Source organism: Ranitomeya variabilis, chromosome 7, assembly GCF_051348905.1.
Source record: "Ranitomeya variabilis isolate aRanVar5 chromosome 7, aRanVar5.hap1, whole genome shotgun sequence".
In the NCBI taxonomy this organism is placed as follows: domain Eukaryota; kingdom Metazoa; phylum Chordata; class Amphibia; order Anura; family Dendrobatidae; genus Ranitomeya; species Ranitomeya variabilis.
The window spans coordinates 243,123,617-243,194,664 of record NC_135238.1 but is presented as its reverse complement, the minus strand read 5'-3'; the positions used below and the strand labels follow the sequence as shown (position 1 = coordinate 243,194,664).

Genomic DNA, 71,048 nt, shown 5'->3' with positions numbered 1-71,048 from the left:
TCCACATGACCCAAAGAAAAGCGAGGATGGAAACCAGAGTTGCAGAAAAAAGGCGAAACCAAGGTGGCGGAACTAGCCCGATTATTAAGGGCAAACTCAGCCAACGGCAAGAATGTCACCCAATCGTCCTGATCAGCAGAGACAAAACACCTCAAATAAGCCTCCAAAGTCTGATTGGTTCGCTCCGTCTGTCCATTAGTCTGAGGATGGAAAGCAGACGAAAACGACAAATCAATGCCCATCCTACTACAAAAGGATCGCCAGAACCTGGAAACGAACTGGGATCCTCTGTCTGACACAATATTCTCAGGGATGCCGTGCAAACGAACCACGTTCTGGAAAAACACAGGAACCAGATCGGAAGAGGAAGGCAGCTTAGGCAAAGGAACCAAATGGACCATCTTGGAGAAGCGATCACATATCACCCAGATAACGGACATGCCCTGAGATAGCGGAAGATCAGAAATGAAATCCATGGAGATATGTGTCCAAGGTCTCTTCGGGACAGGCAAGGGCAAGAGCAAACCGCTGGCACGAGAACAGCAAGGCTTAGCTCGAGCACAAGTCCCACAGGACTGCACAAATGACCGCACATCTCTTGACAAGGAAGGCCACCAAAAGGACCTGGCCACCAGATCTCTGGTGCCAAAAATTCCCGGGTGACCTGCCAACACCGAGGAATGAACCTCGGAAATGACTCTGCTGGTCCACTTATCCGGGACAAACAGTCTGTCAGGTGGACAAGACTCAGGCCTATCAGCCTGAAATCTCTGCAACACACGTCGCAGATCCGGAGAAATAGCTGACAAGATAACTCCATCTTTAAGAATACCAACAGGATCAGCGACTCCAGGAGCATCAGGCACAAAGCTCCTAGAAAGAGCATCGGCCTTCACATTCTTTGAACCTGGTAAATACGAGACAACAAAATCAAAGCGGGAGAAAAACAATGACCAGCGGGCCTGTCTCGGATTAAGGCGTTTAGCAGACTCGAGATACATCAGATTTTTGTGATCAGTCAAGACCACCACACGATGCTTAGCACCCTCGAGCCAATGACGCCACTCCTCAAATGCCCATTTCATGGCCAACAACTCCCGATTGCCCACATCATAATTTCGCTCGGCAGGCGAAAACTTCCTAGAGAAAAAGGCACAAGGTTTCATAACAGAGCAACCAGGGCCTCTCTGCGACAAAACGGCCCCTGCCCCAATCTCCGAAGCATCCACCTCAACCTGAAAGGGAAGTGAGACGTCAGGCTGGCACAAAACAGGCGCCGAAGTAAACCGGCGTTTCAACTCCTGGAAAGCCTCCACGGCAGCAGGAGCCCAGTTAGCTACATCGGAGCCCTTCTTGGTCATATCCGTCAAAGGTTTCACAATGCTAGAAAAATTAGCAATAAAACGACGGTAGAAGTTAGCGAAGCCCAAGAACTTCTGAAGACTCTTAACTGACGAGGGCTGAGTCCAATCAAGAATAGCTCGGACCTTGACTGGGTCCATCTCCACAGCAGAAGGAGAAAAAATGAACCCCAAAAAGGGAACCTTCTGTACACCAAAGAGACACTTTGAGCCCTTGACAAACAAAGAATTTTCACGCAAAATTTTAAAGACCAACCTGACCTGCTCCACATGCGAATCCCAATTATCAGAAAAAACCAAAATATCATCCAGATAAACAATCAAAAATTTATCCAGATACTTCCGGAAAATGTCATGCATAAAGGACTGAAAAACTGAAGGCGCATTGGAGAGCCCAAAAGGCATCACCAAGTACTCAAAATGACCTTCGGGCGTATTGAATGCGGTTTTCCATTCATCACCTTGCTTAATGCGCACAAGGTTGTACGCACCACGAAGGTCTATCTTGGTGAACCACTTGGCACCCTTAATCCGGGCAAACAAGTCAGACAACAGCGGTAAAGGATACTGAAATTTGACAGTGATCTTATTTAAAAGCCGATAATCAATACAAGGTCTCAAAGATCCGTCCTTTTTTGCCACAAAAAAGAATCCCGCACCAAGAGGGGAAGAAGACGGACGAATATGTCCTTTCTCCAGAGACTCCTTGATATATGAACGCATAGCGGTATGTTCAGGTACCGACAGATTAAACAGTCTTCCCTTAGGAAACTTACTGCCTGGGATCAAATCTATAGCACAGTCACAGTCCCTATGAGGAGGCAGTGCACTGGACTCAGACTCACTGAAGACATCCTGATAATCAGACAAATACTCCGGAACTTCCGAAGGCGTAGAAGAAGCAATAGACACAGGCAGGGAATCCCCATGAATACCACGACAGCCCCAACTTGAGACTGACATAGCCTTCCAGTCCAGGACTGGATTATGGGTCTGTAACCATGGCAGCCCTAAAACAACCAAATCATGCATTTTATGTAAAACCAGGAAACGTATCACCTCGCGGTGTTCAGGAGTCATGCACATGGTAACCTGTGTCCAATACTGCGGTTTATTTGCTGCCAATGGTGTAGCATCAATACCCCTAAGAGGAATAGGATTTTCTAATGGTTCAAGAGTAAAACCACAGCGCTTAGCAAATGAGAGATCCATGAGACTCAGGGCAGCACCTGAATCTACAAACGCCATGACAGGATAAGATGACAGTGAGCAAATCAAAGTTACAGACAGAATAAATTTAGGTTGCAAATTACCAACGGTGACAGGACTAACAACCTTAGCTATACGTTTAGAGCATGCTGAGATAACATGTGTAGAATCACCACAGTAGTAGCACAAGCCATTCCGGCGTCTATGAATTTTCCGCTCATTTCTAGTCAGGATTCTATCACATTGCATTAAATCAGGTGTCTGTTCAGACAACACCATGAGGGAATTTGCGGTTTTGCGCTCCCGCAACCGCCGGTCAATTTGAATAGCCAGTGCCATAGTATCATTCAGACCTGTGGGAATGGGAAAACCCACCATAACATTCTTAATGGCTTCAGAAAGGCCATTTCTAAAATTAGCGGCCAGTGCACACTCGTTCCAATGTGTCAGCACGGACCATTTCCGAAATTTTTGGCAATACACTTCAGCCTCGTCCTGCCCCTGAGACATAGCCAGCAAGGCCTTTTCTGCCTGAATCTCAAGATTGGGTTCCTCATAAAGTAAACCGAGCGCCAGAAAAAACGCATCAAGATCAGCCACTGCCGGATCTCCTGGCGCCAGCGAAAAAGCCCAATCCTGAGGGTCGCCCCGTAAGAACGAAATAACAATTTTTACTTGCTGAGCAGAATCTCCAGATGAACAGGGTCTCAGGGACAAAAACAATTTACAATTATTCACGAAATTCCTAAACTTAAACCTGTCTCCGGAAAATAGTTCAGGAATCGGTATTTTAGGTTCTGACCTAGGATTTCTGATAACATAGTCTTGTATGCCCTGCACACGAGTAGCCAGCTGGTCCACACTTGTAATCAAGGTCTGGACATTCATGTCTGCAGCAAGCATAGCCACTCTGAGGTAAAGGGGAAGAAGAAAAAAAAAAAAAACAACTCAGAATCTTCTTTCTTATAATCCCTCTTCTGCAATGCATTAAACATTTAATACTGGCCTGGCAAACTGTTATGACCCCAATGGCGAGGGTCTCAGAGGAACGTGGAAGTCTGCAGAATACAAAAATCCAGCTCATAGGGCAGTGGTAACTGGGTTGACCATATATCTACTCCTAACGCCAACACTAGAAGTAGCCGGGGATCATTCCTACGTTGATTCTAGATGACACGCGCCAGCCGGAGAATCTAGCTACCCCTAGTAGAGGAAAACAAAGACCTTTCTTGCCTCCAGAGAAGGGGACCCCAAAGCTGGATAGAAGCCCCCCACAAATAATGACGGTGAGGTAAGAGGAAATGACAAACACAGAAATGAATCAGGTTTAGCACAGAGAGGCCCGCTTACTGATAGCAGAATAAAGAAAGGTAACTTATATGGTCAACAAAAACCCTATCAAAATCCACACTGGAAATTCAAGAACCCCCGAACCGTCTAACGGTCCGGGGGGAGAACACCAGCTCCCTAGAGCTTCCAGCAAAGGTCAGGATATAGATTAGGAACAAGCTGGACAAAAATACAAAACCAAAACAAATAGCAAAAAGCAAAAGGCAGACTTAGCTGATATAACTGGAACCAGGATCAGTAGACAAGAGCACAGCAGACTAGCTCTGATAACTACGTTGCCAGGCATTGAACTGAAGGTCCAGGGAGCTTATATAGCAACACCCCTAACTAACGACCCAGGTGCGGATAAAAGGAATGACAGAAAAACCAGAGTCAAAAAACTAGTAACCACTAGAGGGAGCAAAAAGCAAATTCACAACAGTACCCCCCCCTTAGTGAGGGGTCACCGAACCCTCACCACGACCACCAGGGCGATCAGGATGAGCGGCATGAAAGGCACGAACTAAATCGGCCGCATGAACATCAGAGGCGACCACCCAGGAATTATCCTCCTGACCATAGCCCTTCCACTTGACCAGGTACTGAAGCCTCCGCCTGGAGAGGCGAGAATCCAAGATCTTCTCCACCACGTACTCCAACTCGCCCTCAACCAACACCGGAGCAGGAGGCTCAGCAGAAGGAACTACAGGCACAATGTACCGCCGCAACAAGGACCTATGAAATACATTGTGAATAGCAAACGACGCAGGAAGATCCAGACGAAAAGATACAGGATTAAGGATTTCCAATATCTTGTAAGGCCCAATAAAACGAGGTTTAAATTTGGGAGAGGAGACCTTCATAGGAACAAAGCGGGAAGAAAGCCATACCAAATCCCCAACGCGTAGTCGGGGACCCACACCGCGGCGGCGGTTGGCAAAGCGCTGAGCCTTCTCCTGTGACAACTTCAAGTTGTCCACCACATGATTCCAGATCTTCTGCAACCTATCCACCACAGAATCCACCCCAGGACAGTCAGAAGGCTCCACATGACCCAAAGAAAAGCGAGGATGGAAACCAGAGTTGCAGAAAAAAGGCGAAACCAAGGTGGCGGAACTAGCCCGATTATTAAGGGCAAACTCAGCCAACGGCAAGAATGTCACCCAATCGTCCTGATCAGCAGAGACAAAACACCTCAAATAAGCCTCCAAAGTCTGATTGGTTCGCTCCGTCTGTCCATTAGTCTGAGGATGGAAAGCAGACGAAAACGACAAATCAATGCCCATCCTACTACAAAAGGATCGCCAGAACCTGGAAACGAACTGGGATCCTCTGTCTGACACAATATTCTCAGGGATGCCGTGCAAACGAACCACGTTCTGGAAAAACACAGGAACCAGATCGGAAGAGGAAGGCAGCTTAGGCAAAGGAACCAAATGGACCATCTTGGAGAAGCGATCACATATCACCCAGATAACGGACATGCCCTGAGATAGCGGAAGATCAGAAATGAAATCCATGGAGATATGTGTCCAAGGTCTCTTCGGGACAGGCAAGGGCAAGAGCAAACCGCTGGCACGAGAACAGCAAGGCTTAGCTCGAGCACAAGTCCCACAGGACTGCACAAATGACCGCACATCTCTTGACAAGGAAGGCCACCAAAAGGACCTGGCCACCAGATCTCTGGTGCCAAAAATTCCCGGGTGACCTGCCAACACCGAGGAATGAACCTCGGAAATGACTCTGCTGGTCCACTTATCCGGGACAAATAGTCTGTCAGGTGGACAAGACTCAGGCCTATCAGCCTGAAATCTCTGCAACACACGTCGCAGATCCGGAGAAATAGCTGACAAGATAACTCCATCTTTAAGAATACCAACAGGATCAGCGACTCCAGGAGCATCAGGCACAAAGCTCCTAGAAAGAGCATCGGCCTTCACATTCTTTGAACCTGGTAAATACGAGACAACAAAATCAAAGCGGGAGAAAAACAATGACCAGCGGGCCTGTCTCGGATTAAGGCGTTTAGCAGACTCGAGATACATCAGATTTTTGTGATCAGTCAAGACCACCACACGATGCTTAGCACCCTCGAGCCAATGACGCCACTCCTCAAATGCCCATTTCATGGCCAACAACTCCCGATTGCCCAAATCATAATTTCGCTCGGCAGGCGAAAACTTCCTAGAGAAAAAGGCACAAGGTTTCATAACAGAGCAACCAGGGCCTCTCTGCGACAAAACGGCCCCTGCCCCAATCTCCGAAGCATCCACCTCAACCTGAAAGGGAAGTGAGACGTCAGGCTGGCACAAAACAGGCGCCGAAGTAAACCGGCGTTTCAACTCCTGGAAAGCCTCCACGGCAGCAGGAGCCCAGTTAGCTACATCGGAGCCCTTCTTGGTCATATCCGTCAAAGGTTTCACAATGCTAGAAAAATTAGCAATAAAACGACGGTAGAAGTTAGCGAAGCCCAAGAACTTCTGAAGACTCTTAACTGACGAGGGCTGAGTCCAATCAAGAATAGCTCGGACCTTGACTGGGTCCATCTCCACAGCAGAAGGAGAAAAAATGAACCCCAAAAAGGGAACCTTCTGTACACCAAAGAGACACTTTGAGCCCTTGACAAACAAAGAATTTTCACGCAAAATTTTAAAGACCAACCTGACCTGCTCCACATGCGAATCCCAATTATCAGAAAAAACCAAAATATCATCCAGATAAACAATCAAAAATTTATCCAGATACTTCCGGAAAATGTCATGCATAAAGGACTGAAAAACTGAAGGCGCATTGGAGAGCCCAAAAGGCATCACCAAGTACTCAAAATGACCTTCGGGCGTATTGAATGCGGTTTTCCATTCATCACCTTGCTTAATGCGCACAAGGTTGTACGCACCACGAAGGTCTATCTTGGTGAACCACTTGGCACCCTTAATCCGGGCAAACAAGTCAGACAACAGCGGTAAAGGATACTGAAATTTGACAGTGATCTTATTTAAAAGCCGATAATCAATACAAGGTCTCAAAGATCCGTCCTTTTTTGCCACAAAAAAGAATCCCGCACCAAGAGGGGAAGAAGACGGACGAATATGTCCTTTCTCCAGAGACTCCTTGATATATGAACGCATAGCGGTATGTTCAGGTACCGACAGATTAAACAGTCTTCCCTTAGGAAACTTACTGCCTGGGATCAAATCTATAGCACAGTCACAGTCCCTATGAGGAGGCAGTGCACTGGACTCAGACTCACTGAAGACATCCTGATAATCAGACAAATACTCCGGAACTTCCGAAGGCGTAGAAGAAGCAATAGACACAGGCAGGGAATCCCCATGAATACCACGACAGCCCCAACTTGAGACTGACATAGCCTTCCAGTCCAGGACTGGATTATGGGTCTGTAACCATGGCAGCCCTAAAACAACCAAATCATGCATTTTATGTAAAACCAGGAAACGTATCACCTCGCGGTGTTCAGGAGTCATGCACATGGTAACCTGTGTCCAATACTGCGGTTTATTTGCTGCCAATGGTGTAGCATCAATACCCCTAAGAGGAATAGGATTTTCTAATGGTTCAAGAGTAAAACCACAGCGCTTAGCAAATGAGAGATCCATGAGACTCAGGGCAGCACCTGAATCTACAAACGCCATGACAGGATGACAGTGAGCAAATCAAAGTTACAGACAGAATAAATTTAGGTTGCAAATTACCAACGGTGACAGGACTAACAACCTTAGCTATACGTTTAGAGCATGCTGAGATAACATGTGTAGAATCACCACAGTAGTAGCACAAGCCATTCCGGCGTCTATGAATTTTCCGCTCATTTCTAGTCAGGATTCTATCACATTGCATTAAATCAGGTGTCTGTTCAGACAACACCATGAGGGAATTTGCGGTTTTGCGCTCCCGCAACCGCCGGTCAATTTGAATAGCCAGTGCCATAGTATCATTCAGACCTGTGGGAATGGGAAAACCCACCATAACATTCTTAATGGCTTCAGAAAGGCCATTTCTAAAATTAGCGGCCAGTGCACACTCGTTCCAATGTGTCAGCACGGACCATTTCCGAAATTTTTGGCAATACACTTCAGCCTCGTCCTGCCCCTGAGACATAGCCAGCAAGGCCTTTTCTGCCTGAATCTCAAGATTGGGTTCCTCATAAAGTAAACCGAGCGCCAGAAAAAACGCATCAAGATCAGCCACTGCCGGATCTCCTGGCGCCAGCGAAAAAGCCCAATCCTGAGGGTCGCCCCGTAAGAACGAAATAACAATTTTTACTTGCTGAGCAGAATCTCCAGATGAACAGGGTCTCAGGGACAAAAACAATTTACAATTATTCACGAAATTCCTAAACTTAAACCTGTCTCCGGAAAACAGTTCAGGAATCGGTATTTTAGGTTCTGACCTAGGATTTCTGATAACATAGTCTTGTATGCCCTGCACACGAGTAGCCAGCTGGTCCACACTTGTAATCAAGGTCTGGACATTCATGTCTGCAGCAAGCATAGCCACTCTGAGGTAAAGGGGAAGAAGAAAAAAAAAACTCAGAATCTTCTTTCTTATAATCCCTCTTCTGCAATGCATTAAACATTTAATACTGGCCTGGCAAACTGTTATGACCCCAATGGCGAGGGTCTCAGAGGAACGTGGAAGTCTGCAGAATACAAAAAATCCAGCTCATAGGGCAGTGGTAACTGGGTTGACCATATATCTACTCCTAACGCCAACACTAGAAGTAGCCGGGGATCATTCCTACGTTGATTCTAGATGACACGCGCCAGCCGGAGAATCTAGCTACCCCTAGTAGAGGAAAACAAAGACCTTTCTTGCCTCCAGAGAAGGGGACCCCAAAGCTGGATAGAAGCCCCCCACAAATAATGACGGTGAGGTAAGAGGAAATGACAAACACAGAAATGAACCAGGTTTAGCACAGAGAGGCCCGCTTACTGATAGCAGAATAAAGAAAGGTAACTTATATGGTCAACAAAAACCCTATCAAAATCCACACTGGAAATTCAAGAACCCCCGAACCGTCTAACGGTCCGGGGGGAGAACACCAGCTCCCTAGAGCTTCCAGCAAAGGTCAGGATATAGATTAGGAACAAGCTGGACAAAAATACAAAACCAAAACAAATAGCAAAAAGCAAAAGGCAGACTTAGCTGATATAACTGGAACCAGGATCAGTAGACAAGAGCACAGCAGACTAGCTCTGATAACTACGTTGCCAGGCATTGAACTGAAGGTCCAGGGAGCTTATATAGCAACACCCCTAACTAACGACCCAGGTGCGGATAAAAGGAATGACAGAAAAACCAGAGTCAAAAAACTAGTAACCACTAGAGGGAGCAAAAAGCAAATTCACAACACCCGTCCTCCCCCCGTCAGTCTCCCGTCCTCCCCCGTCCTCTCCCGTCCTCCCCCCGTCCTCACCCCCGTCCTCTCCCGTCCTCCCCCCGTCAGTCTCCCGTCCTCCTCCCGTCCTCTCCCCGTCAGTCTCCCGTCCTCCCCCCGTCAGTCTCCCGTCCTCCTCCCGTCCTCTACCCGTCAGTCTCCCGTCCTCTCCCCGTCAGTCTCCCGTCCTTTCCCCGTCAGTCTCCCGTCCTCTCCCCGTCAGTCTCCCGTCCTCTCCCCGTCAGTCTCCCGTCCTCTCCCCGTCAGTCTCCCGTCCTCTCCCGTCCTCTCCCAGTCAGTCTCCCGTCCTCCCCCCATCAGTCTCCCGTCCTCCTCCCGTCCTCTCCCCGTCAGTCTCCCGTCCTCTCCCGTCCTCTCCCCGTCAGTCTCCCGTCCTCCCCCCGTCAGTCTCCCGTCCTCCTCCCATCCTCCTCCCGTCAGTCTCCGGTCCTCCCCCGTCAGTCTCCGGTCCTCCCCCGTCAGTCTCCCGTCCTCCCCCGTCAGTCTCCCGTCCTCCCCACGTCAGTCTCCCGTCCTCCCCACGTCAGTCTCCCGTCCTCTCCCCGTCAGTCTCCCGTCCTCTCCCGTCCTCCCCCCGTCAGTCTCCCGTCCTCCCCCCGTCAGTCTCCCGTCCTCCTCCCGTCCTCTCCCCGTCAGTCTCCCGTCCTCCCCCCGTCAGTCTCCCGTCCTCCCCCCGTCAGTCTCCCGTCCTCCCCACGTCAGTCTCCCGTCCTCCCCCGTCCTCTCCCCGTCAGTCTCCCGTCCTCTCCCCGTCAGTCTCCCGTCCTCTCCCCGTCAGTCTCCCGTCCTCTCCTCGTCAGTCTCCCGTCCTCCCCACGTCAGTCTCCCGTCCTCCCCCCGTCAGTCTCCCGTCCTCCTCCCGTCCTCTCCCCGTCAGTCTCCCGTCCTCCCCCCGTCAGTCTCCCGTCCTCCTCCCATCCTCCCCCCGTCAGTCTCCCGTCCTCCCCCCGTCAGTCTCCCGTCCTCCTCCCATCCTCCCCCCGTCAGTCTCCCGTCCTCCCCCCGTCAGTCTCCCGTCCTCTCCCGTCCTCCCCCGTCAGTCTCCCGTCCTCCCCCCGTCAGTCTCCCGTCCTCTCCCGTCCTCTCCCCGTCAGTCTCCCGTCCTCTCCCCGTCAGTCTCCCGTCCTCTCCCCGTCAGTCTCCCGTCCTCTCCCCGTCAGTCTCCCGTCCTCTCCCCGTCAGTCTCCCGTCCTCTCCCCGTCAGTCTCCCGTCCTCTCCCCGTCATTCTCCCGTCCTCTCCCAGTCAGTCTCCCATCCTCCCCCCGTCAGTCTCCCATCCTCCTCCCATCCTCTCCCCGTCAGTCTCCCGTCCTCTCCCCGTCAGTCTCCCATCCTCTCCCGTCCTCTCCCCGTCAGTCTCCCGTCCTCCCCCCGTCAGTCTCCCGTCCTCCTCCCATCCTCCCCCCGTCAGTCTCCCGTCCTCCCCCGTCAGTCTCCCGTCCTCCCCCGTCAGTCTCCCGTCCTCCCCCGTCAGTCTCCCGTCCTCCCCACGTCAGTCTCCCGTCCTCTCCCCGTCAGTCTCCCGTCCTCTCCCGTCCTCCCCCCGTCAGTCTCCCGTCCTCCCCCCGTCAGTCTCCCGTCCTCTCCCCGTCAGTCTCCCGTCCTCTCCCGTCCTCCCCCCGTCAGTCTCCCGTCCTCCCCACGTCAGTCTCCCGTCCTCTCCCCGTCAGTCTCCCGTCCTCTCCCGTCCTCCCCCCGTCAGTCTCCCGTCCTCCCCCGTCAGTCTCCCGTCCTCCTCCCGTCCTCTCCCCGTCAGTCTCCCGTCCTCCCCCCGTCAGTCTCCCGTCCTCCCCCGTCAGTCTCCCGTCCTCCCCACGTCAGTCTCCCGTCCTCTCCCCGTCAGTCTCCCGTCCTCTCCCGTCCTCCCCCCGTCAGTCTCCCGTCCTCCCCCCGTCAGTCTCCCGTCCTCCCCCCGTCAGTCTCTCGTCCTCCCCACGTCAGTCTCCCGTCCTCCCCCGTCCTCACCCCGTCAGTCTCCCGTCCTCCCCACGTCAGTCTCCCGTCCTCCTCCCGTCCTCTCCCCGTCAGTCTCCCGTCCTCTCCCCGTCAGTCTCCCGTCCTCTCCCCGTCAGTCTCCCGTCCTCTCCCCGTCAGTCTCCCGTCCTCCCCCCGTCAGTCTCCCATCCTCCCCACGTCAGTCTCCCGTCCTCCCCCGTCCTCTCCCAGTCAGTCTCCCGTCCTCCCCCCGTCAGTCTCCCGTCCTCCTCCCGTCCTCTCCCCGTCAGTCTCCCGTCCTCTCCCCGTCAGTCTCCCGTCCTCTCCCGTCCTCTCCCCGTCAGTCTCCCGTCCTCCCCCCTTCAGTCTCCCGTCCTCCTCCCATCCTCCCCCCGTCAGTCTCCCGTCCTCTCCCCGTCAGTCTCCCGTCCTCTCCCGTCCTCCTCCCGTCAGTCTCCCGTCCTCCCCCCTTCAGTCTCCCGTCCTCCTCCCATCCTCTCCCCGTCAGTCTCCCGTCCTCCCCCCGTCAGTCTCCCGTCCTCCCCCGTCAGTCTCCCGTCCTCTCCCCGTCCTCCCCCCGTCCTCTCCCGTCCTCCTCCCGTCAGTCTCCCTTCCTCCCCCCGTCAGTCTCCCGTCCTCTCCCCGTCAGTCTCCCGTCCTCCTCCCGTCAGTCTCCCTTCCTCCCCCCGTCAGTCTCCCGTCCTCCCCCCGTCAGTCTCCCGTCCTCTCCCCGTCAGTCTCCCGTCAGTCTCCCGTCCTCCCCCCGTCAGTCTCCCGTCCTCCCCCCGTCAGTCTCCCGTCCTCCCCCCGTCAGTCTCCCGTCCTCCCCCCGTCAGTCTCCCGTCCTCCCCCCGTCAGTCTCCCGTCCTCACCCCCGTCCTCTCCCCGTCAGTCTCCCGTCCTCCTCCCATCCTCCCCCCGTCAGTCTCCCGTCCTCCCCACGTCAGTCTCCCGTCCTCACCCCCGTCCTCTCCCCGTCAGTCTCCCGTCCTCTCCCGTCCTCCTCCCGTCAGTCTCCCTTCCTCCCCCCGTCAGTCTCCCGTCCTCTCCCCGTCAGTCTCCCGTCCTCCTCCCGTCAGTCTCCCTTCCTCCCCCCGTCAGTCTCCCGTCCTCCCCCCGTCAGTCTCCCGTCCTCTCCCCGTCAGTCTCCCGTCAGTCTCCCGTCCTCCCCCCGTCAGTCTCCCGTCCTCCCCCCGTCAGTCTCCCGTCCTCCCCCCGTCAGTCTCCCGTCCTCTCCCCGTCAGTCTCCCGTCAGTCTCCCGTCCTCTCCCCGTCAGTCTCCCGTCCTCCCCCCGTCAGTCTCCCGTCCTCCCCCCGTCAGTCTCCCGTCCTCCCCCCGTCAGTCTCCCGTCCTCCCCCCGTCAGTCTCCCGTCCTCCCCCCGTCAGTCTCCCGTCCTCCCCCCGTCAGTCTCCCGTCCTCACCCCCGTCCTCTCCCGTCCTCTCCCCGTCAGTCTCCCGTCCTCTCCCCGTCAGTCTCCCGTCAGTCTCCCGTCCTCCCCCTGTCAGTCTCCCGTCCTCCCCCCGTCAGTCTCCCGTCCTCACCCCCGTCCTCTCCCGTCCTCTCCCCGTCAGTCTCCCGTCCTCTCCCGTCCTCCCCCCGTCAGTCTCCCGTCCTCCCCCCGTCAGTCTCCCGTCCTCCCCACGTCAGTCTCCCGTCCTCACCCCCGTCCTCTCCCCGTCAGTCTCCCGTCCTCACCCCCGTCCTCTCCCCGTCAGTCTCCCGTCCTCACCCCCGTCCTCTCCCCGTCAGTCTCCCGTCCTCACCCCCGTCCTCTCCCCGTCAGTCTCCCGTCCTCCCCCCGTCCTCTCCCGTCCTCCTCCCGTCAGTCTCCCGTCCTCCCCCGTCCTCCCCACGTCAGTCTCCCGTCCTCCCCCGTCCTCTCCCGTCCTCCCCACGTCAGTCTCCCGTCCTCCCCCGTCCTCTCCCGTCCTCCCCACGTCAGTCTCCCGTCCTCCTCCCGTCAGTCTCCCGTCCTCCCCCGTCCTCCCCCGTCCTCCCCACGTCAGTCTCCCGTCCTCCCCCGTCCTCTCCCGTCAGTCTCCCGTCCTCTCCTTCGGCAGACCCCAACTGCAGTCACACATCTGAATTGATTTCATGGGATGAAATTTGTCAGCCTGATAAAAGTTGTCAGCAGGTGGACAGTTGTCAGCGCCGGTTGCAGTATTGTCAGAGGGGGCGTGTCTCTGTCGGGGCGGGCTCTCCGTGTGTAGGGGAGGGGTCTCCGTGTGTCGGGGCGGGGGTCATCGTGTGTAGGGGCGGGGTTTTCGTCTGTAGGGGCGGGGTCTCCGTGTGTCGGGGCGGGGTCATCGTGTGTCGGGGCGGGGTCTCTGTGTGTCGGGGCGGGGTCTCTGTGTGTCGGGGCGGGGGTCATCGTGTGTAGGGGCGGGGTTTTCGTGTGTAGGGGCGGGGTCTCCGTGTGTCGGGGCGGGGTCTCTGTGTGTCGGGGCGGGCTCTCCGTGTGTCGGGGCGGGGTTCCCGTGTGTCGGGGCGGTGTCCCAGGTGTGTCGGGGCGTGGTCTCCGTGTGTCGGGGCGGGGCCGGCTACCTGTGTCCCCTGGCTCCGCGCTCCTGCCGTCAGTCAGTGCCGGGTTCTCTGTAATGCAGGTGCAGGAGGATCTGCTCCGGGCGCCGCTCCGCTCGTTGTTCCGGGCTTTGCTGCTTCTCCTGCCGGTGTACGGGTGCGGCCGCGCCGGCTTCGGGATTTCTTGGGTTTTTTTCGGACTTTTCGTCTGGATTTTCTGGAACAGAAACAAAAGATGGAAACTGGCGCGGATGCGGGCGGCCTGGGACCTGCTGGAGAACGAGACCCTGGAGGTGACCCGCGGGCTGAACACCCACCAGCTGCCGGCCTGGGTGAGAGTGTGGGAGAGGCTGACAACCTGCCCACCCCTGGGGCCGCCAACCTGCCCACCCCTGGGGCCGCCAACCTGCCCACCCCTGGGGCCGCCAACCTGCCCACCCCTGGGGCCGCCAACCTGGCTGCCAACCTGCCCACCCCTGGGGCCGCCAACCTGCCCACCCCTGGGGCCGCCAACCTGGCTGCCAACCTGCCCACCCCTGGGGCCGCCAACCTGCCCACCCCTGGGGCCGCCAACCTGGCTGCCAACCTGCCCACCCCTGGGGCCGCCAACCTGCCCACCCCTGGGGCCGCCAACCTGGCTGCCAACCTGCCCACCCCTGGGGCCGCCAACCTGCCCACCCCTGGGGCCGCCAACCTGGCTGCCAACCTGCCCACCCCTGGGGCTGCCAACCTGCCCACCCCTGGGGCCGCCAACCTGGCTGCCAACCTGCCCACCCCTGGGGCTGCCAACCTGCCCACCCCTGGGGCCGCCAACCTGGCTGCCAACCTGCCCACCCCTGGGGCCGCCAACCTGCCCACCCCTGGGGCCGCCAACCTGGCTGCCAACCTGCCCACCCCTGGGGCTGCCAACCTGCCCACCCCTGGGGCCGCCAACCTGGCTGCCAACCTGCCCACCCCTGGGGCCGCCAACCTGCCCACCCCTGGGGCCGCCAACCTGCCCATCCCTGGGGCCAACAACCTGGCCGCCAACCTGCACACCACCTGACGGCATGGTCTGTATATGGAGGTAGTATGGTCTGTATATGGAGGTAGTATGGTCTGTATATGGAGGTAGTATGGTCTGTATATGGAGGTAGTATGGTCTGTATATGGAGGTAGTATGGTCTGTATATGGAGGTAGTATGGTCTGTTTATGGAGGTAGTTTGGTTTGTATATTGGGTAGTATGGTCTCTATATGGAGGTAGTATAGTCTCTATGGGGGTTGAGTTAGCTGTATATGGAGGTAAAATAGTCTGTATGTGGGTGGGGTGCGGTCTATATATGGGGGTGGTGCTGTCTGTATATTGGGTGCGGTCTGTATTTGAAGGTAGTATGGTCTGGTACCTTCTGAAAAAATCCCTCAGACCATGGTATTCTTACATTATCGTGACACCTCCCCCTTTTGGATGGCGCTACGGAGGCAGAACCTCTCGGTACTCCTCCATGTGCACCGCGTCAGGTTCTTCCCGACGAGACAACCCATTTGCATTGCCATGCTCCCTGCCCGTTTTGTGTTGGACTGTAAAGTCGTACTGCTGAAGGTCAAGGCTCCAGCGTAGCAATCTTCCGTTGGTTCCACACATGGCTTGTAGCCAGTGCAGAGGGTTGTGGTTAGTCACCACCATGAAGGTGCGACCGTACAGGTAGGGCTGCAAACGTTGCAGGGCCCAGACCTTGGCCAGGCACAACTTCTCGATGGTGGAGTAGGCCATTCCTCGGCAGAAGCTCCCGACTCAGGTACAACACGGGGTGTTCTTGGTTCCTCAAGTCGACCTGGCTGAGCACAGCACCGAAGCCAAACTCGCTGGCGTCGGTCTGCACCAGGAACGGTCAACTGCTGTCGACTGCTTTTAACACGGGAGCGTTGCACAGGGCTGTTTTCAAAGCCTGGAAGGCCCCCTCACAGCCGTCTGTCTAGTCGACTATTTGATGTAGCTTCTTCCTGGTTAGGTCCATCAAGGGTTTTGCCAGGCTACTATAGTACCCTGCAGTGCCCAGGAAGGACATCACCTGCTTCTTGGTCCTAGGGGTGGGCCAGGACACGATTGCGTCCACTTTCCCAGGCTCTGGCTTTATGGACTTCCCATCTATCCGGTGCCCCAGGTAGTGGACCTATCTCATGCCCAACTGGCACTTTCCCGGCTTGATGGTCAGACCGGCTTGGTGAATTTGCCTGAGCACCTCCTGCAGATGCTGCAGGTGTTCGTCCCAGGAGGAACTGACGATGGCAATGTCATCCAGGTATGCCACCGCGTACTTCTCCAGTCCCTGAAGCAGGTGGTTGACCATCCACTAGAAAGTGGCAGCTTCAAGCTGAAGGTCATAACCGTGGACTCGTACAGTCCGAAGGGGGTGATAAAGGTGGACTTCTCCTGCGCCTCGGGACTCAGGGGAATCTGCCGGTATCCCCAACTCTGATCCATTATGGACAGATATTTTGCACCAGCTAACCGCTTATGCAGATCCTCGATGCGCGGCATTGGGTGCTCATCAGAGGCTGTGATGGCATTGAGCCCCCTGTAGTCCATGCAGAACCCGGTGGTCTGATCTTTCTTTGGCACGAGAACAAGTGAGGCCCACGCAATCTTTGATCGTTGAATCACCCCCCCAGCTGTAACATCTCATCGATCTCCTGGCCCATAACCTGCTGCACCTTGTCGGAGATCCTATAGGGTGTTCGCCGTAGTGGGGCATGATTCCCGGTGTCCACTTCGTGGACCGCTAACATCGTCCTTCCTGGTCGGTTGGAGAACACGGCCTGGAAGGGTCCAGCATGGTCCGCAACTGCAAGCGCTGGGGTTCTGTTAACAAGGCGCTTACCTCCACGTCCTCGATGGACCCACTGGCCTTGGTTTTATGTCAGCATGTCCAGGAGGGGTCTTCCTCCCCGTCTTCGGGCACGCTGCAGACCGGTAGGATGCAGGCTTCACGTTCATGATGAGCCTTCATCACATTGACGTGAAAGGCCTTTCGCCTACCCCCAGCGTCAAGCGTGACCACGTAGGTGACTGGGTTGAGGTGTTGGTGGACGATGTACGGGCCTTCCCAGGCTGCCTGAAGCTTATCCTTTGGTACGGGGACCAGCACCCACACCTTTTGGCCCACGTGGTAGGTCTGCTCCCCAGCGTTCTGGTCGCACCAGTGCTTATCAGCCTGAGCATGTCATGTCATGCACCAACTGCGTCAAGGTCTGCATTTTGTCAAGGAAGCGCATTACATACTCCACTATGGACACTTCAGAAGGTTTCAGCTCTTCTTCCCAAGATTCCCTCACCAACCCTAGGGGTCCCAGGACTCACCTGCCGTACAGGAGCTCGAAGGGGGAGAACCCCGTCAAGTCCTGCGGAACCTCTCGGTAAGAAAATAGCAGGTGTGAGAGGTACCGCTCCCAGTCGCATCCTTGGGTCTCAACCAGCATGTGTAGCATCTGTTTGAGGGTACCGTTAAAGCGCTCACAGAAGCTATTGGTCTATGGGTGATACGCACTCGATACTAGACGCTTCACCTGCATTCTCTTACAGAGAGCCTCCATTAGGCGAGACTTGAATTGGGTCCCTTGATCGGTCAGCATCTCCCTGGGAAATCCTAGCCGTGAAAAGATGGCCAACAGTGCATCCGCCACCTTATCTGCCCTGGTTGAGGACAGAGCCACTTCCTCTGGGTACCGGGTAGCGTAGTCTACCACAGTGAGGATGTATTGCTTTCCAGAGCTGCTGGGGATGGCCAGCGGGCCCACAATGTCCACCGCGATCCTCTGGAAAGGCTCCTCTATCACTGGCAAAGGGATCAGGGGAGCCTTAAGAGCAGGCCCCGCCTTCCCTACTCTGACAGGTGATACAGGAGCGGCAGTAGTTTGACACATCTGTCCCCATCTTGGGCCAATAGAAGTGTTGAGACAGCCGGACCTTAGTTTTGTTGATCCCCCAAGTGTCCAGCGAGCGGGATCTCATGGGCAATCCGCAACAACTCACCCCTGAATTGGTACGGACGACCAGCTGTCTTTCCTTCAACCACTCCTTTCGGGATTTTCTGGGTACTGTCTCCCGATACAACCTCCCTCGTTCCCAGAACACCCTCTCCTTATCAGTCACGGAGGTGGGCGTCTCGGCAAGTTGTCTCAAATTCTCCAGGCTCGCATCCGAGTGCAGAGCGGCCTGGAACTCCTGGCTAGGGGAAGCCAGAAGCAACATCAGGGTCCCTCCCCCACGGGAACCCTCTGGGTCCATCTCTGGTTCAGTCACACCTGTGACTGAGGAGGGACCAGAAGGCAGAACGTTATCTGCATTCCGGGCACTCTGACTGCGGGTGACAGCAGCTACGTAGGCTGTCTCCCTGGGGATTTCCACAGACCCATCAGCCGGTGCTGCTATGGGTACTATCTCCCCATCCACCCCCATTACATCAGGAGCGGTGCTACTTATGGGCCAGTTACCTTTCTCTGTGGCACTGGTCAATTGCATGGCATCACCTTCCTCACGGTTCCCATGCATCCCCCCCATTCCCCTGAGCATCATCGCTTGCTCCTGTTGGGGTTCCTCAGCCATCCCACCCCGCAGAGTGACGTGGCTGAGCCCTCCTGCACCTGTGAACACATCATCCTTAAGACATAAATGGATAGCAGGTAAAACATGCAAATTTTCATAATCCGCATCATCAGTATTACCCTCGGCATTTTCAGAAAAATGGTTATCAGGTACATCATTAACCGGTAAAGCATTGTCAGGTAACACATGCAATTTCCCATCGCTATCATCAGCATTCGATTGGGGAGGGGAGTCAGGGACATAATATGCTACCATCCACCCCAAATCAGTCCCCAATAAAACCATCAGTGGGCAAGTTATTAGACAGCCCCACTTCCTTCACCCCGCTCCCGGCACCCCAATCAATATAAACCCGGGCCATTGGCAGGGGACAGCTGATGCCCCCAATCCTGGTGACCGTTAGGGTTTTCCCCGGAATGATCTCTTCAGGGTCTGCCAGTTCGGGTCGGATGAGGGTCCGTTCAGCCTCGGTGTCCTTGAGGCCTGTAGCGACATGGCCCCCCATGGTGACGTGCTGCACGTTGTCACAGACCCTCCCAACCGCCTCACCCACCAAAAGAACTGCTGCATTAGGCCCTGGGGCCTTGGATGGGGGTTCTTCGGCCTGTCTGTACAGTGGGGACTGATATGACCAGTCCCCTTGCAGAAAAAACACTGGCGAGGGTCGGTGGTAGGTCTGGTGCTGTTGGCAACGAGGACAGGGCTTCTGGTGTGTTGGCTGGCAGTTGTGCTGATGTTGGTTGCAGGCTTACCCCTCTCCAGCTGGCGGTGACTGGCTTCCGCACTTCCGATTTATGGTTGGCCTCATAGGCATCGGCAATCTGCGCTGCTTTCGTCACGTCTTTGGGTTCTCTGTCCATCACGAACTGTCACACCTCAGCTGGGCAAAGATGTAAGAACTGGTCTTAGGCTAAGTGCACATGTTGCAGAATTGCCACGGAAATTTCCACGGCAATTTTGTAACTCCTGCTGCGGGTATATCGCATGCGGAATTGGCATGCGTATTCCTGCTAAACACTAGCGTTTTCCAAGCAATCTGTAGCATCACTTGGAAAACTGATTGACAGGTTGGTCACACAAGCATAGTGTTTGACAAGTGTGACCAACTTTTTACTATTGATGCTGCGTATGCAGCATCAATAGTAAAAAGATCTAATGTTAAAAAAATAATAATAAAAAAATAATAAAAAATGGCTATTCTCAGCGGTGCACGCGGCGGCTTCCATTCCCAGGGATGATGTGTGTGAAGGACCTGGGATGACGTCACACTCACATGACCGCAACAGCATCCCTGGGAACAGAAGCCGCCGCGTGCACCGCTGAGAGGCGGGAGGACTCCGGGGCCATCGGAAGGTGAGAATATCACTTTTATATTTTAATTCTTTTTTTTTTTTTAACAACTATATGGTTCCCAGGGCCTGGAGGAGAGTCTCCCCCACCCCGGGTATCATCCGCACATGATCCGCTTACTTCCCACATGGTGGGCATAGCCCCATGCGGGAAGTAAGCGGATCTATGCATTCCTATGTGTGCGGAATCCCCGCAATTCCACAAATTAATGAACATGCTGCGTTTTTTTCTGGAATGTGTTTCCACTCAGGAAAAAAACGCAGCATGTGCATACAAAATGCGGATTGCATTCTATTAATAGGATGCCTAATGTGAGCGTTTTTTTTTTTTGTTTTTTTTGCGGTTTTAATAGCGAAAAAACGTGAAAAATCCAGAACATGTGCACACAGCCTTAAGGTTGTTTGGTTGCCCCTGGTTCCTTCTGATGGGGGTTTATCTATATCCCAGTTCCGGTTTGGAACTTGCAGCTCTCTGGCGCCCCCTTTACCCTCAGGTCAGATTAGATACTGCTTGTCCAGAGAAAATAGTAGACTTCACCGCCAGTAAGTCTGAGTTGGGCACGTCGCTATGCGTCGTTTTGCAGAAAAAACGCATCCTACAAAATTGCTTGCAGGATGCGTTTTTCTCCATAGACTTTTATTAGCGACGCAGTGTGACGCATTGCCACACGTCGCCACCGTCGTGCGACTGTTGCATTGGACCGTCGCCACCAAAAAACGTTGCTTGTAACGTTTTTTGGTGCGTCATCTGCAGCATTTCTGACCGCGCATGCGCGGCCGGAACTCCGCCCCCTCCTCCCCGTACCTCACAATGGGGCAGCGGATGCTTGGAAAAACAGCATCCGCTGCCCCCGTTGTGCGGCGCATTCACAGCTAGCGTTGGTACGTCGCATAGCGACGTGCAGTGCACAACGCTAGTGTGAAAGTAGCCTTATATATAGAACACACCTGTTTGCGAGAACAGGCGTGCCATCGGATTTCGGGTGCTTAAGCCGAACATCGCAACAACGCAGTCCTTATTCTAAAGGCTGAGTCACACATAACGATATAGTTAACGATATCGTTGCAACGTCACGCTTTTGGTGACGTAAGCAACGATCCCGCTAACGATCTCGTTATGTGTGACAGCGACCAGCGATCAGGCCCCTGCTGGGAGATCGTTGGTCGATGGGAATGATCGGGACCATTTTTTGGTCGCTGATCACCCGCTGTCATCGCTGGATCGGCGTGTGTGACGCCGATCCAGCGATGTGTTCACTTGTAACCAGGGTAAATATCGGGTTACTAAGTGCAGGGCCGCGCTTAGTAACCCGATATTTACCCTGGTTACCATTGTAAAAGTAAAAAAAAAAAACCAGTTCATACTCACATTCTGATGTCTGTCACGTCCCCCGGCGTCCACAGGGTTGACTGTGTCAGCACCGGCAGTAACAGCGGTGACGTCACCGCTGTGCTCTGCTTTACGGCCGGCGCTGACACATTCAGTGCAGGGAAACTCTCGGTAGCAGCGCGTGCATTATCAGCGCTCCTGCCGAAAGCAGTTTTAACCCTGTGGACACCGGCGGGGGACGTGACAGACATCAGAATGTGAGTATGTAGTGTTTTTTTTTTACTTTTACAATGGTAACCAGGGTAAATATTGGGTTACTAAGCGCGGCCCTGCGCTTAGTAACCCGATGTTTACCCTGGTTACCCGGGTGCTGCAGGGGGACTTCGGCATCGTTGAAGACAGTTTCAACGATGCCAAAGTCGTTCCCCTGATCGTTGGTCGCTGGAGAGAGCTGTCTGTGTGACAGCTCCCCAGCGACCACACAGCGACTTACCAACGATCACGGCCAGGTCGTATCGCTGGTCGTGATCGTCGGTAAGTCGTTTAGTGTAACGGTACCTTAAGAAAAAAGGTTTCAGCACTCACCGATCCTTTTAAAATGAGTTGATTCTGTATTCAAACATTGTTAAAATCTTCATGGCTCGGGGGTGTGCAGGGAAAGGAGTGTGTAGGTTCAGGCTAGGTTCAACATACCCACTCCTTTCCCTGCACACCCCCGAGCCGTGAAGATTTTAACAATGTTTGAATAAAGAATCAACTCGTTTTAAAAGGATCGGTGAGTGCTGAAACCTTTTTTCTTAGAATAAGGACCAGATTAGGTACTGCACCTAGGGTAATTAGTCACCAGAAAGGCTGCCTGCTATGTACTGGCTTTTGGGCACGCTGCAGCGAGGGCGATGTAACTACTCCCACGCAGGCGGGAACAATAATTATCAACACCGTCGTCGCTACAAAGATTCCCAATCGCACAGAACAGTATGCTGCCACCAGCTCCAATTCCACAAGGGTTAATGGGTCCGGAGCCAACCCAAATCAGTAGCGTAATTCACTTCAGAGGAAGCGACAGTTCATTTATAGAGCATGAAGAGACAAGCTAGTAGATTATTATATATTTTACTCCAAAAAAGGTAGGCAGTGTTTACAAAGTATAAAAGATATTACAAAGAAGACAGTTATCATATGTAAAATACAAATTACAAATAAAATAGGATTAACATTGAGAAGAGAACACTTAACATAGCACTCAGATAATTTCAGCTTGTGACTGGCCGTGTGCTATGGAGGAGAAAGGGCTTCCATATATTCAGACGCATGAGCACAGCTTTGCCGAGCTGTTGTTAGCTCACTCCCTGGACCAACTCTGCCCCCAATTCAGCAGGGGTAAGATATGCCTTCTTGTCGTGACATCACTGAGTGGGCTGAGTAATGATATGCACTCTTTTTCCAACTATTTATGTTCTTTGAGCCCCCAGACAAAGGCATTCCTTGGGCAAGGGGAGGAGCGAACGAGAGGCTTTACGGGATTGGTTGTCTGTTGTTTAAAAGCCACACCCTGCTCACACATTGGTATCAGGTTGCACAGTGTCTCTGCCATAGGGCTTTGTTTGTTGTATGAGCGAATGCAGGGGGTGGGAGAAAAGGGGGGTCGATGCTGCACAGTGTGTGTCTGTGACACGGTACTTTCTAGAACTAATCTCACATTATGACATTTTTACATTATCGTGACACTCAGACCATGATATTCTTACATTATCGTGACAGTCTGTATATGGAGGTAGAATGGTCTGTATATGGGGGTGGTGCTGTCTGTATATGAGGTAGTATGGTCTGTATATGGGGGCTGTTCAGTCAGTATATGGGGGTGGTGCGGTCTGTATATTGGGGTAGTATGGTCTGTATATGGGGCGGTGCAGTCCATATATGGGGGTGGTGCGGTCTGTATATGGGGGTAGTATGGTCTGTATGTGGGGGCAGTGTGGTCTGTATATGGAGGTAGTATGGTCTGTATATAGGGGTAGTATGGTCTGTATACAGGGTGGTGCGGTCTGTATATGGAGGTAGTATGACCTGTATATAGAGGTAGTATGGTCTGTATATGGGAGCGTTGCGGTCTCTATATGAAGTTAGTATGGTCTGTATATGGGGGTACTATGGTCTGTATATGGGGGTAGTATGGTCTGTATGTGGGGGCGGTGCGGTCTGTATATGGGGGTAGTATGGTCTGTATATGGGGCAGTGCGGTCTCTATATGGAGGTAGTATGATCTGTATATAGGGGAGATGCGGTCTGTATATGGGGTACTATGGTCTGTATATGGGGTGGTGCAGTCTGTTTTTGAGGGTAGTATGGTCTGTATATTGTTGCGGTCTGTATATGGGGGCGGTGCGGTCTGTACAAATCAGGTCTGGATACACATGATGAGAGCATTATACTGCCTCTGTACAAATCCCTAGTTAGACCGTACATGGAGTACTGTGTCCAGTTTTGGGCACCGGTGCTCAGGAAGGATATAATGGAACTAGAGAGAGTACAAAGGAGGGCAACAAAGTTAATAAAGGGGATGGGAGAACTACAATACCCAGATAGATTAGCGAAATTAGGATTATTTAGTCTAGAAAAAAGACGACTGAGGGGCGATCTAATAACCATGTATAAGTATATAAGGGGACAATACAAATATCTCGCTGAGGATCTGTTTATACCAAGGAAGGTGACGGGCACAAGGGGGCATTCTTTGCGTCTGGAGGAGAGAAGGTTTTTCCACCAACATAGAAGAGGATTCTTTACTGTTAGGGCAGTGAGGATCTGGAATTGCTTGCCTGAGGAGGTGGTGATGGCGAACTCAGTCGAGGGGTTCAAGAGAGGCCTGGATGTCTTCCTGGAGCAGAACAATATTGTATCATACAATTATTAGGTTCTGTAGAAGGACGTAGGTCTGGGGATTTATTATGATGGAATATAGGAATATAGGCTGAACTGGATGGACACATGGCTTTTTTCGGCCTTACTAACTATGTTACTATGTAGTATGGTCTGTATATGGGGGCGGTGCTGTCTGTATGTGGGGGTCACACTGCAGCCATTACAGATGTCACACAGGATAAGGGCAGTGAGTGAAGCCCCCCGCAGTCAGTGACTCGTGTAATAACATCAGGGACTTGGTGACAATGTTAAACAAAAAAGTGTAAACCCCGGACCACCGCGCCGAGGTGTCCTATCAGTGGACCCTAACTGTACTGCCTCACCTCACTATGTCGCCTGAGTGTGTCTGGTGGTCTCTCCCGGTGAGCCACCCACGTGTGGGGTCGTCTTATGCTGTCAGGACCCCGGGGTCTCTTGTCATTTCAGCGTGTCCCTGCCCCTTTCCGCGTCCCTGTCCACAGCTGATGTTCTGGCTCTGTGTGTTGTTCTTGACTGCGTTTCTGTCCCCATTACAGCGGCAATCACCTAAATGTCGTTCTGAGCCACGGATCAGGATCAAAATATATAAAAAGAGGTGTAACCTGCTGCTCTTCCTCCTCCCTGCGACTGTCCCTGCCTGCCGACGTCTCTGCCGACTGTCTCTCTGCCGACTGTCTCTCTGCCGACTGTCTCTCTGCCGACTGTCTCTCTGCCGACTGTCTCTCTGCCGACTGTCTCTCTGCCGACTGTCCCTGCCTGCCGACGTCTCTGCCGACTGTCTCTCTGCCGACTGTCTCTCTGCCGACTGTCCCTGCCTGCCGACGTCTTGCTCACGAGGCACAGGCAGCCTCATTCACTGACATGAAGCAGAGGTCCTGGTCTGCTCACCCTGTGGTGCTCTATCTCTGTGCCTGTCTCTGTGTGACGGCGTGGCCTCCTGCCTAGGCCCGTAGAGTTGCCCGACCTGCAGAGCGTGTCACACCTGCTCTGCCCCACGCCCTGCTCATTACAGGATGATGCCATGGAGATGGCGGCCGGTCACATGATGCCGCGTCATTTTTTTCTTTTGCGTTTGCCTTTTTATTGCTGACATTTATTTCTAGTGTGGGGAAGGAATCTTTGAAAACCAAATTAAGGGAAATGGGAGCAGAAAGTTATAGCTCCTGACCCCTTCCCTGGTGACGGGTGGGATGCGCGGGGCTCCTGACCCCTTCCCTGGTGACGGGTGGGATGTGCGGGGCTCCTGGCGCCTTCCCTGGTGACGGGTGGGATGCGCGGGGCTCCTGGCGCCTTCCCTGGTGACGGGTGGGATGCGCGGGGCTCCTGGCGCCTTCCCTGGTGACGGGTGGGATGCGCGGGGCCCCTGGCGCCTTCCCTGGTGACGGGTGGGATGCGCGGGGCTCCTGGCGCCTTCCCTGGTGACGGGTGGGATGCGCGGGGCTCCTGGCGCCTTCCCTGGTGACGGGTGGGATGCGCGGGGCCCCTGGCGCCTTCCCTGGTGACGGGTGGGATGCGCGGGGCTCCTGGCGCCTTCCCTGGTGACGGGTGGGATGCGCGGGGCTCCTGGCGCCTTCCCTGGTGACGGGTGGGATGCGCGGGGCTCCTGACGCCCTCCCTGGTGACCGGTGGGTTCCCGCATTGATCATCAGAGTTGCGCTCGCTGACTCTTCATGTTTTATGTTTTCAGGTGAATTTTCCAGATGTTGAACGAGTCGAGTGGATCAATAAGGTACCGACCACGTCTGAATGTCGGAGAGCAGTAGTAGAACTCCCCTCGTGCGCTCGGACACTGCTGACTGCTCCGCTCCTGTGTTTAGGTTGTGCGGCAGATGTGGCCGTATTTCGGGATGTACATGGAGAAGCTCTTCCAGGAGAAGATTGAGCCGCTGATCAGAGCATCGAACGGTCACCTGAAGGCCTTCACCTTCACCAAGGTGCACTTCGGAGAGAAGGTAAAGACGTCTGAGCGGGAAGTGAGGCCCCCCCGGTGCCACCGTTACATTGTATGACCCCCGGTGCCACCGTTACATTGTATGACCCCCGGTGCCACCGTTACATTGTATGACCCCCGGTGCCACCGTTACATTGTATGACCCCCGGTGCCACCGTTACATTGTATGACCCCCGGTGCCACCGTTACATTGTATGACCCCCGGTGCCACCGTTACATTGTATGACCCCCGGTGCCACCGTTGCATTGTATCATCTTTGTCATTGTGTATTTCATGGTCAGTCTCCCAGGATTAACGGGGTTAAAGCCTACACCAAGAAAGTGGACAAGAGGGAGGTCATCCTGGACATACAGCTATGGTGAGTGACCGTGTAACTGCAGCTCTGGAGGTGACTGGAGGATAAGACCTGATGTATCAGCAGAATAGTGAGTGCAGCTCTGGCGTATAATACAGGAGGTAACTCAGGATCAGTAATGTAATGTATGTACACAGTGACTGCACCAGCAGAATAGTGAGTGCAGCTCTGGAGTATAATACAGGATGTAACTCAGGATCAGTAATGTAATGTATGTACACAGTGACTGCACCAGCAGAATAGTGAGTGCAGCTCTGGGGTATAATACAGGATGTAACTCAGGATCAGTAATGTAATGTATGTACACAGTGACTGCACCAGCAGAATAGTGGGTGCAGCTCTGGAGTATAATACAGGATGTAACTCAGGATCAGTAATGTAATGTATGTACACAGTGACCGCACCAGCAGAATAGTGAGTGCAGCTCTGGAGTATAATACAGGATGTAACTCAGGATCAGTAATGTAATGTATGTACACAGTGACTGCACCAGCAGAATAGTGAGTGCAGCTCTGGAGTATAATACAGGATGTAACTCAGGATCAGTAATGTAATGTATGTACACAGTGACTGCACCAGCAGAATAGTGAGTGCAGCTCTGGGGTATAATACAGGATGTAACTCAGGATCAGTAATGTAATGTATGTACACAGTGACTGCACCAGCAGAATAGTGGGTGCAGCTCTGGAGTATAATACAGGATGTAACTCAGGATCAGTAATGTAATGTATGTACACAGTGACTGCACCAGCAGAATAGTGAGTGCAGCTCTGGGGTATAATACAGGATATAACTCAGGATCAGTAATGTAATGTATGTACACAGTGACTGCACCAGCAGAATAGTGAGTGCAGCTCTGGGGTATAATACAGGATATAACTCAGGATCAGTAATGTAATGTATGTACACAGTGACTGCACCAGCAGAATAGTGAGTGCAGCTATGGAGTATAATACAGGAGGTAACTCAGGATCAGTAATGTAATGTATGTACACAGTGACTGCACCAGCAGAATCGTGAGTGCAGCTCTGGAGGATTTCTAGTGTGCAGTCGTTGCCCCTGGCGTATGGAGTGTTTCTGGGACGCTGCTGGTGAATATTAACTCTTGAGTGGCCTGATGGCTGTGCCGGCAGTACACCTCACTTGGCTGTTGGCTGAATGCTCAGATTTCTCACGACTCTAAGTATTTACACCCGTGTTGTTATTTTTGCACCTCCCAGAGTTGTCTCTGAACATTGAACTGGTGAAATACATAAAAATCTAGCACTAGTTAACGAGGCAGCGCTCTTAAAGTGACTGTTCCCGATGACAGGTTTGTGGATGACACCGCATGTCCCTCATTGCTCCGAATTTGGGAGGTAAATGAGGCATAAATCTTTTCCTCTGCTACTAGATGGAGCTTGACATAATGACACCATGGAGGCGGCGCTGGCAGGATGGGGAGGACTGAGATTCCTGACAGAGCTGGAGAGCTGTACTCACTATTCTGCTGGTGCAGTCACTGTGTACATACACTACATTACTGATCCTGAGTTACATCCTGTACAATACCCCAGAGCTGCACTCACTATTCTGCTGGTGCAGTCACTGTGTACATACACTACATTACTGATCCTGAGTTACCTCCTATATTATACCCCAGAGCTGCACTCACTATTCTGCTGGTGCAGTCACTGTGTACATACATTACTGATCCTGAGTTACCTCCTGTATTATACCCCAGAGCTGCACTCACTATTCTGCTGGTGCAGTCACTGTGTACATACATTATATTACTGATCCTGAGTTACATCCTGTATTATACCCCAGAGCTGCACTCACTATTCTGCTGGTGCAGTCTCTGTGTACATACATTACATTACTGATCCTGAGTTACCTCCTGTATTATATACTCCAGAGCTGCACTCACTATTCTGCTGGTGCAGTCACTGTGTACATACATTACATTACTGATCCTGAGTTACATCCTGTATTATACCCCAGAGCTGCACTCACTATTCTGCTGGTGCAGTCACTGTGTACATACATTATATTACTGATCCTGAGTTACCTCCTGTATTATATACTCCAGAGCTGCACTCACTATTCTGCTGGTGCAGTCACTGTGTACATACATTATATTACTGATCCTGAGTTACCTCCTGTATTATATACTCCAGAGCTGCACTCACTATTCTGCTGGTGCAGTCACTGACATCTGTAAGTTCTGTGCAGACTGTGATGTTGCAGAGAGTTCTGGGTGATTCCAGCTCTGGCTGCAGACATGGGGCCGGTGTGTTACATGGAGGTGCTCTGGTAGTTTTCTGTCCTTTCCTCTGTTTCCTTTCATTACTTGTATAGGGGTACCCTGTTTCCATTCTTCAGTGCATGCTGGGTGTTGTTGTCCGTGGGGTCTGGTAAGGCAGTTAACCCCCTGGTGACGGCTCCTCCTTTCTTTCCAGCTACACTGGAGATTGTGAAATCAACGTGGAGGTGAAGAAGATGTGTAAGGCCGGAGTGAAGGGGATCCAGGTGAGGTGGTCTGAGGGTGTGGGGGGGTCAATGCTTTGTTCCCCCTCCTGAGGGTGTGGGGGTCCCTGCTTTGTGCCCCCTCCTGAGGGTGTGGGGGGGTCCCTGCTTTGTGCCCCCTCCTGAGGGTGTGGGGGGGTCCCTGCTTTGTGCCCCCTCCTGAGGGTGTGGGGGGGGTCCCTGCTTTGTGCCCCCTCCTGAGGGTGTGGGGGGGTCAATGCTTTGTGCCCCCTCCTGAGGGTGTGGGGGGGTCAATGCTTTGTGCCCCCTCCTGAGGGTGTGGGGGGGTCCCTGCTTTGTGCCCCCTCCTGTGGGTCCCGCGTGGCGCCCCCTCCTGTAGAGGCCTCCTTTCCCTCTCCTCTCCTGATTACGGACGCTCCTTGTATCTGGGGCAGGTACACGGGACGCTGCGGGTGATCCTGGCGCCACTCCTGGCAGATGTGCCCTTTATTGGAGCCGTCACCATGTTCTTCATCCACAAGCCGGTAAGTGGGGGGCAGCTCCAATACGGGGGAGGGGGTTGTGAAGTTGCGGGGGTCTGCGGTGACTCTTTGCTTTGGGCCTTTTGTTATGTGTCTTGGTGCAGAATGAAGCCTTTACTGCTCGTGGTCCCGTCGTTTCTCCGCCCGGTTTTGTCCCCATGTTTTTCTCTCCATGTTTAGATGTCGCTCTTATATCGTGTTTATAATCTGAGCAGCGGTTTAGGGGGAGACGCGGCGTCTCTGGGGTCTGTGATGGGAGCAGACTGGCAGGGAGCGCCGTAGGGAATTCTGGGGAAATGTTCTGTCCTTCTCCTAAATGGGCAAAACCTGAAATGTTACCAGATAAAGACGCATGGTTGACTTTTCTTCTTCCATGGTCGCAGCGGGAGCACAAAGTGTCACCCATCATATTACATCTGACACTTAGCGTCTGAATCTGGAGCTCGTGATCTGGCGCTGGCGTCTCTCTCTGGTCTGGCGCTGGCGTCTCTCTCTGGTCTGGCGCTGGCGTCTCTCTCTGGTCTGGCGCTGGCGTCTCTCTCTGGTCTGGCGCTGGCGTCTCTCTCTGGTCTGGCGCTGGCGTCTCTCTCTGGTCTGGCGTCTGTCTCTGGTCTGGCGCTGGCGTCTCTCTCTGGTCTGGCGCTGGCGTCTCTCTGGTCTGGCGTCTGTCTCTGGTCTGGCGTCTCTCTCTGGTCTGGCGTCTGTCTCTGGTCTGGCGCTGGCGTCTCTCTCTGGTCTGGCGCTGGCGTCTCTCTGGTCTGGCGTCTGTCTCTGGTCTGGCGCTGGCGTCTCTCTCTGGTCTGGCGTCTGTCTCTGGTCTGGCGCTGGCGTCTCTCTCTGGTCTGGCGCTGGCGTCTCTCTCTGGTCTGGCGCTGGCGTCTCTCTCTGGTCTGGCGCTGGCGTCTCTCTCTGGTCTGGCGCTGGCGTCTCTCTCTGGTCTGGCGCTGGCGTCTCTCTCTGGCGCTGGCGTCTCTCTCTGGTCTGGCGCTGGAGTTTCTCTGGTCTGGCAGCTCTCTGATCCGGCGCTGGCGTCTCCCAGGTCTGGCATCTCTCTGCTCTGGTGCCGGCGGCTCTCTGGATCTGGTAGCTCTCTGGTCTGGTTCTGGCGGGTCCCTGGGTCTGGTTTCTCTCTGATCTGCCACTGGTGGCTTCTTGGTCTGGAGTGTCTTGGGATCTGACCTTCTGCTGGCCTTTCCCGGGTCTGACTGCTCTCTGGTTGTTCGCTGACGTCTCTCTGGTCTGGTGCTGGTATCTCTCTGGTCTGGCGCTGGAGTTTCTCTGGTCTGGCGCTGGAGTTTCTCTGGTCTGGCAGCTCTCTGGTCCGGCGCTGGCGTCTCCCAGGTCTGGCATCTCTCTGCTCTGGTGCCGGCGGCTCTCTGGATCTGGTAGCTCTCTGGTCTGGTTCTGGCGGGTCCCTGGGTCTGGTTTCTCTCTGATCTGCCACTGGTGGCTTCTTGGTCTGGAGTGTCTTGGGATCTGACCTTCTGCTGGCCTTTCCCGGGTCTGACTGCTCTCTGGTTGTTCGCTGACGTCTCTCTGGTCTGGTGCTGGTATCTCTCTGGTCTGGCGGCTCTCTAGTCTGATGATGGCGTCTCTCTGGGTTTGATGGGTCCCAGGTCTGACGGCTCCCTTCTCTGGTGCCGGCGGCTCTCTGGATCTGGTAGCTCTCTGGTCTGGTGCTGGTGGGACCCTGGGTCTGGTTTCTCCCTGATCTGGAGTGTTTTGGGATCTGATCTGCTGCTGGCAGTTCCTGGGTCAGACTGCTCTCTGCTCTGGTGCTGTTTGCTCTCTGGTCTGATGTTGGCAGCTTGTGGGTCTAGAGTGTCTTGGGATTTGCCTGCTCTCTGTTCTGGCACGGGCGGCAGTCTGGTCTGGCTGCCATCTGGTCTGAACTGGTGCTCCCGTGTCTGATTGCTCTCTGGTCTGATTGCCCTCTGGTCTGATTGCTCTCTGGTCTGATTGCCCTCTGGTCTGATTGCCCTCTGGTCTGATTGCTCTCTGGTCTGATTGCTCTCTGGTCTGATTGCTCTCTGGTCTGATTGCCCTCTGGTCTGATTGCCCTCTGGTCTGATTGCCCTCTGGTCTGATTGCTCTCTGGTCTGATTTGCTCTCTGGTCTGATTTGCTCTCTGGTCTGATTTGCTCTCTGGTCTGATTTGCTCTCTGGTCTGATTTGCTCTCTGGTCTGATTTGCTCTCTGGTCTGATTTGCTCTCTGGTCTGATTTGCTCTCTGGTCTGAACTGGTGCTCTCTGGTCTGATTGCTCTCTGGTCTGATTGCTCTCTGGTCTGGCGGCTCTCTGGTCTGGCGGCTCTCTGGTCTGGCGGCTCTCTGGTCTGGCGGCTCTCTGGTCTGGCGGCTCTCTGGTCTGGCGGCTCTCTGGTCTGATTTGCCCTCTGGTCTGATTTGCTCTCTGGTCTGATTGCCCTCTGGTCTGATTGCCCTCTGGTCTGATTGCCCTCTGGTCTGATTGCCCTCTGGTCTGATTGCCCTCTGGTCTGATTGCCCTCTGGTCTGATTGCCCTCTGGTCTGATTGCCCTCTGGTCTGATTTGCCCTCTGGTCTGATTTGCCCTCTGGTCTGATTTGCTCTCTGGTCTGATTGCCCTCTGGTCTGATTGCCCTCTGGTCTGATTGCCCTCTGGTCTGATTGCCCTCTGGTCTGATTGCCCTCTGGTCTGATTGCCCTCTGGTCTGATTGCTCTCTGGTCTGATTGCTCTCTGGTCTGTCGCTCTTCATCATTTTGCGTTCTCTCCACAGCACCTGGATATAAACTGGACCGGTCTCACCAACATCCTGGAGATCCCTGGAGTCAGGTGACTGCTCATTATTGTCTCATCATCCGCCATATTGATGCGCTACAGTGTCAGTGTCGCCGCACTCCCCTCACTGTGTACAGAGCAGTCAGAGGAGCTGAGGCAGAAGTCCTGGCGTGGGTCTCGGCAGTGCTGCCTCCTGCCTCAGTGTTGCGGCCTTCGGTCTTTGCGTTTCTTTCCTGTTTACTTGCCTTAGTCTTTTTGCCGCAAATTTTGCAGTGAATCCGCACCCAGCAATGCCCCTCATCCCCCGGACTGTAGCTTCGGGCCCCGGGGCCAGCAGGTCTTGTCTTGTATATGGGGTGGCGGCTTCCTGCACGGACCTGTCAGTAACCGCAGGACCGGAAAATCCAGTTTACTGATTTGTCTCCCAGGAGAAGAACATTTGAGAAGCAACAAAAGAGTGTTGGGATAAAAATAGACTGATACAAGCGGCGGTACAGTGTGTCAGGACAATAATACACGACCGGTACAGGCGGCGGTACAGTGTGTCAGGACAATAATACACGACCGGTACAGGCGGCGGTACAGTGTCAGGACAATAATACACGACCGGTACAGGCGGCGGTACAGTGTGTCAGGACAATAATACACGACCGGTACAGGCGGCGGTACAGTGTGTCAGGACAATAATACACGACCGGTACAGGCGGCGGTACAGTGTCAGGACAATAATACACGACCGGTACAGGCGGGGGTACAGTGTGTCAGGACAATAATACACGACCGGTACAGGCGGGGGTACAGTGTGTCAGGACAATAATACACGACCGGTACAGGCGGCGGTACAGTGTGTCAGGACAATAATACACGACCGGTACAGGCGGCGGTACAGTGTGTCAGGACAATAATACACGAGCGGTACAGGCGGCGGTACAGTGTGTCAGGACGATAATACACGACCGGTACAGGCGGCGGTACAGTGTGTCAGGACAATAATACACGACCGGTACAGGCGGCGGTACAGTGTGTCAGGACAATAATACACGACCGGTACAGGCGGCGGTACAGTGTGTCAGGACAATAATACACGACCGGTACAGGCGGCGGTACAGTGTGTCAGGACAATAATACACGAGCGGTACAGGCGGCGGTACAGTGTGTCAGGACAATAATACACGACCGGTACAGGCGGCGGTACAGTGTGTCAGGACAATAATACACGACCGGTACAGGCGGTGGTACAGTGTGTCAGGACAATAATACACGACCGGTACAGGCGGCGGTACAGTGTGTCAGGACAATAATACACGACCGGTACAGGCGGCGGTACAGTGTGTCAGGACAATAATACACGACCGGTACAGGCGGCGGTACAGTGTCAGGACAATAATACACGACCGGTACAGGCGGCGGTACAATGTGTCAGGACAATAATACACGACTGGTACAGGCGGCGGTACAGTGTGTCAGGACAATAATACACGACCGGTACAGGCGGCGGTACAGTGTGTCAGGACAATAATACACGACCGGTACAGGCGGCGGTACAGTGTGTCAGGACAATAATACACGACCGGTACAGGCGGCGGTACAGTGTGTCAGGACAATAATACACGACCGGTACAGGCGGCGGTACAGTGTGTCAGGACAATAATACACGACCGGTACAGGCGGCGGTACAGTGTGTCAGGACAATAATACACGACCGGTACAGGCGGCGGTACAGTGTGTCAGGACAATAATACACGACCGGTACAGGCGGGGGTACAGTGTGTCAGGACAATAATACACGACTGGTACAGGCGGTGGTACAGTGTGTCAGGACAATAATACACGACCGGTACAGGCGGCGGTACAGTGTGTCAGGACGATAATACACGACCGGTACAGGCGGCGGTACAGTGTGTCAGGACGATAATACACGACCGGTACAGGCGGCGGTACAGTGTGTCAGGACGATAATACACGACCGGTACAGGCGGCGGTACAGTGTGTCAGGACGATAATACACGACCGGTACAGGCGGCGGTACAGTGTGTCAGGACGATAATACACGACCGGTACAGGCGGCGGTACAGTGTGTCAGGACAATAATACACGACCGGTACAGGCGGCGGTACAGTGTGTCAGGACAATAATACACGACCGGTACAGGCGGCGGTACAGTGTGTCAGGACAATAATACACGACCGGTACAGGCGGCGGTACAGTGTGTCAGGACAATAATACACGACCGGTACAGGCGGCGGTACAGTGTGTCAGGACGATAATACACGACCGGTACAGGCGGCGGTACAGTGTGTCAGGACGATAATACACGACCGGTACAGGCGGCGGTACAGTGTGTCAGGACGATAATACACGACCGGTACAGGCGGCGGTACAGTGTGTCAGGACGATAATACACGACCGGTACAGGCGGCGGTACAGTGTGTCAGGACGATAATACACGACCGGTACAGGCGGCGGTACAGTGTGTCAGGACGATAATACACGACCGGTACAGGCGGCGGTACAGTGTGTCAGGACAATAATACACGACCGGTACAGGCGGCGGTACAGTGTGTCAGGACAATAATACACGACCGGTACAGGCGGCCTAACAGTGTTAGGGTGATAATACACAATGGTACAGGTGGCGCTAGTGTCTGGATAATATACGGCGGGTACATGCGGCGGTACACTGTGTCAGGATAATACATGGGGGTACAAGTGGTGGTACAGTGTCGGGATAATATACGGTGGGTATTATTATTTATCATTATAGAGCCATTTATTCCATGGCGCTTTACATGTGAGGAGGGGTATACATAATAAAAATCAAGTACAATAATCTTATACAAGTCATAACTGGTACAGGAGGAGAGAGGACCCTGCCCGCGAGGGCTCACAATCTACAAGGGATGGGTGGGGATTCAGTAGGTGAGGGTAGAGCTGGTCATGCAGCGGTTTGGTTGATCGGTGGTTACTGCAGGTTGTAGGCTTGTCGGAAGAGGTGGGTCTTCAGGTTCTTTTTGAAGGTTTCCGCAATAGGCGACAGTCTAATATGCTGAAGTAGAGCAGTCCAGAGTAGGGGGATGCAGGCGGCAGTACAGTGTGTGTCAGGGATGCCACCATTCTGCCACCAATATGTCACGGTTCACAGGGAGGATACCTTTATCATCCTCACCACTCACACCAACTTGTCATGAACTGGTGTTGCCTGGTTGCCCCTGGTTCTTTCTGAAGGGGATTTATCTATATCTCACTTTCCAGTTCCGGTTTGGAACCTGCAGCTCTGGCGCCCCCCCCTTACCCTTAGGTCAGTCAGGGTACTGCAGCTAGGATAATTAGTCGCCAGAAAGGCTGCCTGCTATGTACTGCCTAATGGGCACACTGCAGTGAGGGCGATATAATTACCACCACTCAGGCAGGAACAATAATTAACAACACCGTTGGTCGCTACAAAGCCCCCCCCAATCGCACAGGACAAATTCCGCTGCCACCAGCTCTGATTTCTTACGTAGTAACGGGTCCGGAGCCAACCCAAATTAGTAGCGTAATTCACCTCAGAGGACGTGACAGTTCGTTATAGAGCAAGGAGAGACAAGCTAGTAATTTTATATATTTTACTTCAAAAAAAGGTAGGCAGTGTTTACAAAGTATAAAAAGTTATTATAAAGCCAGACAATTCTCGTATGTACAAACAATTACAAATAAAATGGGATTAAAGTTGAAAAACACTTACATTTCGTTATGTCATATCATTTCATGGCCGATCATGTGCTGTGGAGCATGCACACATCTAGATGCATATCATGCATCTGTCTGTCAGCTAGACAATGGACAAATACACACTCACAACTCAGCAGGGTTAAGATATGCCCTCTCGTCATGACATAACTGAGTGGGCTGAGATATGAAATGCACTCCTCTTTTATCAGAGTTATGAAATGCTGTTTTTACCCATTTTTCTGCGTATGAACCTCGTAGCAGAAAGACACAGTTATCACTATGCTCAGCAAGTCCTGAAGGTTAATTTAAGTGGAAACACGTCTTGGCTGTAATGCGTTTCTCACTTTCGGCTAAGCACTGGGCTCCCCAACCCCACCAGCTGGATCCCTTTCCTTGCAGTTTTTGGAAATATGGGCAGCTTATTTCTGTACCTATCCTGTTATGATATATTTGGTCTTAAAGGACCACTGTAGCTACACAAAAGAATTGCCATGCTTTTCTATTTTTTACGCTTGGCTCCACAGTGGCAAACAAACATTCCTGGGGAGGGGAATCGAGTGGCTTGAATTCCACTGTGCAAGCAGGCAGAAGGGGGGGGGGGTCGAATCTGCAGCATGTGCCTGTCCTCCGCTCTTGGATGTAGCAGAGCTCAGAGTGTGCGCGATAATACACAATCAAATACCTCATGTTCCTGACAGTGTGTTAGGATGATAATACACGGTGGGTACACGTGGCGGTGGTACAGTGTGTTAGTATGATACTTTATAAACAGGTAGCGGGATGCAGTGACGGACAGGAGGCAGACCAAGGGTTAACAAGGGGTTTAATAAACAGTAGTTGCTCCTCTCGGGGAGATATGTACACAAGGAGCAAGGTTATACCTAATACAGAGAGAACTAATAGGGGGAAGGTTTTTCAATAAACAGGGGAGAATAATACAAATAATACTCTTAACACTTTGGGCATCGGCCACGGGAGTGCTCCTGCCCATCACTGAGGAAGTTTAGATTGCGTGACAAAAAAAAAACATCTGTCACAGTTCTGTGAAAAAATGGGGGAAACTTCCCTGGCGTTAAGTGTCCTCCTGTGGCCCTGATGATGGCGGTGTCCTCCTGTGGCCCTGATGATGGCGGTGTCCTCCTGTGGCCCTGATGGCGGTGTCCTCCTGTGGCCCTGATGATGGTGTCCTCTGGTGGTCCTGGCTGTGGTGGTGTCCTCTGGTGGTCCTGGATGTGGTGGTGTCCTCTGGTGGTCCTGGCTGTGGTAGTCTGTGGTATTATCACGGGCACTGGCCCCAACGGATGAAGGGAGGAAGGAGGAATAGTCTCTTTCCTCAGCGGTGAGTCTCTACACTGCCGGACACTGTGACACCTTCCTGACGCTCCGTCCGCTGTGCTGTACCGATGAGCGCCTGTATCCCGTACACGGACCTTGCCTCTCACGGTCAGTACTCCCGGCTGGGGCGGTCTCGTCTGTGTCGTCAGCTGAGTCAGCAGTCTCTTAACGGTTCGCGATGTAAGCGGGAACAGTGGTGTTAGCGAGCACCGCGTTATCTGTGGTGTCTGTGAGACCCTGTCGGTCGGTTCCTGTCAGCGCGTCCTCTCGTCTCTGGCTCCGTCGCCTCACAGCTGATCTCCTCTGACAGGACTCTCCCGCGCGCCATTTCTGCACACGCATTAACTGTCTGCTTAGCCACGGCCCCTTCTCTCGAGCACAGAGAAACCCCGAGCTCTCCCCCTGTTTCCTAGGTGACAGACCCGACGGTCCCGGACCCGTTACGGATGAGGCAAACCTGGTTAGTTTCTCCCCCCTACAAATACACGGTGGGTGCAGGCGGCGTTACACTGTCAGGATAATATACGGTGGGTACAGGCGGCGTTACACTGTCAGCATAATATATGGTGGGTACAGGCGGCGTTACACTGTCAGGATAATATACGGTGGGTACAGGCGGCGTTACACTGTCAGGATAATACACGGTGGGTACAGGCGGCATTACACTGTCAGGATAATATACGGTGGGTACAAGCGGCATTACAATGTCAGCATAATATACGGTGGGTACAGGCGGCGTTACACTGTCAGCATAATACACGGTGGGTACAGGCGGCTTTAGTGTGTCAGGATAATATACGGTGGGTACAGGCGGCGTTACACTGTCAGGATAATATACGGTGGGTACAGGCGGCGTTACACTGTCAGGATAATATACGGTGGGTACAGGCGGCGTTACAATGTCATGATAATATACGGTGGGTACAGGCGGCATTACAATGTCATGATAATATACGGTGGGTACAGGCGGCGTTACACTGTCAGCATAATATACGGTGGGTACAGGCGGCGTTACACTGTCAGGATAATATACGGTGGGTACAGGCGGCGTTACAATGTCAGGATAATACACGGTGGGTACAGGCGGCATTACAATGTCATGATAATATACGGTGGGTACAGGCGGCATTACAATGTCAGGATAATATACGGTGGGTACAGGCGGCATTACAATGTCAGCATAATACAAGGTGGGTACAGGCGGCGTTACACTGTCATGATGATATACGGTGGGTACAGGCAGCGTTACACTGTCAGGATAATACACGGTGGGTACAGGCGGCGTTACACTGTCATGATGATATACGGTGGGTACAGGCGGCGTTACAATGTCAGGATAATACACGGTGAGTACAGGCAGCGTTACAATGTCAGGATAATATACGGTGGGTACAGGCGGCGTTACAATGTCAGGATAATATACGGTGGGTACAGGCGGCGTTACACTGTCAGCATAATACAAGGTGGGTACAGGCGGCGTTACACTGTCATGATGATATACGGTGGGTACAGGCAGCGTTACACTGTCAGGATAATATACGGTGGGTACAGGCGGCTTTAGTGTCAGGATAATATACGGTGGGTACAGGCGGCATTACACTGTCATGATGATATACGGTGGGTACAGGCGGCGTTACAATGTCAGGATAATACACGGTGGGTACAGGCGGCTTTAGTGTCAGGATAATATACGGTGGGTACAGGCGGCATTACACTGTCATGATGATATACGGTGGGTACAGGCGGCGTTACACTGTCAGCATAATACACGGTGGGTACAGGCGGCTTTAGTGTCAGGATAATATACGGTGGGTACAGGTGGCGTTATAATGTGTCAGGATAATACACGGCGGGTACAGGTGGCGTTATAATGTGTCAGGATAATACACGGCGGGTACAGGTGGCGTTATAATGTGTCAGGATAATTCACTGTGGGTACAGGTGGCGTTATAATGTGTCAGGATAATACACGGCGGGTACAGGTGGCGTTATGTGTCAGGATAATACACGGCGGGTACAGGTGGCGTTATAATGTGTCAGGATAATGCACTGTGGGTACAGGTGGCGTTATAATGTGTCAGGATAATACACAGTGGGTACAGGTGGCGGTATAATGTGTCAGGATAATACACAGCGGGTACAGGTGGCGTTATAATGTGTCAGTATAACACACGGCGGGTACAGGTGGCGTTATAATGTGTCAGGATAATACACAGTGGGTACAGGTGGCGGTATAATGTGTCAGGATAATACACAGCGGGTACAGGTGGCGTTATAATGTGTCAGTATAATACACGGTGGGTACAGGTGGCGTTATGTGTCAGGATAATACACGGCGGGTACAGGTGGCGTTATAATGTGTCAGGATAATACACGGTGGGTACAGGCGGCGTTATAATGTGTCAGGATAATACACGGTGGGTACAGGCGGCGTTATAATGTGTCAGTATAATACACGGTGGGTACAGGTGGCGTTATAATGTGTCAGTATAATACACGGTGGGTACAGGTGGCGTTATAATGTGTCAGTATAATACACGGTGGGTACAGGTGGCGTTATAATGTGTCAGTATAATACACGGTGGGTACAGGTGGCGTTATAATGTGTCAGGATAATACACGGTGGGTACAGGCAGCATTATAATGTGTCTGATACATATAGTACATGTTGTTGGTTCAGCACAGCGGCCCAGATCGCAGTGACGGTTGGTGCGGCCTCTCAGACAGTGTGGGGCCATCCTCTGGGTGGCTCACCCCTCTCGGACAGTGTGTGGCCTGTTGTGAATTCTGCTCTTGGGCTCCCTCTGGTGGTTGTTGGTGGTAGTGCAGTTGTCTTGGGGTTGTAATCCTGGGCAGGTGTTTCTGCTGATTGCAGCTCTACTAGGTATTTAGGTTTGCAGGATCCATGAGTCCTTGCCAGTCGTCCATTGTTCTGGGAGGGATTGCATCTCTCTCTGGCTCCTCATGCCCTGCTGCCAATTCAGCTAAGATAAGTGTCTGGTTTTTGTCTCTGTGCACACATGCAGTGTGCTTTGCAATTCAGTGCAATTCATTGTGTTTTTGTCCAGCTTAGACTTTGTTTGGATTTTTCAGTCATGCTGGATTCTCAGGAGATGCAGATATACTTTCTATGTCTTTAGTTAGATGTAGAATATTTGTATTATCTGCTGTGGATATTTTTAGGATTTTAATACTGACCGCTTAGAATTCTGTCCTGTCCTTTTCTATTTAGCTAGAAGTGCCTCTTTTGCTAAATCCTGTTTTTCTGCCTGCGTGTGTCTTTCCTCTTATACTCGCAGTCAATATTTGTGGGGGGCTGCCTATCCTTTGGGGTTCTGCTCTGAGGCAAGATAGAATTCCCATTTCCATCTATAGGGGTATTTAGTCCTCCGGCTGTGTCGAGGTGTCTAGGATGTGTTAGGTACACCCCACGGTTACTTCTAGTTGCGGTGTTAGTTTAGGGTTTGCGGTCAGTACAGGTTCCACCTACTCCTGAGAAAGTCTCTCATGCGGCTCCACGGTCACCGGATCATAACAGTACAACTGGCCAACAATGAGTTAAATGCATCTCAGAAGAAGGGAAGAAAGAGCCATTTTTTTTTCTGTAGCCTGCTTTGTCTTTTCTTCCCTCTTTTCCTCTGGGTGACTGAGGAGTCTTGTGCTAGCATGGATGTTCAGGGATTAGTTTCTCGTGTAGACCAGCTTGCTGCTAGGGTACAGGGTATTTCTGATTATATTGCTCAGACTCCGCTTTTAGAGCCTAGGATTCCTACTCCTGATTTGTTTTTTGGGGACAGGCCCAAATTTTTGACTTTTAAAAACAACTGTAAACTGTTTTTTTTGCTCTGAAGCCTCGTTCCTCTGGTGATCCCATTCAGCAGGTTAAAATTGTCATCTCCCTGCTGCGTGGCGATCCACAGGATTGGGCATTTTCCCTGGAATCTGGGAATCCGGCCTTGCTTAATGTAGATGCCTTTTTTCAGGCTCTAGGATTATTATATGATGAACCAAATTCTGTGGATCAAGCGGAGAAGACCTTGTTGGCCCTGTCTCAGGGTCAAGAAGTGGCAGAATTGTATTGTCAGAAGTTTAGAAAATGGTCTGTGCTGACTAAATGGAATGAGGATGCTTTGGCGGCAATTTTCAGAAAGGGTCTTTCTGAAGCCCTTAAAGATGTTATGGTGGGGTTTCCCACGCCTTCCGGTCTGAGTGATTCTATGTCTCTGGCCATTCAGATCGATCGGCGCTTGCGGGAGCGCAGAACTGTGCGCGCTGTGGCGTTGTCCTCAGAGCAGATGCCTGAGCCAATGCAGTGTGATAGGATTCTGTCTAGAACGGAACAACAAGGATTCAGACGTCAGAATAGGTTGTGTTTTTATTGTGGCGATGCTTCTCATGTCATTTCAGTCTGCCCAAAGCGTACAAAGAGAATCGCTAGTTCAGTTACCATCGGAACTGTACAACCTAAATTTCTGTTATCTGTGACCTTGATCTGCTCATTGTCGTCGTTTTCTGTCATGGCGTTTGTGGATTCAGGCGCCGCTTTGAACTTAATGGACTTTGAATTTGCCAGGCGTTGTGGTTTCCCCTTGCAGTCTTTGCAGAACCCTATTCCTTTAAGGGGCATTGATGCTACACCTTTGGCTAAAAATAAACCCCAGTTTTGGACACAGGTGACCATGTGCATGGCGCCAGCCCATCAGGAAGATTGTCGTTTTCTGGTGTTGCATAATTTGCATGATGCTATTGTGCTGAAGTTTCCATGGTTGCAGATACATAATCCTGTGTTGGATTGGAAGTCTATGTCTGTGACTAGCTGGGGTTGTCAGGGGGTTCATAATGACGTTCCTGTGATGTCAATCTCCTCTTCTTCCTCTTCTGAAATTCCAGAGTTCTTGTCTGATTTTCAGGATGTGTTCGGTGAGCCCAAGTCCAGTTCCCTTCCACCGCATAGGGACTGTGATTATGCGATTGACTTGATTCCAGGCTGTAAGTTTCCTAAGGGCCGACTTTTCAACCTGTCTGTGCCTGAACATACCGCCATGCGGAGTTATGTTAAGGAGTCTTTGGAGAAAGGGCATATTCAACCATCTTCTTCACCATTGGGAGCAGGTTTTTTTTTTTGTTGCTAAGAAGGATGGCTCCTTGAGACCTTGTATTGATTATCGCCTCTTGAATAAGATCACGGTCAAGTTTCAATACCCTTTACCTCTGCTTTCCGATTTGTTTGCCAGGATTAAGGGGGCTAGTTGGTTTACTAAAATTGACCTTCGGGGGGCATATAATCTTGTTCGTATTAAGCAGGGTGACGAATGGAAAACTGCTTTTAATACGCCCGAAGGCCATTTTGAATACCTTGTGATGCCATTCGGACTCTCTAATGCTCCATCTGTTTTTCAGTCCTTCATGCATGATATCTTCCGGAATTATCTTGATAAATTCATGATTGTATATTTGGATGATATTTTGATTTTTTCTGATGATTGGGAGTCTCATGTGAAACAAGTCAGGATGGTATTTCAGATCCTTCGTGATAATGCTTTGTTTGTGAAGGGGTCTAAGTGTCTCTTTGGAGTACAGAAGGTTTCTTTTTTGGGCTTCATTTTTTCTCCCTCATCTATAGAGATGGATCCGGTTAAGGTTCAGGCCATTCATGATTGGATTCAGCCCACATCTGTGAAGAGCCTTCAGAAATTTTTGGGCTTTGCTAATTTTTATCGCCGTTTCATTGCTAACTTCTCCAGTGTGGTTAAACCCCTGACCCATTTGACGAAGAAAGGCGCTGATGTAACGAATTGGTCCTCTGCGGCTGTCTCTGCCTTTCAGGAGCTTAAACGCCGATTTACTTCTGCCCCTGTCTTGCGTCAGCCGGATGTTTCTCTTCCATTTCAGGTTGAGGTTGACGCTTCTGAGATTGGGGCAGGGGCCGTTTTGTCTCAGAGGAATTCTGATGGTTCCTTGATGAAACCGTGTGCCTTCTTTTCCCGTAAGTTTTCGCCTGCTGAACGCAATTATGATGTCGGCAATCGGGAGTTGTTGGCTGTGAAGTGGGCGTTTGAGGAATGGCGACATTGGCTTGAGGGAGCCAAGCACCGTATTGTGGTCTTGACCGATCATAAAAATCTGATTTACCTCGAATCTGCCAAACGGCTGAATCCTAGACAGGCTCGATGGTCCCTGTTTTTCTCCCGTTTTGATTTTGTTGTCTCGTATCTTCCGGGTTCTAAGAATGTTAAGGCTGATGCCCTCTCTAGGAGTTTTTTGCCTGATTCTCCTGAGGTACTTGAGCCGGTCAGCATTCTGAAGGAAGGGGTGGTCCTTTCTGCCATTTCCCCTGATTTGCGACGGGTTCTGCAGGAATTTCAGGCTGACAAACCTGACCGCTGTCCAGTGGGGAAACTGTTTGTTCCTGATAGATGGATTAGTAGAGTGATTTCTGAGGTTCATTGTTCTGTGTTGGCTGGCCATCCTGGTATTTTTGGTACCAGAGATTTGGTTGGTAGGTCCTTTTGGTGGCCTTCTTTGTCGCGTGATGTGCGTTCTTTTGTGCAGTCCTGTGGGACTTGTGCGCGGGCCAAGCCTTGTTGTTCCCATGCTAGTGGGTTGCTTTTGCCTTTGCCGGTCACTGAGAGGCCCTGGACGCATATTTCTATGGATTTTATTTCAGATCTTCCGGTTTCCCAGAGGATGTCGGTTATCTGGGTGGTTTGTGACCGGTTTTCTAAGATGGTTCATTTGGTGCCTTTGCCTAAATTGCCTTCCTCTTCTGATTTGGTTCCGTTGTTTTTTCAGCATGTGGTTCGTTTGCATGGTATTCCGGAGAATATTGTGTCCGACAGAGGTTCCCAGTTTGTTTCTAGGTTTTGGCGGGCCTTTTGTGCTAGGCTGGGCATTGATTTGTCTTTTTCTTCCGCATTTCATCCTCAGACAAATGGCCAGACCGAGCGAACTAATCAGACTTTGGAAACTTATTTGAGATGCTTTGTGTCTGCTGATCAGGATGATTGGGTGGCTTTCTTGCCATTGGCCGAGTTTGCCCTTAATAATCGGGCTAGTTCGGCTACCTTGGTTTTCCCTTCCCCCATGACGGCACACCTGAGAGAGGGGATCCGCCCAGTCAGGACAGGAACCCTACTGAAAATAAAAGGGCGGTACCTCTCCCTCGCTTCAGTTGGGTTTCCTGTCCTGACAGGGACCCTTGTGCTGAACACGGCGGTTCGACTTACCCAGGTCCCGTCCCGGCGTGGAAGAACAGGCAGCGCCTGTGCGTCGGAGGTTCGGGTCCTGGAGGCGCCGTCCGCAGGTCCCCCCGGGTCACTGCGTCCGTGCGGGCGTTGTGCAGCATGGTTGGAGGACCGGGTTCCTTCCATGGCTGCCACGCCGCCCACCCCTCTCTGCCGGCGCGGCGGCCGCTTCCGGGTCGCTCTTCTGACGTCGCACGTCAGGCCCGCTGTGAATGGGCGTGCCCGTGTGACGTCGGAGGCAGGCGCCGGATCCAAGATGGCGGCGCCCATGAAGAAAACGCCGGCCGGTGAATGAAGACTCCGGCGGCATGGCAGAGAGGGGGAGGGATCACTATTGGGCACCGGAGAGGCGGGGAGTGCAGTGGTCGCCCCATAAAAGGGTGCTGGACCACAGAAGACGCGCTCATGTCCAAAAACTTCGCCATGGAGGTAGGACAACAAGAGCAGCTGCAGCAGTCTTCTTCACAGCAGCAGCAGCCGGAGCTCTCACCAGATGCCTTGCCGAGCCACCAACATACCAGGAGCAGCCGCTCAAGTGGTAAAAACAGTGGTCGTTCCGTCCGGCAAGATTTGTCAACGTCCAGGAGGGACGCTTCACGTGCATCTGTCCAGCCTCAAAAATCGGTACCCTTGATTGTCGGCGGTGGTGAGTGATCTACGTGAATGTATCCCTTATGGTAACAGGGTCCATTTTTCTGTTTTGATCACTAGGGGTCCAGGAAAGCTACCGGTAAAACAAAGAACCGAGAGTGTGCCCTTTGTAAAAACCCGCTCGCAGTGCAGTATCGGAAGGATCTCTGTGCTGACTGCATAAATAAGACTATTCAAGAAGAAACCCCTAATTTCACCACTAGCCTTAAAGCCATAATACAGGCTGAAATAAAAGACTCCTTAAAATTGGCCCTTAGCGAACCAAGAGGGGGAAGCCGTAGGGCGTCTACAGAGTCGGATACCTCTCAGAGACAAGGGAGTCATAAAACATCCCGATCTCCCTCTACTTCCCCAGCCTCGGTCCACTCTTCAGATTCCTCCTCGGACAGTGATTCAGGAGGTCGTCCGTGCCTTCCCACGGAGGACGTGGACAAATTAGTCAAAGCAGTTAGGTCTGCAATGGGCCTTAAAGAGGAGAAGACACCTAGGTCACTAGAGGATGTCATGTTTGGTGGCTTAGAAGAGAGGAGGAAACGCACGTTTCCAGTTAATGCAAAAATAAAAGCATTAATTGAGAAAGAGTGGAAAAGACCTGAAAAAATGGGTTCTTTGCCCTCTTCATCCAAAAGGAGATATCCCTTTGAAAATAAAGACTCTGAACCTTGGGAAAAGATCCCCAAAATTGACGGAGCGGTAGCCAAATGCTTAAAAAAATCATCCCTTCCATTAGAAGACTCGGGTGTTCTTAAAGACCCGCTTGACAAAAAAGCAGATGGTTTTCTCAGACATATCTGGGAAGCCTCAGCGGGGGGCCTGAAGCCAGCAATCGCTGGAACTTGTACGGCCCGCGCTCTGATGGTCTGGCTACAGCAGATAGAGGATCAGCTAAGGGACAAGGTACCCAGATCCGACATCCTTGCCAATATATCCTTGGTGCAAGGGGCAGCAGCCTTTTTAGCAGACTCTTCTGCGGATTCCGCAAGACTAACGGCCAGAGCAGCGAGCTTGTCTAATGCGGCAAGAAGAGCCCTCTGGCTCAAAGGTTGTCCGGGGGATTTACCATCTAAACACAAGCTGTGCTCCATCCCATGTGATGGCCAACTCCTCTTTGGGAAAAAACTTGAAGAAATCCTGGAACATGCAGGAGATAAAAAGAAAGGCTTTCCCAATATCCCTAAAGAGTCCAAAAAACCCTTTTTTCGGAGGAGAAGATTTAATAGAGGTCGCCCCCCAGGAGAAAGAAAAAACTGGGACTTTAGGGATAAGAGAGGCTCAGGCTACATGTTCAAAGGGCCCTCTACATCGGCAAAGAAATCCCCCCAATGACATTACGCCAGAAGTGGGAGGAAGACTCTCCCTCTTCTTTCCGGCCTGGGTAAACATCTCCCCCAGTACCTGGGTCATAAATATAATCAGAGACGGCCTCAAAATAAAATTCACCTGTCCACCCAGACGAAACTTTATTATAACTCCCCGAAGAAAGTCCCAGCAGGAACAATCTGCCCTAGAAGCCGAAGTCCTGGGACTTATCCACAAAAAGGTTCTTCTGGAGGTTCCGGTTCAGGAGGAGGGAGACGGGTTTTACTCCCCCCTCTTCTTAATCCAAAAACCGGATGGTTCTTGGAGAACTATTATAAACTTAAAAAAACTCAACCAATCCATAGAGAACTACTCTTTCAAGATGGAGTCTATAAATACGACCATAAAACTCCTTTTCCAACACTGCTTCATGGCAGTAATAGACTTGAAAGATGCGTATTATCATATACCAATGCATCCGGAATATCAGAAATACTTGAGAGTAGCTCTCTATGTCCAGAACCAGATGAAACATTATCAATACACAGCCCTTCCGTTCGGTCTGTCTACAGCTCCCAGGGTGTTCACCAAGGTGATGGTGGAAGTAATGTCATACCTCCGGTCCCGGGATGTAGTCATTGTCCCATATCTGGACGATTTCCTGGTAATAGGAAGATCAGAGTCCCACTGCACTCATCAAGTATCAGTGGTAACATCAACTCTAAGGGAGCTGGGTTGGATAATAAATATCCCCAAGTCCAGACTGCTGCCAGTAAAATTACAGTCCTTCCTGGGGTTAATACTGGACTCCGAACGTCAGCTCTGCCTTCTTCCAGAAAACAAGGTAGACAAAATAATAAATCTGACCGGTACAGCAATACGCCAGCCGACAATGACTCTGAGAAAGGCAATGTCCCTTCTAGGCTCGTTAACATCGTGTATTCCGGCAGTAGAATGGGCACAATTCCACCTAAGACAACTACAGTGGGAAGTTCTCTCAGCCCAAAGACTGCTAAAAGGGCATTTAGAAGGAAATCTATGTCTCTCCCTGGGCGTAAGGGATTCCCTAGTTTGGTGGACTGTGAGAAACCACCTGACAATGGGGGTCCGGTGGCAAAATCCGGTCATAGACATTATCACGACCGACGCAAGCGGTACAGGTTGGGGGGCTCACCTGAGGTCTCACTCTGTACAAGGGACCTGGTCCATACGAGAAAAGAACTATGGATCAAACGAAAAAGAGCTGTGGGCAGTGGAGAAATCCCTAAGACATTTTCTTCCTTTACTCCGGGGTCGCCATACTCGAATCCTGACGGACAATCGAGCAGTGGTGGCGTATGTCAATCATCAGGGGGGAACGAGGTCCAAAGGCCTCATGCAGGCATCAAACATACTCTTTCAACTAGCAGAACAACACCTGTCATCTCTGTCGGCATTGCACATCAAAGGCACAGAAAACACTCAAGCGGACTTCCTGAGTCGCAGAGGCTTAAGGCAGGGGGAATGGTCATTAAACCCCCAGATATTTCAACAAATAGTCCAAGCCTGGGGCACACCAGAGATAGACTTGTTCGCCAACTCCCACAACAGAAAAGTCAGGAGGTTCTGCTCCTTGAATCCGAGAGAACATCCCTTCGCAGTAGATGCCCTACTGATACCTTGGAAGTTTTCTCTGGCCTACGCATTCCCCCCGATAGTGATGATTCCAGCTGTGATCCGGAAGATCAGAGAGGATCAGGCGAATATCATCTTCATAGCTCCTTTTTGGCCAAGGAGACCTTGGTTCTCCCTTCTAAGGCAGATGTCGGTAACAGACCCATGGATCCTGCCAGAGGTTCCGGACCTGCTAACCCAGGGCCCAGTGACCCACTCTCAGGTGAAGGGCTTCCATCTCGCAGCCTGGAATTTGAGAGGGCGTTACTAAGTCGCCAAGGATTCTCTCCAGGGTTAGTCTCCACCCTGTTGAAAAGCAGAAAACCCATAACCTCTAGAATCTATGGTAGGACATGGAAAAAATTTCTCGACTTCCTGGGGGAACCATTGGGGGAGGTGGCTCCAATAGGTCCTATCCTAGAGTTTCTGCAAGCAGGATTACATCTTGGGTTAGCAACCAGCACCCTTAAAGTTCAGGTTTCTGCCTTGGGGGCCCTATATAATTGTAATCTTGCCTCAAATAAATGGGTCTCACGATTCATAAAATCTTGTAGTAGATCTCGGCCAGTTATTATCCCAAAAATCCCTCCTTGGGATCTAAATTTGGTCTTAGAAGCCCTGACTAAACAGCCCTTTGAGCCTTTGCAGGAGTTATCACCTAAGTTACTTACCCTTAAAACAGTTTTACTAGTAGCCTTAACATCGGCACGTAGGGTAAGTGATTTACAGGCCCTGTCAATATGCCCTCCTTATACTCAGGTTTTTGATGACAGGATTGTTCTAAGACCAGACCCGGCTTATCTCCCCAAGGTGGTTCAAAAGTTCCATAGGAGTCAGGAGATTACTTTACCATCTTTCTGTAGTAATCCTAAAAATCCAGGGGAACAAAGGTTCCACATGTTAGATGTGAGAAGATCTATGTTACAATACATGTCTGTGACTAATCAGTGGAGGAAAGACCAAACCCTATTCGTAGCCTTTCAGGGTAGCAAAAGAGGGTGCGGGGTAGCTAAAAGTACCATTGCTAGATGGATCAGGGAGGCCATTAGTTTATCCTATTCTGCAAGTGGCACTCCGGTTCCTGACGGCATCAAGGCTCACTCCACCAGAGCCGTGGCTACCTCCTGGGCAGAGAAAGCTGAGGTATCAATTGACCAAATTTGCAAGGCCGCTACCTGGTCCTCACCCTCAACTTTTTTCAAACACTACCGGCTAGACCTTTCCTCCTCTGCTGACCTAACCTTTGGTAGAAGGGTGCTCCAAGCGGTGGTCCCTCCCTAAGGTTTCATTCTACAAAATTCTCTCAGGTGTGCCGTCATGGGGGAAGGGAAAACACCAAGGTTACTTACGGGTAGCCGGTTTTTCCGGAGCCCATGACGGCACCCGTATATTCCCCCCCTTTTTTTCACCCTTTCGGTGTGCACTATTGTTTTGGGTGTGTTTAGTTAATATAATGTGGTGTTGGATTGCCATGTATACTAACCAGGGGGGCCTCTCATGCTCTGAAAACCAACTGAAGCGAGGGAGAGGTACCGCCCTTTTATTTTCAGTAGGGTTCCTGTCCTGACTGGGCGGATCCCCTCTCTCAGGTGTGCCGTCATGGGCTCCGGAAAAACCGGCTACCCGTAAGTAACCTTGGTGTTTCGCCCTTTTGTAATTTTGGTTTTCATCCTCGTTTTTCTTCGGGGCAAGTTGAACCTTCTGATTGTCCTGGTGTGGATTCTGTGGTTGATTAGGTTGCAGCAGATTTGGGCTCATGTGGTGGACAATTTGGTGTTGTCTCAGGAGGAGGCTCAGCGTTTTGCTAACCGTCGTCGGTGTGTTGGTTCCCGGCTTCGGGTTGGGGATTTGGTCTGGTTGTCTTCCCGTCATGTTCCTATGAAGGTTTCTTCCCCTAAGTTTAAGCCTCGGTTTATTGGTCCTTATAGGATTTCTGAGATTATCAATCCGGTGTCTTTTCGTTTGGCCCTTCCGGCTTCTTTTGCCATCCATAATGTTTTCCATAGATCTTTATTGCGGAAATATGTGGTGCCCGTTGTTCCCTCTGTTGATCCTCCTGCTCCTGTGTTGGTTGATGGGGAGTTGGAGTATGTGGTTGAGAAGATTATGGATTCTCGCTTTTCGACGCGGAGGCTTCAGTACCTTGTCAAATGGAAGGGTTATGGCCAGGAGGATAATTCTTGGGTTTTTGCCTCTGATGTCCATGCTGCTGATTTGGTCCGTGCCTTTCATCTGGCTCGTCCTGATCGGCCTGGGGGCTCTGGTGAGGGTTCGGTGACCCTTCTTCAAGGGGGGGTACTGTTGTGAATTCTGCTCTTGGGCTCCCTCCGGTGGTTGTTGGTGGTAGTGCAGTTGTCTTGGGGTTGTAATCCTGGGCAGGTGTTTCTGCTGATTGCAGCTCTACTAGGTATTTAGGTTTGCAGGATCCATGAGTCCTTGCCAGTTGTCCATTGTACTTGGAGGGATTGCATCTCTCTCTGGCTCCTTATGCCCTGCTGCAAATTCAGCTAATATAAGTGTCTGTTTTTTTTTCTCTGTGCACACATGCAGTGTGCTTTGCAATTCAGTGCAATTCATTGTGTTTTTGTCCAGCTTAGACTTTGTTTGGATTTTTCGGTCATGCTGGATTCTCAGGAGATGCAGATATACTTTCTATGTCTTTAGTTAGATGTAGAATATTTGTATTATCTGCTGTGGATATTTTTAGGATTTTAATACTGACCGCTTAGAATTCTGTCCTGTCCTTTTCTATTTAGCTAGAAGTGCCTCTTTTGCTAAATCCTGTTTTTCTGCCTGTGTGTGTCTTTCCTCTTATACTCACAGTCAATATTTGTGGGGGGCTGCCTATCCTTTGGGGTTCTGCTCTGAGGCAAGATAGAATTCCCATTTCCATCTATAGGGGTATTTAGTCCTCCGGCTGTGTCGAGGTGTCTAGGACTTGTTAGGTACATCCCACGGCTACTTCTAGTTGCGATGTTAGTTTAGGGTTTGCGGTCAGTACAGGTAACACCTACTCCTGAGAGAGTCTCTCATGCGGCTCCACGGTCACCGGATCATAACAGTGGCCGTCTACTTCTGGGTGACTCGCCCCTCTCGGACAGTGTGAGGTCGTCTTCTTCTGGGTGGCTCGCCCCTCTCGGACAGTGTGAGGCCGTCTTCTTCTGGGTAGCTCGCCGCTCTTGGACAGTGTGGGGCCGTCCTCTGGGTGGCTCGCCCCTCTCAGACAGACAGTGTAAGGCTGTCGTCTTCTGGGTGGCTCGCCCCTCTTGGACAGTGTGAGGCCGTCTTCTGGGTGACTCGCCCCTCTCTGACAGTGTGAGGCCGTCTTCTTCTGGGTGGCTCGCCCCTCTCGGACAGTGTGAGGCCGTCGTCTTCTGGGTGGCTCGCCCCTCTCGGACAGTGTGAGGCCGTCTTCTTCTGGGTAGCTCGCCGCTCTTGGACAGTGTGGGGCCGTCCTCTGGGTGGCTCGCCCCTCTCAGACAGACAGTGTAAGGCTGTCGTCTTCTGGGTGGCTCGCCCCTCTTGGACAGTGTGAGGCCGTCTTCTGGGTGGCTCGCCCCTCTCGGACAGTGTGAGGCCGTCTTCTTCTGGGTGGCTCGCCGCTCTCGGACAGTGTGAGGCCATCTTCTAGGTGGCTCGCCGCTCTTGGACAGTGTAGGGCCGTCCTCTGGGTGACTCGCCCCTCTCGGACAGTGTGTGGCCGTCGTCTTCTGGGTGGCTCGCCCCTCTTGGACAGTGTGAGTCCGTCTTCTTCTGGGTGACTCGCCCCTCTGACAGTGTGAGGCCGTCTTCTTCTGGGTGGCTCGCCCCTCTCGGACAGTGTGAGGCCGTCGTCTTCTGGGTGGCTCGCCCCTCTCGGACAGTGTGAGGCCGTCTTCTTCTGGGTGGCTCGCCCCTCTCGGACAGTGTGAGGCCGTCGTCTTCTGGGTGGCTCCCCCCTCTCAGACAGTGTAAGGCCGTCGTCTTCTGGGTGGCTCGCCCCTCTCGGACAGTGTGAGTCCGTCTTCTTCTGGGTGACTCGCCCCTCTGACAGTGTGAGGCCGTCTTTTTCTGGGTGGCTCGCCCCTCTCGGACAGTGTGAGGCCATCTTCTAGGTGGCTCGCCGCTCTTGGACAGTGTGGGGCCGTCGTCTTCTGGGTGGCTCGCCCCTCCCTCTCGGACAGTGTGAGCTCGTCGTCTTCTGGGTGGCTCGCCCCTCTCAGACAGTGTAAGGCCGTCGTCTTCTGGGTGGCTCGCCCCTCTCGGACAGTGTGAGTCCGTCTTCTTCTGGGTGACTCGCCCCTCTGACAGTGTGAGGCCGTCTTTTTCTGGGTGGCTCGCCCCTCTCGGACAGTGTGAGGCCATCTTCTAGGTGGCTCGCCGCTCTTGGACAGTGTGGGGCCGTCCTCTGGGTGACTCGCCCCTCTCGGACAGTGTGTGGCCGTCGTCTTCTGGGTGGCTCGCCCCTCCCTCTCGGACAGTGTGAGGCCGCCGTCTTCTGGGTGGCTCGCCCCTCCCTCTCGGACAGTGTGAGGCCGTCGTCTTCTGGGTGACTCGCCCCTCTCGGACAGTGTGTGGCCGTCGTCTTCTGGGTGGCTCGCCCCTCTTGGACAGTGTGAGGCCATCTTCTAGGTGGCTCGCCGCTCTTGGACAGTGTGAGTCCGTCTTCTTCTGGGTGACTCGCCCCTCTGACAGTGTGAGGCCGTCTTCTTCTTAGTGGCTCGCCCCTCTCGGACAGTGTGAGGCCGTCGTCTTCTGGGTGGCTCGCCCCTCTCGGACAGTGTCAGTCCGTCTTCTTCTGGGTGGCTCGCCCCTCTCGGACAGTGTGAGGCCGTCTTCTTCTGGGTGGCTTGCCCCTCTCGGACAGTGTAAGGCCATCGTCTTCTGGGTGGCTCGCCCCTCTTGGACAGTGTGGGGCCGTCCTCTGGGTGACTCGCCCCTCTCGGACAGTGTGTGGCCGTCGTCTTCTGGGTGGCTCGCCCCTCTCAGACAGTGTGAGGCCGTCTTCTTCTGGGTGGCTCGCCCCTCTCGGACAGTGTGAGGCTGTCTTCTTCTGGGTGGCTCGCCCCTCTGACAGTGTGAGGCCGTCTTCTTCTGGGTGGCTCGCCCCTCTCGGACAGTGTGAGGCCGTCTTCTTCTGGGTGGCTCGCCCCTCTCGGACAGTGTGAGGCTGTCTTCTTCTGGGTGGCTCGCCCCTCTGACAGTGTGAGGCCGTCTTCTTCTGGGTGGCTCGCCCCTCTCGGACAGTGTGAGGCCGTCTTCTTCTGGGTGGCTCGCCCCTCTCGGACAGTGTGAGGCTGTCTTCTTCTGGGTGACTCGCCCTTGTGTTTGTGATCGCAGTGGCGGAGTAGTCGGCGCGGTTTGCAGTGTCTGTGCACTGATGGAGCGAATCAGCGACCCGATTGCTGCATCCTCTTGATCTTCACGTGAATCCGCACTGCCCCCTAGAGGCCACAACATTACAAGGCATCTCCAGCTGTATTCTGTGTCTCTGTTACCAGATTTCTCCGGCTGATTAGTAGAGAGGAGGAATTAATCGGCGACATTGAATATTTACTGATTGTTGGTCGTTCCATCCCCTGTTCACACGGTTGACCACGCTCATGACGGCACACAGCAGTGATCTAGATGGTTCTGCGCACACACACTGCGCTTGTTCTCGGCAGCACATAGTGGTTATACAGGACCATACGCTGCTGAGAAAAATGATAGTTTCTGGAAACTAAAAAGCTAATTTCACCTGATTTTTCTTGTTTGCCGGGTGATTGTCGTCGTTTACACGTCCCAAGTATCTGGAACAATCCCGATAATTGTGTGGTGTGAATGGAGCCTGAGACCGAGGTTCTGCCTCAGAATGTAAAGTGTTTCCATGCACTGACAGCAAGCCGAGATCTCGTAATGTTGTGTGGTGTTATGCGGCGGCGTCCGCTCGGCCTCTGGCGGTGGTTGGTCGCGCTCTCTCATGGTTTCTCCTGGTTGTGTCTTGCAGTGACATGTCGGACGGGATGATAGTCGACCTCATTGCCTCGTATCTCGTGCTGCCCAACAGATTCACCTTCCCCCTGAGCGGCCATGTGAACGCCGCCCAGCTCCGCTTCCCCGTGCCGCAGGCGAGTATCAGCGCGGCGGGTCATTGGGATATAGAGCGGCAGATCTGGCGCAGAGTGACGTTAACTTCTGTATTTCAGGGAGTATTAAGAGTTTATCTCCACGAGGCCGAACACCTGATCCCGAAGGACACGTACCTGAAGGGCATCATAAAGGGCAAGTCTGACCCGTACGCCATCATGAGGGTGGGAAACCAGACGTTCAAGAGCCGCACCATCAAGGAGAATCTGAATCCTCGCTGGAACGAGATGTACGAGGTGAGAGGAGCCCCGTGTGATGTACAGTATGTACCCTGGGCCCCCATGTGGGGGATATAGATTTATTTTGTAGGGTTCCTGCTCACTCAGGTGCGGTTTCAGTGAAATGTTCGGACTCGTTTATTAAGACTCCATGAACCACTCAGGATAACAAAAGAAAAAGCCTTTTCCAGCACAAATGGTCCATACAGGGGTGCGGTTCAGCCTCTCCAGTCAGTGTCCTTAAGAAAGACCAACACCACTGGAGGTCTGCACACCTCCACACACCCTGAAGAAGACAACTGGTCTCATTATATCTGCCGTACCACGCCCCGGGGTGGGGATATGTGAGCAGCCAGTCCCACCAACCTCGCTGACTGCTCGTAAACCCAGGCCCAATATGCCCTATTAACTCTCTCAGCACTATACGTGCTGGACCATGCTTTTCTGGGCTTACATCACTGAGGCTACCAACCTCGATGATGCATATCTCCCCTCGAGGACATGTCCGGCAGCCATCTTACAATACAATACAACCTCTATATCCCTCTGCTCGTGTCATACATACTCCTGTGTATCGTGGATATATTCTGGTCTTTTCTCCATATTAATGTCTGTGGATGTAGATGAGGACAGTAAAGGCCCCGGAGGTGGATGTGGGGGGCACATACTTTTCTTGTCTGTATATCTCTCCCCGTTGTGTCATCGCTGCCCATTAATCCTCTTGCAGTTTGTCATCCATGAGGTTCCTGGACAGGATCTGGAAATTGATGTTTATGACGAGGATCCTGACAAGGACGACTTTCTGGGAAGGTAACATCATATTTTTTTTGTCACTTGTCGGGGTCCTATGTGTGTGTGTGTGATGTTTGGTAGGCAGTCGATGGGTGACATTTCTGGGGTCCTCTTTGACATGTGCAATTTGTCTCGCAGTCTAGTCATTGGCCTGGAGGGAGTGATGAAGGATCGGATTGTGGATGAGGTGAGTTGCCGCTGTCCAGTGGAGTGTGGCGCGGTCGGTAGCTGCCGCTGTCCGGTGGCTGCCGCTGTCCAGTGGCGCGGTCGGTAGCTGCCGCTGTCCGGTGGCTGCCGCTGTCCGGTGGCTGCCGCTGTCCGGTGGCGCGGTCGGTGGCTGCCGCTGTCCGGTGGAGCGGTCGGTGGCTGCCGCTGTCCGGTGGAGCGGTCGGTGGCTGCCGCTGTCCGGTGGAGCGGTCGGTGGCTGCCGCTGTCCGGTGGGGCGGTCGGTGGCTGCCGCTGTCCGGTGGAGCGTGGTGCGGTCGGTGGCTGTTTGCTGACTCTGTTCTCTCCCGCAGTGGTTCCCGCTCAGTGATGTGGCCAGCGGGTCGGTTCATCTGAAGCTGGAGTGGTTCTCGCTGCTGTCCACACAAGACAAACTGCGAGAGGTGAGAAATCCCCTCCATGACTGCGCACAACCCCCTGCCCCAGGTGTGGCCCGAGCCTGGAAGATGCCGACAATGGAGGGTCGCGGCCGGCGGTCTCCGCTCTTTCCGCCGCCTCCTATAACCGTCCTCTGCTTTTCTCCGCTGTAGACGCGGGATGGTCTGTCCACCGCTATGGTGATCGTGTATTTGGACTGTGCCGGGGCGTTACCAGTAAGTGCGCTGGGTGTTGTGGTGATGGCGGCCGTGGTCCGCTGCCATCTCACTGTCCTCTAACCATTTCCTCTTCGTCTACAGAAGAACCATTTTGAATACTCAAACAATGAGCACTTGGCCCGGAAGCAGCGCTACGCCGCGGTCCCGAAGGTAAGGAGCAGCAGGGCACATCAGCATCACCAAGAGGCCACGCTGCGCAGCTATTGTTCCATGGTGTCAGGGGCTGGTTGGCCTCCGCGGGCTGTCCTGACCCGTTTCTGACCCGATGTTGTGTTCTGTGCAGTGTGAGAAGGAACCGAGCTCGTACGTCGTCATGTGCGTGGGGAAGAAGTCCGTGAAGAGTAAGGTGAGCGGCCGCGGGATCCCCATGATCGCTGTCATTCCCAGAGCCCAGACCTCCCACAGCTGAGTGTTTGTTACAATGTATCAGTCCAGGCAGGATATATTGTAACAAATCCCAGAATCTGTCTACTGCTGCTCCCTGAGGACTGTCTACCCCGGGCCCAGTGTAACGGACCCTCTGCTGTGTGAGCGGCACCAGGACAGGGCTTCAGCCTCTAGATGGAAATAATGAAGGTTTCTGCTAAATGGCAGCAAGCAGAGATCTTACAAATGGTGAGGAATGAACCTGGAGGCCTGACAGACATGGCAGCACTTAGAATTATCTGACGATGGCCCCGGGTTACAGGGGATGGCGACGTCCAGTGGGGGAGGGGCAGATTGGCCTTAGTGACCACAGGCGGCGTCGTGGCCGTTACCTGCCGTCCATCGTGACTGTCTCTTCTCCCTGCAGACGTGCTCCAGCACCAAGGACCCGGTGTGGGAACAGGCCTTCGCTTTCTTCATTCAGGACGTCCACATGCAGCATCTACACATGGAGGTAACGTGGCGGCAGCACCGCGTCTGCATGCGTCTAGTGGCGGAGCGCGTCCTTCATGTGTCTGTGTCCTCAGGTGAAGGATGATGACCGGCAGTGCGCCCTCGGCTTGCTGGACATCCCCCTCCATCGCCTCCTGGCCGGTGATGACCTGACCGTGGACCAGCGCTTCCCGCTCACCAACTCCGGGCCCAACAGCTTCATCAAGATGAAGATCGTCCTCCGGGTGAGAGCGGCGCCTCCATGCAACGTGCCGAGCACCGCCGAGGTCCTCTGCCGCTAACCGCGTGCCATATCCATCCCCAGATTCTGCACATTGAGGACCCAGATCCGGACGCCGTCTACGCAGGAATTAACTCCTTGAAGCATGGACCAGTCTCCATTAGACGGATGCCACAAGAGAAATCCCATAAAAATCCCCGCAAGCCCAGTGACACTCAGCAGAACCAGATCAATTACATCCCGCAGAACAAGGTGGTCCGTAAGGAGAGCGCAAACAGCGTCAGCCAACGAATCCACCACTCCAGCTCCGAGCAAAGGGCAACCCCCAGCCAGACCCCGGGGCCGCCCGCTCCCACGTCAGCGCCCCGCACGCCCAACCTGAGACATCTGCAGAGAATGGCGCCCAGCCTGATGTCCCTCAACTCCATGGCCTCCTCCGTGTTTGACCTCAGCGGGGACCCCAGGTGCGTCTCATTGACGCTTTACATGGACTGAAGCGTCCCCGATATCAGTCTAATGGTCTTTCTTCACATTTCCAGCGGCCCTGCTGTGGTGACCGGAGAGGTCAACGTCTCTGTCCGGTATGCCTCGCTCCGGCACTGCCTCATTGTGTCCATCAATGGCTGCAGGTAAGGTGGAGCCTAATGGAGGGCCAATGCATTGCCGCCCTCGCGGTGCCGCCCCGGGCCCTTGCTGCCCTCCTGGTAATGCCATCTGTGCTCTCTCCGAGGAACCTGCTCCAGTGCTCAAATCATGGTGCCGATCCCTACGTCCGCATCTACCTGCTCCCTGACCGAAGGTGGGCCAGTCGCAAGAAGACGACGGTGAAGAAGAAGACCCTTAACCCCATCTACAATGAGAAGTGAGTAGCATCACCTGCTCCCATGTGACCCCGGGTGTGACGGTTATCGGTACCAAGCCAGTAGCCTCCATGTCCGGTACCAGACTTGTTCTGTCCTGGAATCGCCCAAAGTGCTGAAACTTGCTATAGCAGTGCAAGTGACGGGCCCTCAGTGGTCAGGAGTCGGGCCCCCGACACCAGGGGGATTGCTAGGAGGAACTCTGTGGTCACTCCAGGTCTACTCCATGTATTGTGGCCCCAGGATTCCACTCACCGCCCCTTTTGTCTCCCAGGTTCGAGTTTCTGGTTTCCCTTGAAGATGCCAAGAAGCGGACTCTGGACATCGCGGTGAAGAACAAGCGGCCGTTCGGCTCGCAGGAGCGGAAAGAGATGGGGAAGGTGAGTGATGGGGTCTCCACAGGGGACCACTGCCCCTCGTCTGTGCGCGGACTAACATGATGCTCCTTTCACAGACGGTGGTGGACCTGTCCCGAGAAGACATCGACCAGGGAGTCACCGACTGGTAAGACCCCAGCTGTGGCCCCTCACTGTAATACAGGGGCCACACGTCACACAGAGGCCGTGTACATACATGGTTCCTTATCCTCTCACCCCAATGTCCCCTATAAATGTCCTACTAAGGTGGCAGCCACATCGTGCCCTTCCATAATGGCGTCCCCTATAGACGCCGCCCCGCTGCTGCCCGCGTCCCCGCGACTCTAATGGCCTCTCTCTCTGTCTTGCAGGTTTGAGCTGATGATATCCGGTCACCCGACCTCCTGATCGCCGCAGCCGCCATGTTTTCTGTGTGTAAATATGTAGATATGTAATATACAGATTTTATCTGCGGGGGAGGGTGTATACATGTACAGTGTATAGACAGAGGCCATATTGTGCTCGCCCGCCGCTCCTATTTATACGTTCACATTATTTATTCAACCGCGGCGCTGCGTCCGCATCAAAAATAAAGATTTACATTGTAACCGGCTCCCGAGTCTTAATAATTCTGCGGTAACCATGGAGACACACAGCTCTGCACAGGAACTGCAGGCACGAAACGAGAGGAGACAGATCAATTTCATATTGTTTAGTTTGTAGTTCTTTGTTTTTTAAATAAAATTTGAGTTCTCCAGATTGTGGGGGATGGGAGGAGTACTCTGCTTTACCCGCGCTTCCTCTGCTCCGCACTGCGGCCGTGGCTGGTGCTGGGAGGTCGGTGCGAAGTACTCGCTTTTACCCCCGCGCTGCCTCTGCTCTGTGCTGCGGCCGTGGCTGGTGCTGGGAGGTCGGTGCGGAGTACTCGGCATTACCCCCGTGCTGCCTCTGCTCCATGCTGCGGCCGTGGCTGGTGCTGGGAGGTCGGTGCGGAGTACTCGGCATTACCCCCGTGCTGCCTCTGCTCCGTGCTGGTGCCGGGAGGTCGGTGCGAAGAACTCTGCTTTACCCGAGCTTCCTCTGCTCCGTGCTGCGGCCGTGGCTGGTGCCGGGAGGTCGGTGCGGAGTACTCGGCATTACCCCCGAGCTTCCTCTGCTCCGTGCTGCGGCCGTGGCTGGTGCCGGGAGGTCGGTGCGGAGTACTCGGCATCACCCCCACGCTTCCTCTGCTCCGTGCTGCGGCCGTGGCTGGTGCTGGGAGGTCGGTGCGGAGTACTCGGCATTACCCCCACGCTTCCTCTGCTCCGTGCTGCGGCCGTGGCTGGTGCTGGGAGGTCGGTGCGGAGTACTCGCATTACCCCCGCGCTTCCTCTGCTCCGTGCTGGGGCTGGGAGGTCGGTGCGGAGTACTCGGCTTTACCCCCGCGCTTCCTCTGCTCCGTGCTGGGGCTGGGAGGTCGGTGCGGAGTACTCTGCATTACCCCCGCGCTTCCTCTGCTCCGTGCTGCGGCCGTGGCTGGTGCCGGGAGGTCAGTGCGGAGTACTCTGCATCACCCCCACGCTTCCTCTTCTCCGTGCTGTGGCTGGTGCTGGGAGGTCGGTGCGGAGTACTCGGCATTAACCCCACGCTTCCTCTGCTCCGTGCTGCGGCCGTGGCTGGTGCCGGGAGGTCGGTGCAGAGTACTCGGCATTACCCCCGCGCTTCCTCTGCTCCGTGCTGCGGCCGTGGCTGGTGCTGGGAGGTCGGTGCAGAGTACTCGGCTTTACCCCCGCGCTTCCTCTGCTCTGTGCTGGGGCCGTGGCTGGTGCCGGGAGGTCAGTGCGGAGTACTCGGCATTAACCCCACGCTTCCTCTGCTCCGTGCCGTGGCTGGTGCTGGGAGGTCATTGCGGAGTACTCTGCATTACCCCCGTGCTTCCTCTGCTCCGTGCTGCGGCCGTGGCTGGTGCTGGGAGGTCGGTGCGGAGTACTCTGCATTACCCCCGTGCTTCCTCTGCTCCGTGCTGCGGCCGTGGCTGGGAGGTCGGTGCGGAGTACTCTGCATTACCCCCGCGCTTCCTCTGCTCCGTGCTGCGGCCGTGGCTGGTGCTGGGAGGTCGGTGCGGAGTACTCTGCATTAACCCCACGCTTCCTCTGCTCCGTGCTGCGGCCGTGGCTGGTGCCGGGAGGTCGGTGCAGAGTACTCGGCATTACCCCCGCGCTTCCTCTGCTCCGTGCTGCGGCCGTGGCTGGTGCTGGGAGGTCGGTGCGGAGTACTCTGCATTACCCCCGCGCTTCCTCTGCTCCGTGCTGCGGCCGTGGCTGGTGCTTGGAGGTCGGTGCGGAGTACTCGCATTACCCCCGCGCTTCCTCTGCTCCGTGCTGGTGCCGGGAGGTCGGTGCGGAGTACTCGCATTACCCCCGCGCTTCCTCTGCTCCGTGCTGGTGCCGGGAGGTCGGTGCGGAGTACTCTGCATTACCCCCGCGCTTCCTCTGCTCCGTGCTGGGAGGTCGGTGCGGAGTACTCTGCATTACCCCCGCGCTTCCTCTGCTCCGTGCTGCGGCCGTGGCTGGTGCCGGGAGGTCGGTGCGGAGTACTCGGCATTACCCCCGCGCTTCCTCTGCTCCGTGCTGGGGCCGGGAGTTCGGTGCGGAGTACTCGGCATTACCCCCGCGCTTCCTCTGCTCCGTGCTGGTGCCGGGAGGTCGGTGCACAGTCGTGGTGTCAGCCGGCGCTCTCCGCTCCCTATGAGATCACCAGTATAACCAGTACCACCAGTATAACCAGTCACTGCACCTCCTTTAGCCACTGAACCTCCGGCACAATCTCTTGTTGGTGCGTGATCGCTGCAGAAGAGCTTACTCTCTATCCCACCCTGCAGCCCCCACGGGCCGCTGCCACCCCCTGGTCCCACCGAGGGCGTCCAGCAGATGTTTAACTCCTCGAATGCTGGATAGAATTCTACGTTCTCCTGCACTTTGTTTATGACACTGCAATGAAGATGGCAGAAGGGGTTAAACACCCAAAACGCAACTCCATGTGTCCAGCTCCCCCATGGTGCAGATTTGTGGGGGGCCGCCCTATAGAGTGTGCTGAGGATGTGCGGCAGTCTGCAGTCACCTCCTATCTCTCTCCCCACAGTGTTAACTACAGCCTCCGCGTGGGCCAAGACCCCTGAGAACAGGGGTTAGAAGCTCAGACCACAAGTGACCACTGCTGCAAATCACTGTCTGCAGCCGTGACCTTACTAGTGTTATAGGGAATCCAGCAGCAACTTTTTGTGTAGCATAATGGAGGGGCTGCGAGCCAGATTCCAGCGATGTGTCACTTACTAGGCTGTGTTGCGGTTTCAATTAATCAGTGTTTTATCAGTAGGAGATAATCACCCCAGGACTAGTTGTTTTGTGCTTTCTAGTCCTTCTCTATGTAACTCCGCCCCCATCAGTAATTGGCAGCTTTCTGTGCACACAGCATAGGCAGAAAGCGGCCAATCAGAGGTGTGGGCGGAGTTATTCTGAGCTCAACTGCAGCAGCGAAAACGGGGAACACATCGCTGGAATCAGGGTCTCGGCCCCCCCGTAAAAGCCGCACTCACATTTTATAGCAAACACCTGCTGACAAGAGGCATCACAGGAGCAGGAAAAAGAGCTATAGAAAGTATGCACACCCTGGTGGCATCCAGGGTATTAGTCGCTGGACAATCCCTCTAAGGCCACGTTCACACGTTCAGTAGTTGTGGCTAAACCCCGGAGTGGGGATGTGCCGTCATTAGACTGATTGTTCCTCTCCCGATGGTGTGAATGAGGCCTCCGGAGATTGTGGAAGAGCTTTATCCTTCAATGTCACATAACGTGTGCAAATCCAGAGAGAAAAACTAATCGCTGAGGGGAGATCCAATGCGGCTGCATAAGTCTGCACACCCTCTTATAATCAGGGCTGTGCTTGTGCTCAGAATCAGCCGATCACATTTCCCCTCGCGTTACATAAAAGAAACCATCTTGGCGAGTATAATCTGCCAGATACAGACACGAGCGGTAAATGACATCCCGGAGGAGCACGCTAAAGATACGGACAATTCATACAAAAAGAGGGACAGACGCAATTATTATTATAGCGCCATTTATTCCATGGCGCTTTACATGTGAGGAGGGGTATACATAATAAAAACAAGTACAATAATCTTAACCAATACAAGTCACAACTGTACAGGAGGAGAGAGGACCCTGCCGGCGAGGGCTCACAATCTACAAGGGATGGGTGAGGATACAGGAGGAGAGAGGACCCTGCCCGCGAGGGCACACAATCTACAAGGGATGGGTGAGGATACAGGAGGAGAGAGGACCCTGCCCGCGAGGGCTCATAATCTACAAGGGATGGGTGAGGATACAGGAGGAGAGAGGACCCTGCCGGCGAGGGCTCACAATCTACAAGGGATGGGTGAGGATACAGGAGGAGAGAGGACCCTGCCGGCGAGGGCTCACAATCTACAAGGGATGGGTGAGGATACAGGAGAGAGGACCCTGCCCGCGAGGGCTCATAATCTACAAGAGATGGGTGAGGATACAGGAGGAGAGAGGACCCTGCCCGCGAGGGCTCACAGTCTACAAGGAATGGGTGAGGATACAGGAAGAGAGAGGACCCTGCCCGCGAGGGCTCATAATCTACAAGGGATGGGTGAGGATACAGGAGGAGAGAGGAGCCTGCCCGCGAGGGCTCATAATCTACAAGGGATGGGTGAGGATACAGGAGGAGAGAGGACCCTGCCCGCGAGGGCTCATAATCTACAAGGGATGGGTGAGGATACAGTAGGTGAGGGTAGAGCTGGTCGTGCAGCGGTTTGGTTGATCGGTGGTTACTGCAGGTTGTAGGCTTGTCGGAAGAGGTCGGTCTTCAGGTTCTTTTTGAAGGTTTCGATGGTAGGCGAGAGTCTGATGTGTTGTGGTAGAGGGTTCCAGAGTAGGGGGGATACGCGAGAGAAATCTTGTATACAATTGTGGGAAGAGGAGATAAGAGGGGAGTAGAGAAGGAGATCTTGTGAGGATCGGAGGTTGCATGCAGGAAAGTACCGGGAGACAAGGTCACAGATGTATGGAGGAGACAGGTTGTGGATGGCTTTGTATGTCACGGTTAGGGTTTTGTACTGGAGACTCTGGGCAATGGGGAGCCAGTGAAGGGATTGACAGAGGGGAGAGGCCAGGGAATAGCGGGGGGACAGGTGGATTAGTCGGGCAGCAGAGTTTAGAATAGATTGGAGGGGTGCAAGAGTGTTCGAGGGGAGGCCCACAGAGCAGGAGGTTACAGTAGTCGAGGCGGGAGATGATGAGGGCATGGACTAGGGTTTTTGCAGATTCTTGGTTGAGGAATGAACGGATTTGTGAAATATTTTTGAGTTGGTCGGCAGGAAGTGGAAAGGGCTTGGATATGTGGTTTGAAGGAGAGATCAGTGTCAAGGATTACTCCAAGGCAGCGAGCTTGTGGGACTGGGGAGAGTGGGCAGCCATTTACTGTAATGGATAGGTTCGTTGGGGGGGGTCGCGTGCGAAGGGAGAAAGATGATGAATTCTGTTTTGTCCATGTTAAGTTTCAGAAATCTAGCGGAGAAGGATGAAATAGCGGACAGACATTGAGGGATTCTGGTTAGTAGGGAGGTGATATCTGGTCCAGAGATGTAGATCTGTGTGTCATCAGCATAGAGATGATACTGAAAGCCATGAGATTCTATGAGCTGTCCCAGGCCAAAGGTGTAAATGGAGAAGAGCAGGGGCCCTAGGATTGAAATCCAACTTTAATCTTTATTGGTAACAAAATTAAACAAAAGGACAAGGGACAAACAGGGTTAAAAAGTGGAACGTAAACTGCCTCCATCTACTGCAGAGGGCCAGTGTGACCAGATTCATACCTGTATCCACAGTGTGCAGATGAATGAGTCCGTGTGCTATAGTCTGTGTGCAACTCTAAAGGATGAACGAGGCTCATTATGCAGATTACAGACAATACATTGAGCACTAAAGTAGATACCTTGTAGAATGCAGCAGCGGGACCCTCCGTGGTCGGCCTGCCCACTCCGATGCGCGTTTTGGAGGTAACTCACTCCTTCCTCAGGGGGTGTGCAGATAATGGGATTGCTCCGATATAAATATACATACAACCGGAAACGCTACGTTGCTGCGGTAAACGCAGCGCCCATCAGATCACATGACGCACAGTCAGCCGTCGCCGGAAACGCGGGGCCCCTTGTGATCAAGAGCCGGGTGCATTGCGCCAGTGAAAACTGGTGGAGGCGGCGCATGCACACGACAAAGAAAATAAAAAGCGGCCATTGTAAGTATTGGCAAGACACGGTATAGATTATGCAAACTGCTGGCAAGGAGGTAGTCTCTGCACAGCAGCTCAAGCAATAGACAACACAAAAGGAAAATCATAAACAGATAATCTGATCCATACAAGAACGTGAAACATTCTCATGCATACGCACTCCGCCCACATCTATTCCCCCTCCAGCTGGCTGTCATCTACCGCCCCCAGAACTAGCCATCTCCACCTTTCTCGACCACTTCACCACATGGCTACTTAATTTCCTCTCTGCTGACATCCCCACTATCATCATGGGTGACTTCAATATCCCCATTGACACTTCCCTCTCAGCTGCCTCTAAACTTCTCTCTCACTGCCTCCTTTGGCCTCAATCAATGGTCCTGAGGCCACTCACAAAGATGGCCACACGCTGGACCTCGTCTTCACCCGCCTCTGCTCCCTTACTAATCTCACTAACTCACCCCTCCCCCAGTCTGACCACAACCTACTGACATTCTCTTCCCTCTCCTCTCCTAGTGTGCAACCCCCACTCCACAAACTCACCCTCGCAGAAATCTCAAACACCTCAACTTACACTCACTCTCTGAGCCCCTTCTCCCTCTTACCGACATAGCCTCCCTTCATGACACAGATGCTGCTGCTTTTTATAACGCCACCATAACAGCAACACTCAATTCGGCCACCCCGCTCACGCACAGCAAAACTCGTACAATCAACAGGCAGCCCTAGCTGACCAGCCTGACCAAAGAACTGAGACGGGCTTCCAGGATCGCTGAGCGGAGATGGAAGCGATCCCGCTCTGCCAACTACTTCACTGTATACAAGCAGTCCCTCGCCAGCTTCAAGTCCACACTCACTGCTGCAAAACAAACCTCTCATCTCTCATATCCTCCCTCTCTCACAACCCTAAACAGCTTTTCAACACTTTCAATTCTCTACTCCGTCCCCCTGCACCCCCTCCCTCCCCTCTCATTTCTGCTGAAGACTTTGCCTTTCTTTAAACAGAAGATCGATACGATAAGAGAAAGCTTTGGCCCACAGCGCCCAATGCCCCTCTTAGCTGCTCAACCCTGCTCCTCCAAACCCAGCTTCTCCACCATGACAGAAAATCAGCTCTCCACCCTCCTGTCACCATCACTCCTCACCACCTGCACGCTCGGCCCACTCCCATCCCACCTCATCCCTAATCTTTCCACGGTCTTCATCCCAACCCTAACGCACCTCTTCAACATATCACTCACAACTGGTGTCACCTCATCCTTCAAGCATGCCAAGATCACACCTGTCAAGAATCCCACCACATGTCACGGATCCCAGGGAGGATACCTTTATTATCCCCACCACTCACACCAATTTGTCATGACCTGGGGTTGTTTGGTTGCCCCTGGTTCTTTCTGAAGGGGATTTATCAATTTCCCACTTCCGGATTGGAAATGCAGCTCTCTGGCGCCCCCTTACCCTCAGGTCAGACAGGGTACTGCACCTAATTAGTAGCCAGAAAGGCTGCCTGCTATGTACTGGCTATTGGGCACACTGCAGCGAGGGCGATATAACTACTCCCACTCAGGCGGGAACAATAATTATCATCGCCGCCGGTCGCTACAAAGCCTCCCAAACGCACAGGACAAAGTATGCTGCCAACAGCTCCGATTTCGTAATTATTAACGGGTCCGGAGCAAACCCAGATTAATAGCGTAATTCACTTCAGAGGAGGTGACAGTTCATTATACAACCCCTGGCAAAAATTATGGACTCACTGGCCTTGGAGGATTTTCATTCAGTTGTTTAATTTTGTAGAAGAAAAGCAGATCACAGACATGGCACAAAACTAAAGTCATTTCAAATGGCAACTTTCTGGCTTTAAGAAACACTAAAAGAAGTCAAGAACAAAAAATGTGGCAGTCAGTAATGGTTACTTTTTTTAACCAAGAATAGGGGAAAAATTATGGAATCACTCAATTCTGAGGAAAAAATTATGGAATTACCCTGTAAATTTTCATTCCCAAAAATAACACCTGCATCAAATTAGATCTGCTCGTTAGTCTGCATCTAAAAAGGAGTGATCACACCTTGGAGAGCTGCTGCACCAAGTGGAGTGACATGAATCATGGCTCCAACACGAGAGATGTCGAATGAAACAAAAGAGAGGATTATCAAACTCTTAAGAGGGTAAATCATCACGCAATGTTGTAAAAGATGTTGGTTGTTCACAGTCAGCTGTGTCTCAAATCTGGACCAAATACAAACAACATGGGAAGGTTGTTAAAGGCAAACATACTGGTAGACCAAGGAAGACATCAAAGAGTCAAGACCGTAAACTAAAAGCAATATGTCTCCAAAACAGGAAATGCAGAACAAAACAAATGAGGAACGAATGAGTGGAAACTGGAGTCAATGTCTGTGACCAAACTGTAAGAAACCGCCTAAAGGAAATGGGATTTACATACAGAAAAGCTAAACGAAAGCCGTCATTAACACCTAAACAGAAAAAAACAAGGTTACAATGGGCTCAGGAAAAGCAATCGTGGACTGTGGATGACTGGATGAAAGTCACATTCAGTGATGAATCGTGAATCTGCATTGGGCAAGGTGATGATGCTGGAACTTTTGTTTGGTGCCGTTCCAATGAGATTTATAAAGATGACTGCCTGAAGAGAACTTGCACATTTCCACAGTCATTGGTGATATGGGGCTGCATGTCAGGTAAAGGCACTGGGGAGATGGCTGTCATTACATCTTCAATAAATGCACAAGTTTATGTTGATATTTTGGACACTTTTCTTATCCCATCAATTGAAAGGATGTTTGGGGATGATTAAATAATTTTCCAAGATGATAATGCATCCTGCCATAGAGCAAAAACTGTGCAAACATTCCTTGAAAATAGACACAGAAGGTCAATGTCATGGCCGCAAATAGTCCAGATCTCAATCCAACTGAAATTCTTTGGTGGAAGTTGAAGAAAATGGTCCATGACAAGGCTCCAACCTGCAAAGCTGACCTGGCAACAGCAATCAGAGAAAGTTGGAGGCAGAGTGATGCAGAGTCCTGTGTGACCCTCAATAAGTCCAGGCCTCAGAGACTGCAAGCTGTTAGAAAAGCCAGAGGTGGTGCAACAAAATACTAGGGATGTGTTGGAGGTTTTTTTTTTTTTTTTCATGATTCCATAATTTTTTTCCTCAGAATTGAGTGATTCCATAATTTTTCCCCTATGCTTGGTTAAAAAAGTAACTATTATTGACTCCCACATTGTTTGTTCTTGACTTCTTTTAGTGTTTCTTAAAGCCAGACATGACTTTAGTTTTGTGCCATGTCTGTGATCTGCTTTTTTTCTCCAAAATTAAACAACTGAATGACCATCCTCCAAGGCCGTAGATTCCAGAATTTTTGCCAGGGGTTATATAGCAAGGAGAGACAAGCTAGTAATTTTATATATTTTACTCCCAAAAAGGTAGGCAGTGTTTACAGAAGTATGAAAAGATATTATAAAAGACAAATATCGCATGTACAGACAATTACAAATAAAAAGGGATTAACAGTAGAAAAAACCACTTACAGTTCCTTATCATTTCAGCTCCTGGCAGACCATGTGGCTCGGGGGAGGGGCGATACATCAGGATGCAATAGAGTGTCTCTCAGCTAGCTTTCTGGTCAAAGGCTCGTGAAAACTGAGCTCTCAGGGTCTTATATCCCTTGGTCGTGACATCACTGAGTGGGCGGAGCTATTGAATGCACTCCTACTTTCTCAGAGGGACTCAGAGTTATGGAACATTCACATCTCCCGTAGCTCCAGGATGCAGCATCGTATAGCGATCACAGAACTACCCTTCTTCCGGGCATGAGCTGGGCGTTAATTTGAGCCCAAACACAACGTGGTTATGAGCCCATGTTTAGCAGCAATCCTTTTCCGCTAGGCGCTGCGCATAGAAAACGCACTGTAGGATGGCCCGGCCGATGCACATTCCAAATATATAACTTTCATATCTCTGTCACTAATTGGGGTCAAGTTATGCATTACTATTAAGGTTGTACATGAGCATGAGAGCACGTGGCTTTCAGACAAAAGATTTCTACACACTCCTGCATTCGAGAGGGAGGGGGGGACAGAGTCCCACACTGGAGTTTCAAGTTACAGCTGTATTCAGGGGGGAGGGAGTTGCCTGCAGGCCAAGATGGAGAAGACTTACTAGGCAGTATGTCAGGAATACCTTCTGGTACCATAGTACCTTCTGAAAAAATCCCTCAGACCATGGTATTTTTTACATTATCGTGACAACACCCATCCTCAAAAAACCCTCCGTCGACCCATCCTCTGTGTCTAGCTATTGCCCAATATCTCTTCTCCCTTATGCCTCAAAACTACTGAAACAACACGTCAATCTTGAACTGTCCTCCCACCTCTCCTCCTGCTCCCTCTTTGACCGGTTACAATCTGGCTTCCGACCCCATCACTCAACTGAAACTGCTAACAAAAGTCACCAATGACCTACTAACCGCCAAGAGCAAGCGACACTACTGTCCTCCTTCTCCTGGACCTGTCTTCTGCCTTTGACACGGTGGACCACTCCCTTCTGCTACAGATCCTCTCATCCCTTGGCATCACAGACTTGGCCCTATCCTAGATCTTATCATATCTAACAGACCGAACATTCAGTGTCTCCCTCCCCCACACCACCTCCTCACCTCGCCCCATCTGTCGGTGTTCCCCAAGGCTCAGTTCTAGGACCCCTACTCTTCTCCATCTACACCTTCGGCCTGGGACAGCTCCTAGAATCCCACGGTTTACAGTATCATCTCTATGCTGATGACACGCAGATCTACCTATCTGGACCTCACTTCCTTACTGACAAAAATCCCACACTGTCTGCTATTTCAGCCTTCTTTTCTGCTCGCTTTCTAAAACTGAACATGGACAAAACAGAATTCATCATCTTTCGCCCATCTCCCTCTACCCCTCCACCTGACCTATCCATCAATGTCTGCCCTCTCCCCAGTCTCGCATGCTCAGTGCCTCGGGGTGAACCTCGACTCTGCCCTCTCTTTCAAGCCACATATCCAAGCCCTTGCCTCCTCCTGCCGTCTCAAACTCAAAAATATTTCCCAGATCCGTGCATTCCTTGACCACGAAACCACAAAAACATAGTGCATGCCCTTATCTCCCACCTCGACTACTGCAACCTCCAACTCTCTGGCACCCCTCCAATCCATCCTACACTCTGCTGCCCGACTAATCCACCTGTCCCCCCGCTATTCCCCGGCCTCTCCCCTCTGTCAATCCCTTCACTGGCTCCCCATTACCCAGATACTCCAGTACAAAACCCTAACCATGACGTACAAAGCCATCCACAACCTGTCTCCTCCATACATCTGTGACCTCGTCTCCCGGTACTTACCTACACGCAACCTCCGATCCTCACAAGATCTCCTTCTCTACTCCCCTCTTATCTCCTCTTCCCACAACCGCATCCAAGACTTCTCCCGTGCATCACCCCTACTCTGGAACTCTCTACCCCAACACATCAGACTCTCACCTACCATAGAAACCTTCAAAAAGAACCTGAAGACCCACCTCTTCCGACAAGCCTACAACCTGCAGTAACCACCGATCGACCAAACCGCTGCATGACCAGCTCTATCCTCTCCTAGTGTTTCATCACACATCCCCTGCAGACTGTGAGCCCTCGCGGGCAGGGTCCTCTCTCCTTATGTACCCGTGTGCCTTGTTTTGCTCATGTTTATTGTATTTGTCTACATTTGCCCCGTATTCACATGTAAAGCGCCATGGAATAAATGGCGCTATAAAAATGTATAATAATAATAATATGCATGGACCAACATACTATCCCCCTCCTTCATAGACTAAATATATGGTGCTCTATTATATTCCACCATGAATTTAGTATATCACAAACACCATATATATCAATCAAAAACTAACAGGAAGGAGACCTGTATGTAATGGAACATGCAATACTATATACATTCAAGGCACATGCATGGCGTATAACAGTCCATATGTATGACCAAGGCGGATATCAGCATACGTTTTCATATATTTTTTCTATAATTCCTTGTGTATTTCAATGATGTAATATAAGATCCATCCCTGTACAGACAGTTGTTCAGACATCCGGTTATATCACAATAATGTAACCTATAGAACAAAAAAAAGAATATAATTAAAAACAAAGGATGCGGATGGTTCACCACCTCATGTGCAGCAGTCGAGTGATCACAAGAAGGGCTCAAAACTTAGATTTTCATTGAGTCCCTGTGGCTGGGAGGTCTAGAGGGTCCAAATCCATCGTGTCTCCATCTGACCTAGACGTTTGGATAATTTGCCACCCGATATTAATATCTAAAACATCGATGCCTCGCACCCTCGGCAGTGTACCATCCCACTGATGAAAGGCTTGTTTTAAGGGTGGAAGTGTCCGTGTGGATAGCTGTGGCCTGGATCCCCAATACATGTTCTTGGATGCGGAGTTTTAATTGCCGTGTAGTAAGGCCCACATATACGAGTCCGCATGGACAAGTAGCGCAATATACAACGTATCTCGTCGTACACGAGATTCTTTGTTTAATCTTAAATTTCTTAGTACCACTTG

The 71,048-nt window shown here is 52.5% G+C and overlaps 2 protein-coding genes across 2 annotated transcripts; both read left to right on the top strand.

Moving 5' to 3' along the window:
* Nucleotides 1-13,744: 13,744 nt before the first annotated feature.
* Nucleotides 13,745-58,754, top strand: ESYT3 (extended synaptotagmin 3). The gene is made up of 23 exons (XM_077273390.1): nt 13,745-14,109; nt 25,629-25,670; nt 25,759-25,893; nt 26,175-26,251; nt 28,690-28,759; nt 29,152-29,241; nt 31,998-32,053; nt 53,861-53,981; nt 54,060-54,236; nt 54,946-55,028; nt 55,149-55,197; nt 55,529-55,618; nt 55,766-55,828; nt 55,913-55,981; nt 56,115-56,177; nt 56,625-56,711; nt 56,785-56,934; nt 57,015-57,394; nt 57,470-57,559; nt 57,661-57,792; nt 58,065-58,170; nt 58,245-58,294; nt 58,518-58,754. The coding sequence occupies exons 1-23, from the start codon at nt 13,855-13,857 to the stop codon at nt 58,552-58,554; spliced, it is 2,472 nt and encodes an 823-aa protein (XP_077129505.1). The 5' UTR covers nt 13,745-13,854; the 3' UTR covers nt 58,555-58,754.
* On the top strand, nt 36,465-46,398 carry LOC143785132 (uncharacterized). Its single transcript, XM_077273807.1, has 2 exons — nt 36,465-36,482; nt 45,001-46,398. The coding sequence occupies exons 1-2, from the start codon at nt 36,465-36,467 to the stop codon at nt 46,264-46,266; spliced, it is 1,284 nt and encodes a 427-aa protein (XP_077129922.1). The 3' UTR covers nt 46,267-46,398.
* Nucleotides 58,755-71,048: the final 12,294 nt, after the last annotated feature.

Coding starts and splice junctions, on each gene's coding strand:
- ESYT3 (XM_077273390.1), top strand. CDS start 13,855: ATGCAGGTGCAGGAGGATCTGCTCCGGGCGCCGCTCCGCTCGTTGTTC. Junction 56,178..56,624: donor AGAAGTCCGTGAAGAGTAAG/GTGAGCGGCCGC, acceptor TTCTCCCTGCAG/ACGTGCTCCAGCACCAAGGA. Junction 57,793..58,064: donor AACCCCATCTACAATGAGAA/GTGAGTAGCATC, acceptor TTTGTCTCCCAG/GTTCGAGTTTCTGGTTTCCC.